This window comes from Bos mutus, chromosome 10 (assembly GCF_027580195.1).
Source record: "Bos mutus isolate GX-2022 chromosome 10, NWIPB_WYAK_1.1, whole genome shotgun sequence".
Classification (NCBI taxonomy): Eukaryota; Metazoa; Chordata; class Mammalia; order Artiodactyla; family Bovidae; genus Bos; species Bos mutus.
This window is the reverse complement of record NC_091626.1, coordinates 80,836,594-80,908,682: the sequence shown is the minus strand read 5'-3', so window position 1 is coordinate 80,908,682 and position 72,089 is coordinate 80,836,594. Positions and strand designations below refer to the sequence as shown.

The following is a 72,089-nucleotide window of genomic DNA, read 5'->3' as shown; positions in this document are numbered from 1 at the left end:
TCAGTTTAAGTCTGAATTTGCCAATAAGTAGTTCATGATCTGAGCTGACAGTCAGCTCCCAGTCTTGTTTTTTCTGACTTTATAAAGCTCCTTAGTTTGGGTAAATATCAACAAAACTAATTTTCTTAGTGTTTCTGGTAGGTCTCAATCAGGTGAATTTTATCCATAAATGTGTTAATGATTCTCTGTAAATTTTCAAGTTTTGCAACTGTTAACTTAAGTCTGTCCATAACGTTGCTTAAAAGCCCATGTCACTTATATACGAGATAATTTTTAATGTTCTTTCACTATGGATAACCTTATATAAATCCGTACTTTCAGTATGGATGCGTTTCTAAATGACTAAACCTGTGTGTGTGTGTGTGTGTGCATTTAACACACAGTCAGCCCAGAGTAAGTGCTTCCTTAATGTGAGTTCTTATCTTTAAAATTACACAGGCTAATCTCATTTGGATTGTCCATCAGCACTAGGAAGGAAAGTGCTATTTTCAACATCTATGACTTAAGTGGTATTTCACCACGATCCCTAATATCTTACCTTTCAAATTAATATAGCCGATGAAGGTGGAAAGAATACTAAAGATAAGTTTTCCTAGAGGAAACAAAGTCTGTGAAAATAAATCTGGGAAATAGAGCCTTTGCTTCAATAGAATCATATTTTCTCTTGAATATTTTTCCTTTTCCTTTGATGCAGGTTTCCAACTATCAGTCAGGATGATGGATTTGGTGAACAAGTCTACAGTTTCTGATTTTGTTTTGCTAGGACTCTCTAAATCCTGGAAACTACAGACATTTTTCCTCGTGGTGTTTTCGCTCTTTTATGTGACAACAATGGTGGGTAATAGCCTCATAGTCATCACAGTGATATCAGACTCTCATCTGCACTTCCCCATGTACTTCCTGCTTACCAACCTTTCCATCATTGATATGTCTCTTGCTTCCTTTGCAACCCCTAAGATGATTACAGACTACCTCAGTGGACACAAAACCATCTCCTTTGATGGTTGCATCACCCAGATATTTTTTCTACACCTTTTTACTGGCACTGAGATTATTTTGCTAATGGCCATGTCTTTTGATAGGTATATTGCAATATGCAAGCCTCTCCACTATGCTTCAATCATAAGTCCCCAGATGTGTGTTGCCCTTGTGGTGGTTTCCTGGGTTGTAGGAGTCATGCATTCAATGAGCCAGGTCATATTTGCTCTCACATTGCCCTTCTGTGGTCCCAATGAGGTAGATAGCTTTTTCTGTGACCTTCCTGTGGTGTTCCAACTAGCATGTGTAAATACTTATGTCCTGGGCCTCTTTATGATCTCAACAAGTGGCATCATTGCCTTGTCCTGCTTTATTCTTCTATTCAGTTCTTATGTTATTGTCTTGGTTACTATCAGAAATCATTCTTCAAAAGGAACATCTAAGGTTCTTTCTACCTGCACAGCTCATTTCATTGTGGTTTTCATGTTCTTTGGGCCCTGCATCTTCATCTATATGTGGCCACTAAGCAGTTTTCTGATAGACAAGATTCTATCTGTGTTTTATACCATCTTTACTCCCATTCTGAACCCAGTAATCTATACTTTGAGAAATCAGGAAGTGAAAACAGCCATGAGGAAACTGAAGAATAAGCTTCTAAATTCTAACAAGGCAACTCCATTGCATTATTTTTAGTTTTAACATCTAGTTTTATTCCTGGGTATTAATTGCCACATTTTTTGTGCACACAGCACATGTTAGGCTTTTATTTCTCAAGTTATTATCAACTTGAAATTGCCAAAATTTGTGAAGTCACAAGTTCATGTTAAAACTATCCTCATACATATATTCTAAATACATTTTAAATTTCAGAAAAGCAAACTGACAGAAGCAAATTTTTCCAGAAGCAAAGAATATCTATAAAAATGTCAAGAGTGATTGTTTCAGTTAGGAAATTCAATATTAGCATTCTATTCATTGGAAAAGAGGAATAGAAAATGAGAAGAGGAAGTATTGATCAAAGGATAACTAGAAGATAATGACATTTACATACAACTAACAACTGAGTTACTCAGAGAACTCTAAAGTATGACAAATTAGTAAATTTCTGTAAGCCTTACAAATTCAATACTGCTATAGGAGTAGCCTCTGATCAATAAGAAATTATTATCTATGCACATTCCTGACATTACTACTTAACATTTAAAGAAATCTGTGAGTTCTATTAAAGAAAGTCTGAGTATATTTCATTATAAATGTTGATGAAGTCCAAAGTGAGCGTTGTAAGTAGACACTCACTGTTAGCTAATAAGAAACACATTCATGATAACTCCTTCTGATAATATAGACTGAAAAAAGAGGCTATAAAATTCTGCCAGTAGAAGACATTATGAAATGAGATTCAAAACAGTACACTTTGCTTCATACAGACCCGAATGTCAGTTTAATGCCTGGAAAGTTGGAACTATAATGAAATGAAAGATACAGTATATGATAGTGAATTAATGGAAAGTTTATGCCTTTCTTTAAAGTATTATATTGTTTTACACTTTTGTTAAATTACTTCTTCCTCTTAATATTTGGATGCAAATATAAGAAATCTGTGATTAGTAATACACTGTCAATATAATAAGTGTATTTCTGTCAGGAAAGTTTTTTTTTTTTTCTAATACTTTTTTTTTTCATTTTATTTTATTTTTTTAATTTTACTTTATTTTTAAAATTTACAATATTGTATTGGTTTTGCCAAATATCGAAATGAATCCGCCACAGATATACATGTGTTCCCCATCCTGAACTCTTCTCCCTCCTCCCTCCCATACCATCCCTCTGGGTCGTCCCAGGGCACCAGCCCCAAGCATCCAGTATCATGCATAGAACCTGGACTGGTGACTCGTTCCATATATGATATTATACGTATTTTAATGCCATTCTCCCAAATCATCCCACCCTCTCCCTCTCCCACAAAGTCCAAAAGACTGTTCTATACATCAGTGTCTCTTTTGCTGTCTCGTATACAGGATTATTGTTACCATCTTTCTAAATTCCATATATATGCATTAGTATACTGTATTGGTGTTTTTCTTTCTGGCTTACTTCACTCTGTATAATAGGCTCCAGTTTCATCCACCTCATTAGAACTGATTCAAATGTATTCTTTTTAATGGTTTTGATTTGCATTTCTCTGATAATGAGTGATGTTGAGCATCTTTTCATGTGTTTGTTAGCCATCTGTATGTCTACTTTGGAGAACTGTCTATTTAGTTCTTTGGCCCATTTTTTGATTGGGTCATTTATTTTTCTGGAATTGAGCTGTAGGAGTTGCTTGTATATTTTTGAGATTAGTTGTTTGTCAGTTGCTTCATTTGCTATTATTTTCTCCCATTCTGAAGGCTGTCTTTTCACCTTGCTTATAGTTTCCTTTGTTGTGCAGAAGATTTTAAGTTTAATTAGGTCCCATTTGTTTATTTTTGCTTTTATTTCCAATATTCTGGGAGGTGGGTTCTAATATTTTTATGTAAGTTCTAGGTTCAAAATTAGACTGAAGGTACACAAGATATCACAACCACCTGCTGGTAAATACTGGAAATGCAGGCACTGAACGTCATGATATCTCCTGGATGCTTTACTTTGCAAATCATTGGCTTCAGTTCAGTTCAGTTCAGGTCAGTCACTCAGTCGTGTCCGACTCTTTGAGACCCATGAATCGCAGCACGCCAGGCCTCCCTGTCCATCACCAACTCCCAGAGTTCACTCAAACTCACGTCCATCGAGTCAGTGATGCCATCCAGCCATCTCATCCTCTGTCGTCCCCTTCTCCTCCTGCCCCCAATCCCTCCCAGCATCAGAGTCTTTTCCAATGAGTCAACTCTTCTCATGAGGTGGCCAAAGTACTGGAGTTTCAGCTTTAGCATCAGTCCTTCCAAAGAAATCCCAGGGCTGATCTCCTTCAGAATGGACTGATTGGATCTCCTTGCAGTCTAAGGGACTCTCAAGAGTCTTCTCCAACACCACAGTTCAAAAGCATCAATTCTTCAGCACTCAGCTTTCTTTACAATCCAACTCTCACATCCATACATGACCACTGGAAAAACCATAGCCTTGACCAGACGTACCTTTGTTGGCAAAGTAATGTCTCTGCTTTTGAATATGCTATCTAGGTTGGTCATAACTTTTCTTCCAAGGAGTAAGCGTCTTTTAATTTCATGGCTGCAGTCAACATCTGCAGTGATTTTGGAGCCCAAAAAAATAAAGTCTGAAACTGTTTCCACTGTTTCCCCATCTACTTCCCATGAAGTGATGAGACCAGATGCCATGATCTTCATTTTCTGAATGTTGAGCTTTAAGCCAACTTTTTCACTCTCCTCTTTCACTTTCATCAAGAGGCTTTTTAGTTCCTCTTCATTTTCTGCCATAAGGATGGTGTCATCTACATATCTGAGGTTATTGATATTTCTCCCAGCAATCTTGATTCCAGCTTGTGCTTCTTTCAGCCCAGCGTTTCTCATGATGTACTCTGTATATAAGTTAAATAAGCAGGTTGACAATATACAGCTTGCTGCTGCTGCTACTGCTGCTAAGTCGCTTCAGTCGTGTCCGATTCTGTGTGACCCCATAGACGGCAGCCCACCAGGCTCCCCTGTCCCTGGGATTCTCCAGGCGAGAACACTGGAGTGGGTTGCCATTTCCTTCTCCAATGCATGAAAGTGAAAAGTGAAAGTGAAGTCGCTCAGTCGTATCCGACTCTTAGCGACCCCATGGACTGCAGCCTAACAGGCTCCTCCGTCCACGCGATATCCAGGCAAGAGTACTAGAGTGGGGTGCCACTGCCTTCTCCGAATATATAGCTTAGTTGATGGCAAATCTTAAAGAATTAACTGTTATTTGGAATTTACTAAATTATACTTATAAAATATGGTGCCCACTATATTATCCAATTTGTATTTACAAGAGGAAAGATCAGTTGCCACCACAGTGTTTGATAAATATCAAGTTGTTGTTCTTTTCTGGCATTATTGAACAAACAGAGAAAACCAAGAATTATATATGAATTAAATACTACTAACAAGAGAGAATTTAAGAAAATGAAAGTCTTAACTTTTCATTTTAAGCCAAATGATGAGAACTGTTTTTCTTTCTTAGTATGTGTTTTTAATTTTATTAAAGTATTAAACAAAGGGATGCTTACAGTTTAAAAATGTGATATTGTGTTCAAACTAGACATTTTTGAAATTGTTGAATAAAATCGTCTGCAGTATTAACACAAGAATAAAATGTGTCTTATAGTTGCAAAATAATAGCTTAATTCTATTTGAAATAGGGATACAGATGGACAAATTTTGGTTGTATGCGTAAATTTTCTCTGTTTTGGTTACATGTGCAAATATTTCAAGATTAAGGAACTCATTTATATAGAATTTTTCTATCTGTTGTTTTAGAAATGCTCCAAGTCATGCTTTCAAATAATATCTTTATTTGAAAGGAATTATGTTTTTAAATTAACGGCTTTTTGCAAGATAAAACCGTGGAGTCTTTTTAAAAAGATGTCATCAATCTTCAGTGCTTATGTGGATAATTCTAAAACCCAAGAGCATCTGCCAAACTCTCAACATTATAACTCATCAGCAGATAACTCTGTAAGGCAAATCAATAATGAGATTGAGTAGTTGGATTGATAGTTTGTCTAGCTGAGAATGAAAAAGACCATCGATAGCCTTGGACAACTTCCATATATAAAGAGAACTACCACTTTCTCTGATGGCTCAGCAGGAGGAGTCATCATACAGGATACTTCTACATATTACATAAACACTAAAATCTTAATTAGGAGCCACAAGTGGGTTATTTTGTTGCCATGACTCCTCAATGTGCTGCTGACACTCTTTAACCAAAGGTGAATACAATCTAATGGCCACAGACTCCTAAAACAGGAAAGATGGTACCATTTGCCACTAGGGCATCTAAAGGTAGAAATAATGTTTTATAAAGCATGCTAGATGAACAGAAACTAGCTAGTATAAACATACCAGGTTGAGGATAGCTTTAAATTATCTGAATTTCCAATAACACATTTGAGGGAACATCAGGAGATGGAGAATTTACAAGAAGAGTATGTTGACAAACAACTTCATATTCCCTTAGGTGTTTGGGAAGCTTGGCAATACCAAACCTATGAGTTCTCAAAAATTGTAAGAAGCTGTTTAGTACAGTTGAGCAATATTATAAAATGCAGGTGAAAAAAAACTGTAAAAGTAAGGTCTAGATGAAATGACAAAATGTAAATTGTAACACACGAAGGAATTTGGAAAAGGCAATGGCACCCCACTCCAGTACTCTTGCCTGGAAAATCCCATGGATGGAGGAGCCTGGTGGGCTGCAGTCTATGGGGTCACTAAGAGTCGGACACGACTGAGCGACTTCACTTTCACTTTTCACTTTCATGCATTGGAGAAGGAAATGGCAACCCACTCTAGTGTTCTTGCCTGGAGAATCCTAGGGATGGGGGAGCCTGGTGGGCTGCCATCTATGGGGTCACACAGAGTCGGACACAGCTAAAGCGATGCAGCAGCAGCAGCAATGACAATAAAATCCATAAATGACATATATTTTATATACTTCCAAAAATATTTGAGGAACATTTCAAAATATTATACAGTGTGATGATGGTGGATTTACATTGAGGGCTAAGGTTTAGACCGCTCTTCTGCGTGTGTTTGTTCAAAAGCCCTGGAATGGATCCCAGCAACAACTTGTTCATAATTTTGACTCTTTTTTTTTAATGGAAGTCACCTTGTATTACCTAAACTTTAGGCTCTGCAGAACCTGGATCTACCCTGAGTATAGAAGTTAGACTTCTACAAAAATGTTAGACTCGGGCATGTTTCTACCAGGGTTAAACGCCTGGTGCTGTAAGCTTGGGCAAGATACCTAATGTACCTTTGCCTCAATTTCTGCATCTGTAAAAGGACATGGTAATGGTACCTACATCACAGAGTTTTTTAAGGAATAAAGGAAGTTATTCATATAAAGCACATAATAAGCATTCAATAAATGTTATTAAAGGATAATTCTAAACAACTCTGGGTATTTTTAAGGAACTTGGTACTCTCCTGAACTAATAATTGACATATTTAATTTGACAAGTAAATTTTTATTTTATAAATATAAAATATTTGTGTCTGTATGGTTATTGTTGCTGTTCAGTTGATAAGTTGTGTCTGACTCTTTGTCACCCCATGGACTGTGGCCTGACAGGTTCCTCTGTCCATGGGATTTCCCAGGCAAGAATACTGGAGTGGGTTGCCATTTCCTCCTCCAGTGAATCTTCCCGACCCAGGGATTGAACCCACATCTCCTGTATTGACAAGCGGATTCTTTAACACTGAGCTACCAGGGAAGCTCCTTATGTCTGTATATATGTGCATAAAATTAGTGTGTATTAATTAACTAGGAAAATTAAAAGTAACTTCCACTAGAAAACTATACTGGTTCTTATATTAATTCAAACCTCTAGAAACTTGTTTTTCTCACTGCTAATAATTTTTGTGAATCAAGAGAACTTCTAAATTGTTTAACTACTATGTGATTGCTTCTATACAATGCATAATTATTAAATAGTTGATTTTAGACTGGATTTTCACCACAATTATGGCTGGAATAAGAAAGGTGATGTTTGATCCTCTGTATTATTAAGGTGAAGACATAGATAAATGCACAGATTAGTGAATACTAACTTAGATAACTATAACTTGTATATGAACTTGTGTTTATGTGAAGAATTTTTCTACATTGATAAAGGCATGGGATAATGTGATTACTGGACTCTGGTGCCAAGTGGAAGAAGTTCTTGGTAGATGCTATCATTTCAACATGTTTATACTCTTTGTAGATGTGTTTCCAAACTTAGACAATGACCAACAACAACTAAAAGCAAAATAACCATGCTTTTCAAATGAGCTTTTAAAAAAACTCTTAAAGCGAAATTGACAAGAAAGCTGAACTAACCCTACTCTCTTCCCATGTTTTCCTTATTACTATTTTACTTGGTTATTTTTGGATGCATGTATCCAGATGGGAAACAAGGAGGAAAAAGCAGTCATGTAAATCTAATTCATGTGAAGTTCTTGCATTTTTATATTTTACTCTGGTAATTTGCTCTCAGATGACAATAAAATCCACTGAGTAATTTGACAGTCTTTCTTAAGTGCTCCAGTAAAGATGATTAATTTATAAAGATCAGTGTACTTCTTATTATGAATTATAATCAATGCTATTAGTTATACCATGAGGTAAATATGCACAACTTATGATGGAATCAGAAGAACCAGCATCCAAATAAGTTTGGAACTGTGACATGGATCATGGGTTGATGCAATCTGTATGGTTGCTGGTATAATTTAGTTGACATTTTATCTGCTTCTTTCTGATTTTTGTTAAATACAAACATATATACATACACACATACACGAATCCCAACATCTATTAATAGCTATTAATAGCATGTACTAAAGTATCATGTTTGTGTTTTACATTTTACTCTGGTAAGTTACATTGCCAGTGTAGGGAGATTTACATTTACTATCTCTTTAAAATTTACTTTGTTATTAAAGAAAATATTTAGGCCTAGAGGTTCCAGGTGTTTTCCTAACTCTAGTACCCTTTTTTTATGGCTACTAATATCTAGCCTATCACCAATTTGCCTGACACTGTTTTTTGCCTTAGAATTGTGCTAAGACTCTGAAGCCATCAATAAAAGTTTAATTTTCTCCTTTTCATCATCCACCACCCACCAAAGGAAACTGAAAGGAGAAAGTGTATCTTAGAGGAAAATACTAGTGCTTGAAAGCACACTTACAGATTTGTTTTAATCCAATTAAATATCTATTAACTTTTTCATCTTGTCTGGTATAATTATATTGCTTAGCCTTCAGTGAAGGAAACAGAAACGACTGCTCCCCATTGCTTCCTATAGCTTGCATTACCACCTGAACTACCCCCGACTCCCCAACCAGGTCTGTGGAAAAACTGGCTTCCATGAAATCAGTCCTTGGTGCCCAGAAGGTTGTGGATCACTGCATTCAGTTCAGTTCAGTCACCCAGTCGTGTACGACTCTTTGCGACCCCATGTACTGTGGCATGCCAGGCTTCCCTGTTCATCACAAACTCCCGGAGCTTGCTCACACTCATGTACATCAAGTCGGTGACGCCAACCAACCATCTCATCTTCTGTCATCCCTTTCTCCTCCTGACTTCAATCTTGCCCAGCATCAGGGTCTTTTCCAATGAGTCATTTCTTCGCATCAGTTCAGTTCAGTTCACTTCAGTCACTCAGTCATGTCCGACTCTGAGATTCCATGGACTGCAGCTCGCCAGGCCTCCCTGTCCATCACCAACTCTTGGAGTTTACTCAGACTCATGTCCATTGAGTCGGTGATGCCATCCAACCATCTCATCTTCTGTCGTCCCCTTCTCCTGCCTTCAATCTTTCCCAGCATCAGGGTCTTTTCAAATGAGTCAGCTCTTCGCATGAGGTGCCCAAAGTATTGGAGTTTCAGCTTCAGCATCCGTCCTTCCAATGAATATTCAGGACTGATTTCCTTTAGGATGGACTGGTTGGCTCTCTCCCTGCAGCCCAAGGGACTCTCAAGAGTCTTCTCCAACACCACAGTTCAAAAGCATCAATTCTTTGGTGCTCAGCTTTCTTTATAGTCCATCTCTCACATCCATACATGACTACTGGAAAAACCATAGCTTTGATTAGATGGACTTTTGTTGGTAAAGTAATGTCTCTGCTTTTTAATATGCTGTCTAGTTTGGTCATAGCTTTTCTTCCAAAAAGCAAGTGTCTTTTAATTTCATGGCTGCAGTCACCGTCTGCAGTGATTTTGGAGCCCCCCCGAAAATAAAGTCTCTCACTGTTTCCATTGTTCTGCATCTATTTGCCATGAAATGATGGGACTGGGTGCCAAGATCTTAGTTTTTTGAATGTTGAATTTTAAGCCAACTTTTTCACTCCTCTTTCACTTTCATCAAGAGGCTCTTAAGTTCCTCTTTGCTTTCTGCCTTAAAAGTGGTGTCATCTGCATATCTGAGGTTATTGGTATTTCCCCCAGCAATCTTGATTCCAGCTTGTACTTCATCCAGCCCGGCATATCACTGCATTAGATATTTACCAAACCACTGGAACAACTAGAGAAGTAGGACTCGGGGGTTACTAGTAGTGTTGTTGGGTTCCAGAATAGACCCCAGTAGTGAGATTTAAAGGTCAAAAGCTTCGATCCTTGATGCTACTGCCACTGCCTCACTATCCTCAACACCCATGAAGCTAGTGTAAAGTCACTAGAATACAGGTCAGGCTACCACGATTACTTCTGCCTTGTATCTCATCATCTTGCTCACCAGCAGTGATTACATCGGTGCTGCCATCTGCCTCAAACCAGCCTTCTTAAGCTCATGTTGGTGCATCTAATTGGTGGAACCTAATTTGCACAGAAAACCTTCCCTAAAAACAGCAGTTTATAGATTTCAAGTTTTTTATGCAACAAAAAACATCCTGGAGGAGGATGGATCGGAGGCTGAGTCAATCAATAATGTCTGTCGTACTAATATTCATTTTTCATCACCATAACCTTTTTGCTGTACAGTAAAACCAAGGTAAAAAAATACAACAAATGCATAGCCTAATGAAATATAAGGCACTCACCATTACAACTACTTCTCAGATCAAAAACAGAACTTCACCCCAGAAGCCCTTGAGAACTTATCCTCATCAATAGAGGTCCTATTTGGATCCTGGAGTCCTTTTGGATCTGCTGTCCCTATCTCTCATTTCACACAGGCTTTCACAAATGGAGAAAAATAAGTCTGCACTGAAGCAATTAAAATAATTTTTCTGCAAAGAGACTACATGGCTTTTCTTTGCTTTAAAAGAAAACAAAGGAAATAGGTGAATATTTTGTGAATTACCTCAAGCAAGCAGACATTGACCTTTCTCTGTGCCGGTTTTACCTAAATCTCACTAGTAAAGCACACACACCTGAAAAGAAAGGGGAGAAAAACATTTATACAGACTGAGGGCTTTCCCTGAACCAGATCACTACTCCTTTATCTGTGGTCTAGGGAAGGTCAAACTCTGGGATAATGCCTGATGATCTGAGGTGGAGCTGATGTAACTACAATAGAAATAAGTGAGTGAGTGAGTGAAAGTTGCTCAGTCGTGTCCAAATCTTTGTGACCCCATGGACTGTAGCCTGCCAGGCTCCTCTGTCCATGGAATTTTCCAGGCAAGAATACTGGGGTGGGTTGCCATTCCCTTCTCCAGGGTATCTTCCCAACCCAGGGATTGAATACAGGTCTCCCTCATTGCAGGCAAATTCTTTACCATCTGAGCCACCAGGGAAGACCAAGAATACTGGAGTGGGTTGCCTTTCCATTCTCCAGGACAATAAAAATAAAGTACACAATAAATGTAATGCATTTGAATCATCCTGAAACCATCCCCAACCCCTGTTTGTGGAAAAATTGTCTTTCATGAGATCAGTTCCTGGTGCCAAAAAGACTGGAGACCATTGGTCTAGGGGATAGCTATTTCTGGCTAATTCTATAAGGTAATCTGTCCACAGTACAGTTTTGGCCTCTTGGACAAGGTTCATTTCCTTGTTCATTTGTTGTAAAAATGTTTCATAATGAAATAAACTTTCAAACATTGATTCACATTAGTGTTCTAACCTGACTACACTCTAAAAATGTCTGCTTTAAGAGGAAAAAGGTTACCTTCTGCCACTGAATGTCAGCACTTTCAATTCAAAATTACCTGCCAACCAAAGCAAAACAAGAATGGTATAAAAGCATTAAAAAATGCTTACTTTTCAGCTTTTTCTTAATTTCCAAAGACTATGCAGATTCTGTTAATCCAAGATGCTGTTTAAAAATACTTTCTCAATAACTTACAAATCAACTGGTTCTCCAACAACTGTTGTGGGAAAAAAATCTGCAAAGATTCATCTACAGAACACTAAAACCTGAAAACTAAAGAATGTGTGCTCTTTCCAGGAATTCATGTACCATTTACAAAAATGTAATTAACATGTAGGCCTTAGAGTCTCAATAAATACCAGAAATTCTATTATTATACAATGCATTATATAATCACAATTCAATAACAAATAAAATGATAAATAGTTTTCCCTTCTCCAACCTCCTTCCCCTTCAAAAAAAGAAAAAAAGAGAGAGAGAGAAAACAAACAAACAAACCCTGTGCCTTTGGAAATAAGAAAAAGAATTTTGTAGGTAAGTCATGAGTTTTAAAAAACCATAATGGCAATGAAAAAAAAAAAAAAACATTTAGAGCTTAGTAATACAAATAGGGTACTATGCTTAGTCACTCAGTCTTGTCCGACTCTTTGCCACCCCATGGACTGTAGCCCGCCAGGCTCCTCTATCCATGGGATTCTCCAGGCAAGAATACTGGAGTGGTTTGTTTCCCTTCTCCAGGGGATCTTCCCAACCCAGGGATCGAACCCAAGTCTCCCACATTGCAGGTGGATTATGTACCATCTGAGCCACCAGGGAAGCCCAAGAATATCTCTTCTCCAGGGGAACTTCCTGAACCAGGAATTGAACCAGGGTCTCCTTCATTGCAGGCGGATTCTTTACCAGCTACCAAAGTTCCAGGGAACATTTTTAGTCATAAATAACCTCATGTGAAGAGTTGACTCATTGGAAAAGACTCTGATGCTGGGAGGGATTGGGGGCAGGAGGAGAAGGGGATGACAGAGGATGAGATGGCTGGATGGCATCACCAACTCGATGGACGTGAGCTTGAGTCAACTCCGGGAGTTGGTGATGGACAGGGAGGCCTGGCGTGCTGCGATTCATGGGATGGCAAAGAGTCGGACACGACTGAGTGACTGAACTGAACTGAACTGAACTGAACCATGTTAAAATATAGATAAAATTGTAAGCTTAGTGTTCTATCTAAGAAATTAGCAGTGGGGGTTGGGGGGCTTCCCTGGTGGCTCAGTGGTAGAGAATCCACCTGTCAATGTAGGAGACACAGGTTCTATCCCTGATTTGGGAAGATCCCACATGCCATGGAGCAACTAAGCCATGGGCCGCAACTATTGAGCCTATAGCCCCGGAACCCACAGCAACTGAGCCCACACATTGCAGCTACTGAAACCCATGTACCCTAAAGTCCGAGCTCATCAAGAGAAGCCACTGCAAGAGAACCCCGCATACTGCAACTAGAGAGTAGCCCCTGCTGGCAGCAACTAGAGAAAAGCCCAAGCAGCAATGAAGACCCAGGACAGCCATAAATAAATAAAGAAAATTATTAAAAAAAAAAAAAAGAAATTAGGGAGAAAAAAATAAAGAAGAATGAAAGAGTAAAAGGATAAAAATTATAAAGAAGTAATGGATAAAAGTTATAAAGAGCAGAAAATAATGAAAATTTCTATGGCTCTTTCTGTGAATCTAGTTAAAACCAATGAGGATACTAGAAGAAGAGGGCTTCTGGAAAATTTTGTTTTTGAACACAGCATATGTGTCAGTTTGGATTTTATGAGGATAGCTGAACTACTAAGAGTGACATGAAATAAGGAATTCATTATAAAGATCAGACTTTACACAATAAGGCAGTGGAAAATACTAAGTACAGAAGGTAGGTTGTTGCTTCTGAAGCTGAAGTTGAATGTATGTCAGCAAGATTGATGACTGAGTAGGTGTGGCATCTAAAGTGGGTTGACAGCATACAATTGACAGCATAAAATTGGGTCTTCTGTTTTTCTACTATGATTGAGTATCCAATTCATTTACATCTAACTCAATGATTGATATGGTGCAGCTAAAAGTTGGTGATTTGATTTCTATATGTCCCATGTCTGTCTGCGGAGAAGGCAATGGCACCCCACCCCAGTACTCTCACCTGGAGAATCCCATGGACTGAGGAGCCTGGTGGGCTGCAGTCCATGGGGTCGCTAAGAGTTGAACACGACTGAGTGACTTCACTTTCACTTTCCACTTTCATGACTGGAGAAGGAAATGGCAACCCACTCCAGTGTTCTTGCCTGGAGAATCCCAGGGACAGAGGAGCCTGTTGGGCTGCAGTCTATGGGGTCACACAAAGTCAGACACGACTGATGCGACTTAGCAGCAGCAGCAGCGTCTGTCTGATGCTACTCCCTTTAATAATTCAGTGCTTTCCTCTCAATGGCTTTTTAATTTTCTTAGGAGAAAATTTAATACTATGTAATATTTCTTATATAGGTAAATCCCATACACTCTAGATTTAAGCCATATTACATTTTGTTTAATTCTTTAATTTTACATCTTCACCAAATTTTGTCTCTTTACATATAGACACTGGCTTTTTTTCTGATTAAAAATGTTCCCAATCTATCCACTAACCTGGCTAAATCTGGCCATTATTTATATATCAGTTGAAATATTCCATAAATTTCTTATAAAGATCATAACCTTCTATAATGTACTCATACCACTCTCTACTTCTTTTGTGGTAAAACAAGTACAATTTTACTTTAGTTCCTTGTTAAGATAATGCTTTCTGCCTTAGAATATATATATATCCTGTGAAATCAGGAACTGTATTATCATGTACCCCAATGTATTCCTAACTTCCAGTTTAGTAACTGAAAAATGATTAATATTCAATGACCATTTGATGAAGAGATGCAGTAATAGATTGCTATGAAATGAGTTCAAATTGACTTGGACTTTAACTCAAGAAGCTTTTAATACAGGACAACAAAAGAATCTATATAACACAAATAAGGTGTAATATAAATATAGTTAAAAGCAGAAGTCACTTTTTAACTTCTTAATAATTGAACATTGAGAAAATATACAAGACATAAGAAAATGTCTACTTGTTCCTCTATATGTATTCACTGCTGCTGCTAAGTCGCTTCAGTCATGTCCGACTTTGTGTGATCCCATAGACTGCAGCCTACCAGGTTCCTCTGTCCATGGGATTTTCCAGGCAAGAGTACTGGAGTGGGGTGCCATTGCCTTCTCCAATGTATTCACTACCCAGTTTCAATTCTTATTAACATATGTCTCATTGTGGTTTTTTCCCTATGCTTCAAAGTAAAACTGCTGAGTGCAAGGGTCAATGGTGTATGTGATTTTATAGATACTGCTAACTGCACTTCTAGAATAAGTTACAGCATTTTGCATCCGAGTTGCTGTATATGAGAGTGTCTCTAGTCTGGTCAAGACAGTATGATGTGAAATTTTGAATTTTTGCCAGTATGTGAGAGATGATATTTCAGTATAGTTCTACTTTTTTAAAAAATTTATTAGTATTATTATTTTTTTTACTTTACAATATTGTATTGGTTTTGCCATACATCAACATGCATCTGCCATGGATGTACATGTGTTCCCCATCCTGAACCCCCCTCCCATCTCCCTCCCCATACCATCCCTCTGGGTCCTCCCAGTGCACCAGCTCCAAGCTTCATGTATCCTGTATCGAACCTGGACTGGTAAGCCAGAAAGAAAAACACCAATACAGTATACTAATGCATATATATGGAATTTAGAAAGATGGTAACGACAACCCTGTATGTGAGACAGCAAAAGAGACACAGATGTACAGAACAGTCTTTTGGACTCTGTGGGAGAGGGACGGGGATGTGGGGGGATGATAGTTTTACTTTTAAAACAGAAGTTCTTCAAATAAAGACAAATGACTTAGTGCATTTATCAGTGAAATAAATATATATTGAGTTGGTCAAAAAAGTTCATTTGGGTTTTTCCATAGCATGTTATGGAAAACTCCAAAGTAACTTTTTGGCCAACCCAATAGTTCTTGGACAGGCCAAAAAAAGGAAAGAAAGGACCAGGACTGAATAAAATAAAAAGAACCTATGCTATACATGTAATCACTGGAGATTAGAAAATTGGTCATCAATTCACATGCTGAGGAGATTAAACAATTAAAGAATGTTATATAAAAGCAGAAGATGACAGATTTACCCAGATGGATTTGTTAATTTCCTAAAAAAAGCATAAGTTACCACATTTTCTTAAGCAGAAGAAGAAAACTGAAGACGTCAATAGCTATGGAACACATTGAAAAAGAGGTTAAAGATACTACCCTATAAATCACAGGACACATTCCATTTTAAGTACAAAGTCTTCCAAAACTTCAAAGAACACATAATGCTAGGGAATAAAAATTCTTTTCTGAATATTTTTACTCATTTTATGAGTCTATCATTGTCTCAGCACCAAAACTGGGTGTAGATAGCACAACTTCAAAACACTACAGGTCAGTTTTACTTGTAAATCTATGTGTAAAACTCCTACATTAAAAAATTAGTACATCAAACCCAGGTTATGATAGTCTCATGTAATATGTTATAAACAGGATTTATGCTAAGTATGCAAATATATTCACATTGGATGCTCTATTAATGGTTTTTAATAGTTGAGATTAAAAGAGGACTTTATTATATATTCTTATTGTAGGGGATTAGATGTTCTCTGCTGAGTTTTTCCATAGTCTCATTAAGGTGGAAAATATCACTAAAGATTCAATTCTTCATAAAATATTTCATAAGTTCTTGTGTCAGATTTCCCTAAATCAATTTGAAACACAGTGTCTGTAATCAGTGGAGGTAAGATGCAGGGTCAGAGCTCTGGGAGCTGAGGGAAAACGGAAAATGATTTGGCTCTCTGAACGGAAACCATTTTCCCTATTCAACAAACCGGCAAACGTCTAATGACAAAGAATCACCATGGGACACGTTAGACCTCCCACAGTCCCAGTCCATTCCCTAGTCCTGAACCAAATAGGGAAATAATAAATTGAGAAAAAGGTGAAATAAAGTGTTGTAAAGAAGAGGTGGTTTGTCTAAGTCAATATTTTTTTTTTATATATATATAGTTTTACATCTGATGCAGCTTTCTTATAGGAGCATTTGATTTGAAAGAAACCGAAACTTGTTTCAACTTTCTGGAGATCTGCAGATAAGTAAACCTGGTAGGTTTTCTTCATTTAGTGTCAAGCACTTGCTTGATACACTTGCTTGGGATTTCTTTCTTTAAAAAGGATTGGGACCTTTAACTAGAGAAAGAAACTTGGAGCAATGGCTTGTCATGCTTGGATTTACAATTTAGTTGAAATTCTTTTTCCTCAACCACATAATATTTACATCCATGTTAGTCTGGCACATAAAATTTTACTTTGGTTATGATAGGAAATGGTTTAAGGATCTGTATCTGTAATATTTAAGCTAAATTTTAAATTTTATTTTAAGGTCTTCTGAGCAGAGGAGGTTTTCTAGAGGCATATCCATGTGCATGCTAAGTTGCGTTAGTTGTGTCCGACTCTGTGTAACCCCATAGACAGTAGCCTGCCAGGTTTCTCTGTCCATAGGATTCTCCAGGCAAGAATACTGGAGTGGGTTGCCATTTCCTTCTCCATAACATTTTATATTTATAGCAGTTTATCCCGGCCCAGTCCAACACATAGACAAAAATGGCACTCAGTAGGCTACAGTGTTACTCTCCCTGAGGATTTCCGGCATTTTTCTTCTCCTCCTTCCACACTTATTAATTTCTCATTCACTTTCACTAATAGAAAGTTGTCATTTCATAGGAGACTGACAAAATTAAAAGATATGATCAAGAATGCTTGCTTAGACCCATAATTACTCCTTTTGGATACAAATTCCCTTCCCCACAAGAGAATGCAATAGAGGATGCCCGTTCCACTCCAGGTGATAGTTAGTGACCTAGATGTCCTTTGGAATGTTTAGGTTATTTCATGACAGCATTTATTGTTCATTCTCTTGATTATTTTTTTACATTCAAAATTTTGGGAGAATCTTTGCAAAGCATCAGATAGCAATAACTCATCTAGAAATTATTATCAGACAATAAAATTTTCCAGGCTAATATATTTTAAACTTATCTCTTTAAGCAAAATGCATTAACCAAATATATATGACCTCATATGTTTTTAACTAGAAAAGGCCCTTATTATCAAATTCATTTATGTTACATTAAGTAATATTAAATACGATTTTACATCAACTGTCTAAACTCAGCTCCTCTCATCTTTCAATCTGGATAATTCCATTTGTCACAAACTCCTAAACCATATTTTTTAGATTCTATTAGAGACTTTATTATCAAGGATTGTGGAAAGGGTTTTAAAGCCCTGGGATGAGGTTCTGGATGTGTTGCTGACTAGTAATATAATATTGAGCATATTAGTTAACTTTTCTAATACTCTATTTCCACATATGAAAAATGTGGACAATAATCTCCTCCTCACCAGATTATTATAAGTACTCTAATGCACACAAATGTGAAAACACTTCCAAACTAAATAGTTTTGCCCACTGACATTATGCTTTTTACACTATTTTTTACAGAGACTGACCCTTATCACTTCTAATTATAACATAAAAAATGAAAAGTGAGACCAGGTTCTTGTGCTTCTAAACATATTTTTTTAAGGAATTCTCAAACTCTTATCTTCTTAAAAGCTCTCTCTGTATTCTTCCAGAGAAGCTGCAGAGAGAACATAGGCAGAAAGGATTATTTTATAATCTATTGGCAAAGTGTTTATTTGCTCAGTTGTGTATTATCTTGTAATTCGTGTTTTCACTTATTGTTTATCTCAACTTTTGCCTAATTAGAAGTCATCGTGTTGCTGGATATTTTTAAAAGGAGATATCTTATTTCACTAGGTCCAAGAAATTCTAGACAAAACCTATAAATTCCATATACTGAATATAATTCATCTTTTGGAAGGTTTTTGAATTGATAAGTGACATGCTACACTTTGCCTTCAAATGATCTATGTTAACTAAATCAGATCTTTACATTTCATGGCTGTCACCTTATCTATTGATGTTCTGTACTGTATTCTGGTCATCTCAGTTTACTTCTTTTCATATGATACAATGTTAGTTTCAAAGGACTGTACTTCAAACCAAAACAGCTATAATAACTTCAGAGACAACATAGATTAATTGGTTTTAATGATGTGGTAGTGGGAATTAAATAATAGAGAAAGGACAGAGGCAAGAGGAGAGAGACCCTAATAGCAAAAGTCGCAGGTCTTTTCCTTGTAAGTGTGGCCTCTGAGACTTCTCTAAGAATTGAAGCTGCTTGTGGATAATCCCAAATGGATAATGAAAATCAGCCAGGCAATAAGGCAATACAGGATTCTGGATACCTTAGCTCCTCCTATTAATTGTTGTATTTGCAATGTAGATTTATTGTTTTGTTTAGCCTCATATTTGACCCACAAGTGTATAAAATAAAGTGTTGATTTACTGCATCTGCACCTCTTAGCTATCCTTCATCAGTAAGGATAATTGAGAGAAGAATCTCTCTGTTAAAATTATAGATAAAACATTTTCTATTAGAAACAACTCTAGAGCATTTTATTTTATTTTATTTTATTTTTAAACTTTACAAACTTTACAAAATTGTATTAGTTTTGCCAAATATTGAAATGAATCCGCCACAGGTATACATGTGTTCCCCATCCTGAACCCTCCTTCCTCCTCCCTCCCCATACCATCCCTCTGGGTTGTCCCAGTGCACTAGCCCCAAGCATCCAGTATTGTGCATCGAACCTGGACTGGCAACTCATTTCATACATGATATTATACATGTTTCAATGCCATTCTCCCAAATCTTCCCACCCTCTCCCTCTCCTACAGAGTCCATAAGACTGTTATATACATCAGTGTCTCTTTTGCTGTCTCGTACACAGGGTTATTGTTACCATCTTTCTAAATTCCATATATATGCGTTAGTATACTGTATTGGTGTTTTTCTTTCTGGCTTACTTCACTTTGTATAATAGGCTCCAGTTTCATCCACCTCATTAGAACTGATTCAAATGTATTCTTTTTAATGGCTGAGTAATACTCCATTGTGTATATGTACCATAGCTTTCTTATCCATTCATCTGCTGATGGACATCTAGGTTGCTTCCATGTCCTGGCTATTATAAACAGTGCTGCGATGAACATTGGGGTACATGTGTCTCTTTCCCTTCTGGTTTCCTCACTGTGTATGCCAAGCAGTGGGATTGCTGGATCATAGGGCAGTTCTATTTCCAGTTTTTTAAGGAATCTCCACACTGTTCTCCATAGTGGCTGTACTAGTTTGCATTCCCACCAACAGTGTAAGAGGGTTCCCTTTTCTCCACACCCTCTCCAGCATTTATTGCTTGTAGACTTTTGGATCGCAGCCATTCTGACTGGTGCATTTTAAATTAATGTTGAGAAGAACCATTAGGATCAGGGTCTACTTTTCTTGCTCCTGATAAATATGAATGTTTTTCTTTGTAGGTACTTCATGAACCAAGAAAATAAATCTAGGGTGGCTGAGTTTGTGTTGCTGGGGCTCTCCAGTTCCTACGAGCTCCAGTATTTCTTCTTCATGTTGTTTAATTTCTTGTATATCATCATTGTGCTGGGCAACCTCCTCATTGTACTCACAGTGATCTCTGAACCTGCCCTGCATACACCTATGTACATAATGCTCAGTAATCTTTCCATTCTTGATGTCTTTCTGGCCACTTATGCAACCCCCAAGATGATTCATGATTTCCTTCATGAACCCAAGACCATCTCCTTCGAGGGCTGCATGGCCCAGATATTCTTACTCCATGTCTTTGCTGGTGGTGAGATGGTGCTCCTTGTAGCTATGGCATATGACAGATATGTAGCCATATGCAAACCTCTCCATTATGCAACCATCATGAACTTGTGCAAATGTACAGGTCTGGTAGTAGGCTCTTGGGTGATTGGGGTCATGCACTCGTTGAGCCAATTAGCTTTCACTGTAAACCTCCCCTTCTGTGGTCCAAATGTTGTGAACAGTTATTACTGTGACCTTACTTTGGTCATCAAACTTGCCTGTACGGATACGTATGTCCCTGAAGTGTTGATGCTTTTGGATAGTGGTCTCATGGGAGTGGCTTCATTCTTGCTGTTGCTGGTCTCCTACACAGTCATCCTGGTCACTGTGCAACGTCGTTCCTCAACGGACATGACCAAGGCCCACAGCACTCTGACTGCCCACATCATTGTGGTTACCCTCTTTTTTGGGCCCTGTATCTTCATCTATGCCTGGCCTTTCAGCAACTTCCCAGTGGATAAAGTCCTTTCTGTGTTCTCTACAGTTTTCACACCTATATTGAACCCCATAATCTACACATTGAGAAACAAAGAGGTGAAACTGGCAATGCATAAACTGAAGACCCGCTATGTATGTTCTAGGCTCCCTTCTCAACTCTCTCTCCTAAGACTAGATGTGTTGAGTTGAGTAGACAGAAATACACTTGAGGAAACACGGATTGTCTCTTTTCCTGGTAACCACCATCATTTTAAAAAATACTTTATTTGCTCAAAGTGATAAAGATAATGTATGTTCTTTGTTAAATATCTATTGTAAAGAAGCTTCCATACAATTATGCATTCTCTAACCACAATTATTTTTGATATAGTTTTATAGTTTATAGTTAATTTGCTTATATTTGCTACCTAATGTCAATGAAAAGATATTTCACAAACTATTGTATAATTTAAATTGTATGAATATGTTACCTGCACAAACACAGACATGTAGATCAATGGAACAGAACAGAGAGCCTAGAAATAAAAACATTTAATTATGGTCAATTATTGTTTAGTCGCTAAGTCATGTGCAACTCTGTGACCCCATGGGCTGCAGCATGCCAGACTTCCCTGTCCTTCACTTTCTCCTGGAGCTTGCTCAAATTCATGTCCATTGAGTCAGTGATGTTATCTCATCTCTCATCCTCTGCTGCCCTCTTCTTTTGCCTTCAGTCTTTCCCAGTATCAGTCTTTTTCAATGAGCTGGCTCTTCTTATTAGCTGGCCAAAGTATTGGAGCTTCAGTTTCAGCATCAGTCCTTCCAATGAATATTCAGGGTTGATTTCCTTTAGGATTGACTGGTTCAATCTCCTTGCATTCCAAGGGACTCTCAAGAGTCTTCTTCAGTACGACAATTCAAAAGTAGTCACTCTTCTGCGCTCAGCAATTCTGTGCTCACAACCACACATGAGTATTGGTAAAAACATATCTTTGCCTATACAGACCTTCATTGGCAAAGTGATTTCTTTGCTTTTTAATATGCTGTCTAGGTTTGTCAGAGCTTTCCTTCCAAGGAGCAAGGATCTTTTAATTTCATAGCTGCATTCACTGTCTGCAGTGATTTATGGTCAATTAGTCTACAACAAAGGAAGCAAGAATATACCATAGAGAAAAGACAGTCTCGTCTATTCAAGGCACAGCCATTTACTTTTCTGTACTTTGTTAGCAGATGAAGAATTATCAAATAAATGCTGTTTTAACTTCGGGAACATTTTTGTCTGTTTCTTTCTTCTCATTTTATAGTAATTAATCTGTTATCCTGCAATTAATATTTCCCTCTTCCAGTATTAATTAGTAATTCTAATGATAGTGTATTATCCTTTTAAGTAGTCTTTTCCCAGTTATTTTTAAGGGATATTTGATCAATACATACATTTTATGTATCAGAATATGTGGTAGAAAACACGATTATAACAACTAGTAGAATATTCACCATGTGAAAAGTATTGCTCTAAACACACTTCATTTTGTTAAAAAAAAAAATAAAGGCATTCTCTTCAATGAGTGGTGCTGGAAAAACTGGACAGCTACATGTAAAAGAATAAAATTAGAACATTCCTACACCACATGCAAAAATAAACTCAGAATATATTAAAGACCTAAATATAAGACTAGATCCATAAAACTCCTAGAAGAAAACATAAGCAGAACACACTGACATAAATCATAGCAATATTTTTTGGATCTATCTCCTAAAGCAAAGGAAAAAATAAGCAAATGGGACCTAATTAAACTTAAAAGCTTTCTCACACCAAAGGAACTCATCAACAAAACAAAAACACAACCTACTGAATGGGATAAAATATTTGCAAATATGACTGATAAGGGGTTAACAGCCAAAATATGTAAGAAGCGTCATACAATTCAGCATCAAATAAAGCAATGTCCTGATTTAAAAATGGACAGAAGAACTGAATAGACATTTCTCCAAAGAGGAAATGCAGAAGGCTAATAGGTATGTAAATAACAAGTGGGGAGGATCTGGAGAAAAGGGAACCCTTGTGCACTGTTGATGTGAATGTACATTGGTATAGTTACTGTGGAAAAATATGGAGGTTTCTCAAGAAACTAAAGAATAGAACTACCATATGACCCAACGATTTCACTTCTGAATATATATTCAAAGAAAATCTCCTTCCCCAAACACTACTTCAAAATGATACATGAACCCCAGTGTTTGTGGCCTCATTATTTACTATTGCCAAGATATGGAAGCAACCTAAGTGTCCATCAACAGATGAACAGATAAAGAACATGCAGTATATCTATATACATTGGAATACAGCTCAGCCATTTGCACCAACATGGATGAAGTTTGGGGGTGTTATGCTAAGTGAAATAAGTCAGACAGAGAAAGAAGCACTGTATGATATCACCTATATGCAGACCCATAAAAGATTTATACAACACAGATATGAACTTTAGACACTTGGCAATAAGACAAGGACAGCAAAGGATGAGATGGTTGGGTGGCATCACTGACTCAATGGACATGAGTTTGAACAAACTCTGGGAAATAGTGAAGGACAGGGAAACTTGGCGCGCTGGAGTCCATGGGGTCACAAAGAGTTGGAAATGACTAGGTGACTGAACAACAATAACAATAAAATTAGAACAAAACCTCCATCGTATATGTTATTAATCAGGTAATTACTGAGTCCTAAAGTGGATGTTCAAGCTGGTTTTAAAAAAGGCAGAGGAACCAGAGAGCAACTTGCCAATATCTGCTCAGTTCAGTTCAGTTCAGTCGCTTAGTCATGTCCAACTCTTTGCGACCCCATGAATCGCAGCACGCCAGGACTCCCTGTCCATCACCAACTCCCGGAGTTCATTCAGACTCATGTCCATCGAGTCTGTGATGCCATCCAGCCATCTCATCCTCTATCATCCCCTTCTCCTCCTGCCTCCAATCCCTCCCAGCAGCAGAGTCTTTTCCAAAGAGTCAACTCTTTGCATGAGGTGGCCAAAGTACTGGAGTTTCAGCTTTAGCATCATTCCTTCCAAAGAAATCCCAGGGCTGATCTCCTTCAGAATGGACTGGTTGGATCTCCTTGCAGTCCAAGGGACTCTCAAGAGTCTTCTCCAACACCACAGTTCAAAAGCATCAATTCTTTGGTGTTCAGCTTTCTTTATAGTCCAACTCTCACATCCATACATGACTACTTGAAAAACCATAGCCTTGACTATACAGACCTTTGTTGGCAAAGTAATGTCTCTGCTTTTTAACATGCTATCTAGGTTGGTCATAACTTTTCTTCCAAGGAGTAAGCGTTTTTTAATTTCATGGCTGCAATCATAGTCTGCACTGATTTCGGAGCCCCAAAAATTAAAGTCTGTCACTGTTTTCACTATTTCTCCATCTATTTGCCATGAAGTGATGGGACTGGATGCTATGATCTTTGCTTTCTGAATGTTGAGTTTTAAGCCAACTTTTTCACTCTCCTCTTTCACCCACATAAAGAGGCTCTTTAGTTCTTCTTTGTTTTCTGCCATAAAGGTGGTGTCATCTGCATATCTGAGGATGTTGATATTTCTCCCAGCAATCTTGAATCCAACTTGTGCTTCCTCCAGCCCAGCATTTCTCATGATGTACTCTGCATATAAGTTAAATAAGCAGGGTGACAATATACAGCCTTGACATACTCCTTTTCCTATTTGGAACCAGTCTGTTGTTCCATGTCCAGTTCTAACTGTTGCTTCCTGATCTGCATGCAGGTTTCTCAAGAGACAGGTCAGGTGGTCTGATATTCCCATCTCTTTCAGAATTTTCCAGTTTATTGTGATCCACACAGTCAAAGGCTTTGGTATAGTCAATAAAGCAGAAATGTTTTTCTGGAACTCTCTTACTTTTTTGATGATCCTGTGGATGTTGGCAACTTGATTTCTGGGTCCTCTGCCTTTCTAAAACCAGCTTGAACATCTGGAAATTCACAGTTCACATATTGCTAAAGCCTGGGTTGGAGAATTTTGAGCATTACTTTGCTAGCGTGTGAGATGAGTGCAATTGTGTGGTAGTTTGAGTATTCTTTGGCATTGTCTTTCTTTGGGATTGGAATGAAAACTGACCTTTCCCAGTCCTGTGGCCACTGCTGAGTTTTCCAAATTTGCTGGCATGTTGAGTGCAGCACTTTCACAGCATTATCTTTTAGGATGTGAAATAGCTCAGTGAAACTAAGCCATGCCATGTAGGGCCACCCAAGATGGATGGGTCATCGTGGAGAATTCTGACAAAACGTGGTCCACTGGAGAAGGCAAAGGCAAACCACTTCAGCAGTCTTGTCTTGAGAACCCCATGAACAGTATAAAAAGGCAAAAAGATAGGACACCAAAAGATGAACTCCCCAGGTCAGTAGGTGCTCAATATGCTACTGGAGATCAGTGGAGAAGTAACTCCAGAAAGAATGAAGAGACGGAGCCACAGCAAAAACAACACCCAGTTGTGGATGTGACTGGTGATGGAAGCAAGGTCCGATGCTGTAAAGAGCAATATTGCATAGGAACCTGGAATGTTAGGTCCATGTATCAAGGCAAATTGGAAGTGGTCAAACAGGACATGGCAAGAGTGAATGCTGACATTCTAGGAATCAGTGAACTAAAATGGACTGGAATGGGTGAATTTAACTCAGATGACCATTATATCTACTACTGTGGGCAGGAATCCCTTAGAAGAATGAAGTAGCCATCATGGTCAACAAGAGTCCAAAATACAGTACTTGGATGCAATCTCAAAAATGACAGAATGATCTCTGTTCGTTTCCAAGGCAAACCATTCAATATCACGGTAATCCAAGTCTATGCTCTGACCAGTAACACTGAAGAAGCTGAAGTTGAACGGTTCTATGAAGACCTACAAGACCTTTTAGAACTAACATCCCCAAAAGATGTCCTTTTCATTATAGGGAACTGGAATGAAAAAGTAGGTCCACCTTAGGTAATAAAAAAATGTATCTTAGACTATCTTCTGATCAGTGGAAGCTCTGGTATTTTTATCTTTCTCTGGAAAGTCCTTATAGTGAGGCTTGCTTATTTTAAGGAGTTAAAGTGAGGGATAAGATATCTCCTATTACAAGGAACATGCAAAAGAGATTAGCTTATTTATAAGGTGTCCTTAGTCTGGTATTCAGAGAAGGCAATGGCAACCCACTCCAGTACTTTTGCCTGGAAAATCCCATGGACTGAGGAACCTGGTAGGCTGCAGTCCTTGGGGTCGCTAGGAGTCACACACGACTTAGTGACTTCACTTTCACTTTTCACTTTCACACATTGGAGAAGGAAATGGCAACCCACTCCAGTGTTCTTGCCTGGAGAATCCCAGGGATGGGGAAGCCTGGTGGGCTGCCGTCTACAGGGTCGCACAGAGTCGGACACGACTGAAGCAATTTAGCAGCAGCAGCAGTAGTTGGTATTAGACTAACTAGATGAAATAGAAATTTCATAGAGTTATCTCAGAGGTTTGCTGAAAAATCTCATTCCTGACCTTCCCTCACCCTTTCAGTGATATTTAAAAGGTATTTGTAAAAAAGACATGCATTAATATGTGTCTTCATAAATACATATTAAAAAGATGAAGAGCCCATTAGAAAATGGGCAAAAGACATGGAAAAACAATTGTGGAGTGAAAAAAATACAAATGGACAATTCAGGGATTAGTGGTTAACTCCGCTAATAATCATTAAATACATCCATATATCAGTGAGATGCGTTTTCTTTTCTTTGGGGAGCTGTGTTGTGTGGCTTGTAGCATCTTAGTTTCCTGACCAGGGATTGAACCCAGGCCCACAGCACTGAAAGCATGGAGTCCTAACCACCGGACTGCCAGGGAATTCCCAAGATGCATTTTTCATGTAGCAAATTAGCAAAATTAAAAAACCAAACTATAATACACTGTCTTGTCAAGAGAATGGGAGGTGAAGAATGGGCATTCTGATATATCATTTTAGTGAGATAAATTTTGGTATAGTTAATTTAAAAACTCTGACGTGCATAATTATAATGATGTATCCTAAATAAATAATGTATATAATCATAAAATTATGTTGCAGAAACCAGTCCTTGAGAAACCAAACACCACACTTGGAGAGTTGGAGAACTCAGGTTTATTACGCTGGTGGGCCCAGAGGAGTTAACACGCTAAGCTCTGAGCCCTGAACAAAGGGGTTACAGAGCTTTTATACATGGACAGGCATGATTAAGTGGGTTTGCCGGTTCGCAGGGGCTGGGTGATTGCAAAGAACAGGACAAGGGTAAGTGAGATAAGCTCCAGTTCCTAGTATTGTGAGTCCCCACTTTCTGAGACCTACGTGATCCAGACTTTGCAAGGAGGAAGCTGAGTTACAGAGGCAGAAGAAGCAGGAGGTTATGTAAAATTTTAATGTTTTCTCTTCAGTTATAGCTAAATAAAAGCAAGATACAGGGAGGGAGGAGGGAGGAGGGTTCAGGATGGGGAACACGTGTATACCTGTGGCAGATTCATGTTGATATATGGCAAAACCAATACAGTATTGTAAAGTTAAAAAAGAAAAGAAAAGAAAAGAAAAAAAGCAAGGTTATTATACATTAATAATATAGAAAATTAAAAATGTCTGTATAATAAAATACAACAAATATATTTTAAAAAGTTGTATAAAATTATTATATTGACCTGGGAGATATTTATTATATAATGTTAAGTGGTAGGTTTAAAATAATATGTACTGTGTATATAATGGTATACCTTTTATATATACAGTTATCTCTGTGTTCTCATTACAGATAATTTTTATTCTTATTTCTTATTTGACTTTTCTAAATTAAAAAATAGAATCATTAATTAAAAAGTGGTTTACTTTTTTTTTCTGATTGGAAAGATAATATATACTCATTGCAGAGCAACAACAACAACAACAAAAACTTCAGCAAACATAGAAATATATAAGGGATAAATTTATTGCATTCTTTCACTCAGAGATAACCACCATTAACACTTTAGGGTAGACCTTTATAAGCTTTCTGTGTATATAACACTAGCAAGAGTTTTGTATACAGATGATTTTAGTACATGGGTCTCAGACTGCTCTAAAAAGTTTCCTTAATTTCAGATCAAGAAACAGAGGTTTGGACAGTTAAGAGTACTACTTTATCTGACTGCAGGTTTTACTAGCTATCTGTGTAAAGGATGACCTTGAATTCTTAAGTTGGAGCAGTCAAAAGGGGAAAGATCCACTGAGTTGGTGGACAAAGGAAAGTAGAGACAGAGGAACTAAGTGAAGGGTAGTGATAGTCGCTCAGTTGTGTCTGACTCTTTGTGACTACAGGGACTATAGCCCACCAGGCTCCTCTGTCCCTGGAGTTCTCCAAAGATAGACTTTATTTACTATTTTGATTATTTTGCCTAAGGTGAAAAATAGGCTCTGTGTAAAGAGGTGCCACTAAAGTGCATGGAATAACCATTCTCTTAAGTGGGATGATATCAAATATCACACTTTGATACTTAAGTACTACATTAATTAACACATGCAAATATTTTATCATAGATGGAACAAAGGCATTGTACCTAACAACTACTGAATATCTTTTATGGGCCAAGTATTGTTATAAGTTTAACAAAGGTGGACCTTATGAGGCCTTCCCCAACAGGCCTTCCCCCACAGCCTCTGCTTTAGCTACTCTCTGAAGTACCTAGATAATAGTATTTGATGCACATTTCCTGAGTTGTTTTATCCAGTGGAAGATGTTAAGTACTTGATGCCCAGGAGCACGTAGCCCCAGGCCTCCTGGAGCCTAAAGATTGATGCTGTTAACCCTTATGACACTGCCCTGTTACCTTGCCGTCAGCCAACCAGAGGACTGTGCATGAGATGGATGATCAAAAACCTTGCAGCCCTTGTCCCTCATCTGGCTTTTAAAAATGCCTGTATTTTTGGGCTTGAGTCACCAGTCTCCTTTCATGGCCCTTCTATAAAGCTTTCTCTGCTACAAACTCTGAAATTTTGGTTTGTTTGACCTCTCTGTGTGTCAGGTGCATGAACTTGGGCTGACATTAAGTGTTTTATCTATTAATATTATATTATAGATATTCCCTACAATCCAAAAATAGGGCATATCAGTGAAACATTTGCAAGCAAAAATGGCATAAAGTGAAGCGGTAATTACCGGAAGACATAACTTGCTAATGGATGAACAAATGACCTGAGATAAAACACAGATGCTCAGATACAGTTCACAGGTATGGTAGCCAGATGCTAAGAACCTAAGTGCAGTCCTGGGAAGAAGCTTGGCAGTGCCACTTCTTGCTATTCAAGGATCCTGAAGCCTCTATAACAATTCACTGTAAAACAAATGCCAAACACTATTTTAGCTTTTCTCCTTTTTTTATAAAAGCAAAAGTCTTCTTTGAATTTAAGTTAGCAAAACAGGCAATAATATGTCTTTTTCTGTAAAGCAAACTTTGAATAAGCAGGGACACTTGTAATTCTTTTAATCTTTACAAAAATCCTATGAGTCATATATTATCATTTTCTCCAGTTTACAGTTGAAAGCCCAGAGTTTAATTAATATACCCAAGGTCATATTGCTAGAAATTACAAGACAATTTTTTGAAAGCTGTCAGTATGAGTTTAGAGTTTCTTTCCTGTTTCAGGAATTGTGATGATTGGTAAACTTCTATTTTTAAGAATAAAACTATCATGCTCCAATGCAGAGACAAAAGCCGAGTTATCCAGTCATTAAAAAATAAATGATTGTATACAACATGTATTTTATGTGCTAATAAGGAAGTAAGTATGTTGAGAGGGATTTGACACCAAGCTTGGCCTTGCTCATTTTCTCTTCCAATCATATGATATATTTCTATTTCACTTTACAGGAACATTTCCAATCCAATTTCAGAAATTTGAAACCATGGACCAAGAAAATAATTCAGGAGTGACTGAATTTGTATTGCACAGTCTTCCAGGTTCTTTCTGTTTTTCATTTTTTACACTCTTCTATTTATCTATTGTGCTGGGAACCTCCTCGTAGTGCTCACAGTCTTCTCTGAACCTTCCCTACACACACCCATGTACTTTCTACTCAGTAACCTCTCCTTCATTGATGTGTGTCTGTCCACCTTTGCTACCCCCAAAATGATTGTTGACTTCCTTGTGGAGCACAAGACCATCTCCTTTGAAGGCTGCATGGCCCAGATATTCTTCCTGCACATCTTTGCCGGTGGTGAGATGATGCTTCTTGTGGCCATGGCATATGATAGATATGTGGCCATATGTCCCTCCTGCATTATGCCACCATCATGAATATGCACAAGTGCATAAGCCTTGTGGTGGGCTCCTGGCACACTGGGTTCTGCACTCAGTAAGTCAGTTGGTCTTCACAGTAAACCTCCCATTCTGTGGCCCCAACAGAGTGGACAGTTTTTTCTGTGACCTTCCCCTGGTTATCAAACTTGCCTACACAGACACCTTCACTCTTTAGGTTCTGATGCTTTCAGATAGCGGTCTAATGGCCATGTGCTCCTTTGTGCTCTTACTGGTCTCCTACACGGTCATCCTGGTCAGTGTGCGGCAGCGTTCCTCAGCAGGCATGGCCAAGGCAAGGGCCACCCTGACTGCCCACATAGCCGTAGTAACCCTCTTCTTTGGGCCCTGCATCTTCATTTATGCCTGGCCTTTTAGCAGTCTCCCAGTGTATAAGTTTCTCTCAATATTTTATACAGTTTTTACTCCTCTTTTAAACCCCTTGATCTATACCTTGAGAAATAAGGAGGTAATATCAGCAATGCAAAAACTAAGGCACCAACAGGTGAGTTCCTAATGGTCTTCCAGTTCTCCTTTGTGGCAAACAGCAGCCCATAATAATAGCCAGGTTAGTGTACCTTCTTCTGTGAATTAGTTATGTCTCAAATACCATAGGACACATTTTCTTCCTTTTCATATCTTTTGCTTACAGAACAGCAAACTAGCCATCTTAGATAATAGAAGAATAGGACACCCTGTCTTTTGCTTGTGAAATAATTTTTTTTAATTTCATGGCAAAATTATTTATAGTGTTGGGAAAGGCTGTATTTTCCCTTTTATCCCCTTTGAGGTCTTGTGGATAAACTAGTAATAAAAGTTGACACAAAGCAAATTAACAGGAGAAAAAGAAACACATTTTAATTCATCCACATGAAACTCTCATAGAAATGAAACCTAATAAGAGGCCAAAGCAGGCAGATTTCATACATTTTAGACAAAAAACAAACAAACAAAAAACAATAAATTTGTGAGGAATTGACAGGACAAAGAAACTTAGGATTTGGGTGCCCAATTAATGAAGAATCTAAACAGAGTTTGCACTTGGGGTAGTAAATTAAAGAAGTAACAAGGTTTGTTTCTGTAGGCTTCTTGATCCACTTCTGTCTTTGGTGATAAGGGTGTCCTTCTACCTCCAGATACAGAGGGCAAAACCCTCATATAAGAGATTTTCTACTTTCAGCAGACAGAAATGCGGGTCAGTCAGGGTGTCCTTCTTGCACTGGTCATTTCTTAAGTAACTTTAAGAATCAATATAGTAACTTTAATAATCAGTATGCCATTGAGGCACATTTTGAGGCAACCTACTATGGACACCAACAATAATATTAAAAGTCCTCTTTTTCTAAGTCTTTTTTTTTCTTGTAGATTATTGGTGGAAACGTAAATTGGTGCAGTAAAAAACAGTGTTAAAAAACTAAAAATAGAACTGCTATATGATTTAGCAATTCCACATCTAAGTGTATATATATATATACACACACACACACACACATATCTGGAAAAAATGAAAGCACTAATTCAAAAAGATATACACACCTTGATATTCACAGTAGCCCTGTTTACAATAGCCATTATCAGAAGTAACACAAGTGTTCATCAACAGATAAATGGATTAAAAAGATGTGAGATATATATATATATATATATATATATATAAAAAACAATGGAATATTACTCAACCATATAAAAGAATGAAATTCTGCCATTTGCAGCAATGTGGATGGACCTAGAGAATATTACATTTAGTAAAATAAGTTAGAGAAAAACAAATACACTATGATATCACTTATGTGCATTATTTAAAAAATAATACAAATGAAGGCATACAGTAAAACAGAAACACATTCACAGATATAGAAAGCAAACTAGTGATTACCAGTGGGGAGAAGAAATGGGAGAGGGGCCTGTTAGGGGTCTGGAATTAAGAGATACAAATGACTATGTGAAATTGAAAGTGAAGTTGCTCAGTTGTGTCCAACTGTTTGTGACCCCATGGACTGTAGCCTACCAGGCTCCTCCATCCATGAAATTTTCCAGAAAAGAGTACTGGAGTGGGTTTCCATTTCCTTCTCCAGGGTATCTTCCCAACCCAGGGATTGAATCCAGGTCTCTGGCATTGCAGGCAGACATTTTACTGTCTGAGCCACCAGGGAAGCCAAAAATACACAAATGACTGTGTATAAAATAGATATGCAACAGGGATACATTGTATAGCACAGAGTATTATAGCCATTATCTTGTAATAACTTCTAATGGAATATAAACTGTAAAAATACTGAATCAATATGCTGTACTCCTGAAACTAATATAATATTGTAAATCAACTATATGTCAATAAAAGTCATATTTTCCTTAAAAAAAGTGATCAAATTAATGCTTCTTCTAATCTACTTGGTAAATATGGAGATGTACAAAATACTAAAATTATGTATAATATGTAAATCATATTTTTGAGTTTTAGGATAGTAATTAATTTACAATTATTTTCCAGCCATCATCTTATCTGGTATCATTATTATCATAAATTTTACAGATGAGGAAAACTTGGCACAGTTCTCACCATTTTAGTTGACAGAATAAGTCCTTCTGATTGTAGACCTCATTCCCTGTCTCTTCTTTCTTCATATATGTATATAAACACAAACAACTGTATTCCTTGCTATTCAAGCTATTTTTATCTGAAGTCAGGAACTACACTGAGATAATTTTTTGTATATTGGCAGATTATTTCTTGCAATCTAAAGTCTCATTGCAAACTAACCAACTTTAGAGATCAAAGAGCACATAGGTTATGTTGCAGAACTCATCTGAACTCAGAAACCAAATAGATTTGCATACTTAAACAATGTTACAAATACTAAAACATGACTTCTCAAGCAATGTTTACATATTTCAGTGTATTAAATCAAAGTTCAGAAATGAGACTTAAATTTGGCTATTCAAAGAGTACATACAAAAATAGACATCTTTCCATATAAAAGGAGAGGATTGTTTCTAATAGTGTTAAATGTGTGACTTTGCTCTGTGTATTCTCCTTCCTATCTCCATGCCATGCCCTCCAATTTATGTTGACCAATAAAACATAGTATTTTAAGGCTCTTTCAAAGTATAAAATCATTATTTTGAATTTTCAAAAATTTTAACTTTTTAAAACTTAAATTTAATGTTCAATTCTTATTCATAGTGTAACCTTCTTTCACCAATTAGAAAACTGAGAGTGTCATACAAATTAATTTAGTTGAACACACTCATAATTGGCAAGAAGAAGAAATGAGTCAAGTAACTTTAACTTCTGACTTCTAGTCTTTGAAAGAAAGTCCATGCCCAAAGGCAAGTTATGCTTTTGATATAGCATATATAGAAGAAATAGTTTTATGGAATAGGATTTAATGCCAATTATATTTTAAACAGTTTGAGACTCATTTTTTTCTCCATAACTTTACCATTCTGTATGGTTCTGTTGATTCTTCTGTAAAACATAGACTTAAAAGATAATAACCTAATATAGGACTGAGTCATACAATAATGGAAATGATAAAGCAAAACACATATTCAATGATCACATAAAGTTTATAAGTTGTGTTTTTATATATCATCTCATTCCATCCTTGCAAAATATCTATGGATTAGAAAACCAAGCTTATACCTTTATTGGCAACACTATTGAAACTTAAAAAAATAGTAAAAATACTTATGAGTTTTTGGTATTATTTAACAGAAATGAAGGACATCATGATATCTGAAATAGTGGAAGTTTGAGGAGGGGAATGTTGATGGAAAGTGACTGTAGGTCATGAAAATGATGGGCAGTGCTTGGCTATCAGGGGTAAATTTTGTTTGTGCAGGACTGTTTGGGTCTGGGAACTTCATGAAAGTATGGACTAGCAGAGAAAACTAAGTAGCACAAGGAAAAGACCAAAATATCTGTCTTCACTCCAAACTTATGGATATAAAAATGCTTCCTCTTGGAAATTACAATAGTGGGATTACCCACATATAAGTTTAGAGTTTGAATTTATATGCTGTGTATATTTTTAACACAATTACCTGATAAAATCACATATGATATTGAGAACTCAGGGGCTTCCATGGTGGGCAGTGGTAAAGAATCTGCCTGCCAATGCAGGACATGCAGGAGACATGAGTTCATCCTGGGTCAGGAAGATCCCCTGGAGGAGGAAGTGGCGACCTCCTCCAGTATTCTTTCTGAAGAATCCCATGGACAGAGGAGCCTGGAGGGCTACTGTTCATGGGGTGGCAAAGAGTCGGACACAACTGAGCACAACACAGTACTCAGTATTGAGAACTCAAAGGGACAATGAATTTTGGGTGGCCTTTGGAAAAGCAAAAACAAAAATGCCTCTGAAGGATCACATGGATTTAGACACATGAAGTCCTGCTGCTGAGCACAGAAGAATTGATGCTTTTGAACTGTGGTGTCGGAGAAGACTCTTGAGAGTCCCTTGGACTGCAAGGAGATCCAACCTGTCCATCCTTAGGGAGATCAGTCCTAGGTGTTCATTGGAAGGACTGATATTGAAGCTGAAACTCCAATACTTTGGCCACCTGATGAGAAGAGCTGACTCATTGGAAAAGATCCTGATGCTAGGAAAGGTTGAGAGAAGGAGGAGAAGGGGACGGCAGAGGATGAGATGGTTGGATGGCATCACAGACTCAATGGACATGAGTTTGGGTGGACTCCGGGAGTTGGTGATGGACAGGGAGGCCTGGCATGCTGCGGTTCATGACAAAATAGATTAACCTCCTGTTTCCTCCTCAAATCAGTAGTAAATCTATTAGATATATAAGAAATATGTTCAAAATGACTAAATACATATAGCAAATAAAAAGGAGAAAATATTACCATCATAAAGTAAAAGCAGGTGACTTCTGCCTAGAGTAAAAAGAGTAGACATAATTTTCCATATTCCTCCTGGTAAATATAATTATAATAGTGGACATAATCTATAAAACAAACATTATAAGAAGAGAGACTAGATAGGGACCCAAGGAATGACATAATATAACTTAAAAAGCCAAAAACTCAGAAACTCTAATGAGAAAAGACAAAAAAAAAAAAAAAAAAAATCCTAACAAAATCTTGTTCTCTCAAGCTGAAGAACCAAGAAGAAGGCAGCTGGCAAGATAGAAAACTTCCAGAATAATTTCTCTACTCCAGGCAAACACCATACCAAAAAATCTTTCATCCTACTTCACACTAGCAAAGGCCAATGGATAGCTTAGACTCCTATCCCTGGCCAAACTGTAAAAATATACCCAAATGCCCCCACCTCCTGAGATGGTGTCAGAGGAGGGCATGTAGGGAGCCAGAGCTCTCATCTTTGTCAGACTATAATCATCCTCCTCCCTTGGTGTAAGTGGGGAGCAGCATCAGCCTTCAATCCCTCCCAGCCAGGTAGTATTGAAGGAGGCCTCAGGAGGAGCCAGAACTCTCTCCCACACAGCAATGACTAGAAGTTCCTCACTTATCTTTGGGTGTTGAGAAACCAGACTTCTATCCCCACTGGTCCTGAGAAGGCATTGTTCCCCCTGTCTTCATTTTTTTTTTCTCCCTGCCAAAAAAAAAAAATGTGGGTTGTGTCTCTTTTATCATCAAAGATGTCATGCTCATCATATAATTTTTATTGTGCTTTTATTTTACTAACCTTAGAAGAAATGGGCACTAGCTTTTAGGTAGAGAATGAGGCCCAGTGATTCACCATCATTTTCATATACAAATGGAGAAACTGAGATTCAGGAATTGTGTTTTACCTAAAAGAATATGGCTGGTTAGCCCCTAAGTTCAAATCTCTCTCCAGGCATGTAGGCAGCTAGTGAGGTTGGGTTCTCTGAAGAGTTAAAAGCCAAGTACAGTGAGGGTGCAAAATAAAGAGAAGACTGGTCTCCCTTTAAGCTAAGGATAAACAGAGGCTAGATTTGTGGAAAATATGTGGAAACCCATCCAACAAGGAATATACATATTTATGATTCCAATTCCTTCAAGTCTTTGCTCAAATGGAATGTATAACAGGTACCTGTCAAAGCAACTTATAAAGAAGTGAGCTAAACAGACCAGTTTAAATAAGGTTAGTGAGGTTTGTTATGTAGATTCCTTGGTGTCATCTCAGCTGGTAAGGATCTAGAGTTGTCTCTGATTAACTTCTGACCTTCCTGGTGGAAAGGAGAAGGGAACACCCATACAAATGTATGTCCTGGTTTTAGGCAGATAGGGAGGGCAGAGAGCTTTGCTTATATCTGCTTCTGCTCAATTGTCCTGAGATTAAAATGATTCTTAAGCCAAAGTGGCATATTTCAGGATGGCATATTTTGCTACCTTTCACAGTGCTTTATTATTAATAAAGATGAAAGAAATATAGCAAAACATTAAAATATGACAAAATTGAACACTATACAAAGACATTTAACAGTTCTCTTTGAGTATACTTGAAATGTTAAAGTAGTTTTACAGAAGGGTAAACTGAGGCTCAGAGTTAAATGATTTACCTAATAACTTATTCTTAGTTATTAATAGAGTTGGGAACAAGAATCTACCTCCTTTAAGTTCTTATTCTTTGTCCTTTCCTCTGTGTACTGCCCAAGGGCTGAAAGACCCTCCCTCTTTCTCTTATGATTCTATGGCCCTCATTGTAATTGTCAAGAATGTGGGATGCTATTTACTTTGTTCCAAAGGGAATATGTAGTGGAAAGTATTAATAATACCCATTGGAAGATGAACCTTTGCTATCTATTGCTAAAGCTCCAAAGCTTCAGTTGGTCACTTAGATAAAACCATGCACTATTCCAGTTTGACAGGAGAAAAAGGCATCTGTAAGTATAACTAGGTGGAAAAAGTTAATCCCACAATAGAAAACTGAAGAGTTCAACTTTACATCTCTGATATGTCTTGTATCAGGTAGGTTATATCTAACAAAAATGTACATTAAAAATAGATTGTGTCCAGGTATGTATTGCATCATTATATTGTGCCTCAAAGAGAATGCACAGATGGGAGCAAAATGTATTAGAAGTAAAAGAAAATGAGTCAAGATGAGAATGTTCGTGTGTTTTAGCAGATTTGGAAGAATTTGTGAGAAATTATGTAAGAAGGTGAAGTATTCTTGGGCAGATCATGACAAACTCCAATTGTACTTAAAAAAATCCATTCAGTTCAGTTCAGTTCAGTTGCTCAGTCGTGTCCGACTTTTTGCGACCCCATGAATCACAGCACGCTGCTTACCTAGCATCTGAATAAATAAACATGAAAATCAAGGCTATATATTTCTTTGTGGATACAGGCCTATGAAGTAAAACTATAAAAAAAATCATGGAAATGTTAATACCAAATTCAGCTTATAGTTTTGTAGTTGTATATCTTTGCATCAATGATTTACTTTATACTCTGTAAAAGTGGATCAGACAAGATTTATTTAAACCTATAGAAATACAGTGCAAATTTCTTGTTAAGATTCTCATTATTTTTTATCACTTTTTAAAAGCCTGGTAAACAGACTGTTGTTTATTTTCAATACAAAAAAATAAGTATTTTCTCTATGCTGCAATTCAAAGGGATTATCTTATTCTCTTTGAATTTGTTGGTTTGATTATGGGCACTGGTTTTAATGACTCAAGTATGAGCTTGTATTATTAATGAGATGAAATATTTTTGTTCCATGTGGAGATGAAGTTTATGTAGGCAGTTTATGGTTTGTAGACAATTTACTGGGAAGGCCTCTGTGCACAGGGAGATTAGAAGATAGAAATACTAAGTAAAATGATAGATATGAGGTGAAATATATTTCAGTTAGCAAGGCAATGGCGCCCCACTCCAGTACTCTTGCCTGGAAAGTCCCATGGACGGAGGAGCCTGGTGGGCTGCAGTCCATGGGGTCACAAAGAGTTGGACACGACTGAGCGACTTTACTTTCACTCTTCACTTTCATGCATTGGAGAAGGAAATGGCAACCCACTCCAGTGTTCTTGCCTGGAGAATCCCAGGGACAGGGGAGCCTGGTGGGCTGCTGTCTATGGGGTAGCACAGAGTCGGACACGACTGAATCGACTTAGCAGCAGCAGCACTAAGTGCATTTATGGAAAATCTATTCCATGCAAAATATCTGTACTATATCCTGTGAGTTGTATATAAGATGCACAAGTATTCAAGCATCTCTCCATGTGGTAGGGAAACATTAGCTACCCACAAACTCTTACCTTAAAAGAGAACATAATATACATGTAAGTAAAGCACCTCAACAAAATTAGGAGGTGAGAAATTTCAGCTTAAGCTCTGTGAAGACTTATTGAGGAGATGACACTTGCATTGGAATAGACCATCTATTTGAGAAAGATAGGAAAAAATGAATAGGTAGTGTTTACCAGCTTAATAAATGACTGAGTGTGTCTTTGCTGGAGAACAGTGTGGATAAAACCAGATCAGACCATGTATACTTGGTTGTCAAGGTAAAGAATTTAAAATTTATTTATTTTTTGACTTTAAGGAGTAATGAGATGTTACAAGTGGAAGAGTGAGGAAAAAGTAAGGTTTACAACCTGGAAGAATAATAGTGCCAGTTACACAATGAAAAATCCTGAAAGGGAAAAACAGTTGAATTGAGGAGAAAAGTTGTGAGCCAGAAATGTACCTCATTCTCTTAATTTATACCCATTGTGCTGTGTGCTCAGCTGCTCAGTCAAGTCCAACTCTTTGTGACCCTATGGATCATAGGCCGCCACGCTCCTCTGTCCATGGGATTTCCCAGGCAAGAATATTGGACTGGGTTGTGATTTCCTTCTCCAGGGTATCTTCCCAACCCAGGGACTGAGCCTACATCTCCTGCTCTGGCAGGCGGGTTCTTTACCAGTAGCCACCAGGGATGCCCATATAATGGAATATTACTTAGTCCTCCAGGAGATCTTCCTGACCCAGAATCAAACCCCTGTCTCATGTCTCATGCATTGGCAGGCAGGTTCTTTACCACTAGCACCACCTGGGAACCACTTTATACGCATTGTATTCACACAATAAACATTTTCACTAGGTACAGTTCATCATTTTATGTAATAAGTTTATAAACTTGAGCAAGAACAACTTTAGAGATGGGGAAACAGAAAGAGAGTGAGTCCACATGGAAAAGGTAATAAAATAATGTATGGTGTATTTCAGAATACTGTCAGTTATGTATTGTTACTAATACATTCATTTAATTTTTAATTTTTTTAAGATGGATTCTCTTAATAGTTCGACTCCAGAAGTCTACAATAATGTATATATAAAACGTGGATAAGTTGAAACATTTCTTTGAACATTCTTCCAATAAAAATATAGGAAATGATTTTCTACTTGAGGGCTTCCCTGTGTGGATTGTGATTATATCTGGATCTAAATGAGCATTGATAAAAAAGTATAGAGTTTCAGATATGTAGGATGAATAAATTCTGGAGATCTAACGTACAGCATGGTGACTATAGTTAGTAGTAATGTATTATATATTTAAAATTTGCTGAGACTAGATTTTAATTGTTTCACAAATGAAAAGATAACTATGTGGGATAATGGATATGTTAATATTAGCTTGATTGTGGTAATAATTTCAGTGTATACACATACCAAAATATCACACTGTATACCTTAAATATTTTTTACTCATCAGTTATTACTCAATAAAGCTAGAGAGGGTGGGGTTGAGAGTCTAGGACGGTATTCCAGGGACAGAGTGAGACTTTAGCTTCTTGTATGAAATAGGCAGTTGAACACATATATGTTCTTACATGGGGGTAAGATCACTTCTCACTCTAAGGTTCATTACTATAACTGTGTTCAATGGTTAATTGTAAGAACAAATAGAGCTATAAATACAGCTTCCTGAAAGTTTTTTTTTTTTTTTCCAGTTCAATGGGATTGGATTTATATAGCAGGGCTATATTATTACAGGGAAGAAATGAGATGCAAGTTTGAAATAATTCTCAGGATTATTCTGATTCCAAATAAAATATATTTAAAGGAACATGGGACATTTATAACTCAATTATTTTTATTTCTCTATGCTGAAACAACTAGTGTTTAATTATGAAGATGTCTTAATAATCTCATGGAGAACACTAAGCAAGAGGATCATAAATTATTCTAAATCTAATTTTGATAGGCAAACATAATGAAAAAATTTAGGTTCTGTTTTTAAATTATTAAGCAAAGATGAGTTTTAGATAATTAAAATAAAGTTATAATATGCATTTTAAGAAATTATACAGAAGAGTAATTGACAGTCTGGGTTGCAACTATAGACCTGGAAAATATATAGTCAACAGTATCTCCTTGTAGGAACTGTTTAAATTGTTATTATTCCTACAATAGTAGTAAAGTTTTGTATACATTGTGATCACGATAAGTCAGGTCATGAATGAGCTTGTTTACTATTGTGTGAAAGATTATTAAGACTATCCCAAAACTCAAGAGGTTCTAATGAGACTGGTAAAATTATCTGGACATTCTCATAAGATCCTTCTGACTCTTCAGATACATTATCATGGTCTCTTCAAAATTTTCATTCAGCAAATATGCATTATATCTGGTATCTCAGAATCGTTTACATTAAAAGTGTTATAGTTTGTAATTCTGATTACTCCAATTCCCCTTCTTCAGGATTGTTTCAGAGCAAGTCTGCAGCCTGGATCCATGTATAAGGTCAATTCATCAGTGGTGTCTGAGTTTGTATTACTGGGACTCTCTAGTTCTCAGGAGCTCCAGCTCTTCTTTTTCGTGTTCTTCTCTGTGTTGTATATGGTCATTGTGCTGGGAAATCTTCTCATTATCCTCACAGTGACTTCTGACAGCAGCCTGCACTCTCCCATGTACTTTCTCTTGGGAAACCTTTCCTTTGTGGACATCTGTCAGGCTTCCTTTGCTACTCCTAAGATGATTGCTGATTTTCTGAGTGAACACAAGACCATCTCCTTCAGTGGCTGCATAGCTCAGATTTTCTTCATTCACCTTTTCACTGGAGGGGAGATGATGCTACTTGTCTCCATGGCCTATGACAGATACGTAGCCATATGCAAACCCCTGCACTATGTCATCATCATGAGACGAAGGACGTGCACTGTTCTGGTAATGATCTCCTGGGCTGTGGGCTTGGTGCACACACTAAGCTAGTTGTCATTTACTGTGAATCTGCCTTTTTGTGGGCCCAATGTAGTAGACAGCTTTTTCTGTGACCTCCCTCGAGTGACCAAACTTGCCTGCCTGGACTCTTACATCACTGAAATACTAATTGTAGTCAATAGCGGAATCCTTTCCTTAAGCACTTTCTCACTCTTGGTCAGCTCTTATATCATTATTCTCATCACTGTCTGGTTTAAGTCTTCTGCTGCAATGGCCAAAGCATTTTCTACTCTGGCTGCCCATATTACTGTAGTAATATTATTCTTTGGACCTTGCATATTCATCTACGTGTGGCCCTTTACCAGCTACCCTGTGGATAAAGTTCTTGCCATATTTTATACCATTTTCACTCCCATTCTAAACCCCATTATTTATACATTAAGGAACAGAGATATGAAGATTGCCTTCAGGAAAATTATGATCCATTATTCAAGGGCCAAGAAAATTTCTGAAAGGCCAGTAATAGTGAGGAATTCCCTTTATTAAGACTGCTGCTGCTGCTAAGTCGCTTCAGTCGTGTACGACTCTGTGCGATCCCAAAGACGGCAGCCCACCAGGCTCCCCTGTCCCTGGGACTCTCCAGGCAAGAAAACTGGAGTTGGCTGTCATTTCCTTCTCCATTATTAAGACTAAATTCATTCAAATTCCACAAATCAATAGTCTGTTTATAAATATTTTCAACATGCTGCGTGGTACATCTTAACTCTGGTGAAAGTAATGAAGAAGATGATTTAGAGAATATTTAGTGGATATTAAGTTTTTTCCCAGATATCATCTTAGCAAAAGTTACATATCCAAGAATGTGAAAAAAAATATCATGACTACTGGTTCTGGAGATAAGTTACGGGATGGCTGTATATAGATAGCAAAAATGCTTTGCTGCTGCTGCTGCTAAGTAGCTTCAGTCGTGTCTGACTCTGTGCGACCCCATAGACGGCAGAGCACCAGGCTCCCCCATCCCTGGGATTCTCCAGGCAAGAACACTGGAGTGGGTTGCCATTTCCTTCTCCAATATAGATGTTTTAGTTATAGGTAAATATAAGTAGGATGGGAAAAAAGAATGAGTAGCTGATTCTTTGGCGGGGATAACTTTAGACACTTAAAAAAATCTTATGTTTCCTAATTTACATGCCTAAGAATCAATATAGGCAAATAGTATTCAAGAATTTGAAACTGAATTTTCCCATAATAGCAGGGTATACTATTTTCCCAGTATCCCAGGATAGCAGCTTCACTGATTTAAGATAAGTGCATAAAATTAAGTGAAGATTCTTCAGTTATGAAATTTCTCCTCCAATATCAATTATGCCTATCCCATATTATTTTCCAATAATTAACAGTGCTTTAAAATATGGAAATAAATATAATTGGAAGTTTACTTTTCAAATATATAGTGGGCTTTCTCTGATCAGTTAAGGAAATGCCAGTTTCCTCTGAAATTACGAGTTGTAGAGGAGAGTCTTTAAAGCTGACCAATTCAACACTGACTTTTCAGTCTGTTCTATAAAGAGCTGTGCAGCACTCTTTGTATGTGGGCCAAATACAAAGTTCTTTGTTATAATGATCAATGTTAAACATACATCCTGGTTAGCAATCAGGACCCCACAAACGGATCTCTACCCTGGACTCTGGGGACAGTTAGGGAAATTATTACTGTTGATTAGACGTTCTAAGTTTACTTTCCAAAATCTCTCAATTCATACAAGGCAAATAGATTATGTAAATATTAGTCTCTCTTTTATTCTAAGAATGAAAACTCTAATTTTGCACTTTATTGTTTGCCTTTTTTATTTATTGTTGCACTTTATTGTTCAGTTATACACTGTAATGTGAAGGCAGTTGGTTTTTAGTTTGGGTAAGTTGATTTGGTAGGTAATTTTTGACATTGAAATCTATATGCCATATATAATATTGAATTAATCTTAAATTTGTATTTTAATGGACTTCTTGAAATAAAATGCTAAATATTAAGAAACAGCCTGAATTCCCAGAGTTAATTTCACAGAAGAAGAAATGTTCGTGTCAGAGGACTCCAAATTTTGAATTTTTCCACATGGCCTCACTTACATTGTATACAAATGAACAAAGTATCTTTACAAGGTCTCTCTCAAGGAGCTATAAAGTGCTACCTATATCTCAACTAAGCTTTTGCAAAGAATGTCTGGAAATCCAGCAATTTTTCTTGTAGTAGAGAAAAACACATTTTGTTCTTAATTCTTTATGTAATCTCTTTACGAGCTGCATATTCAAGGTCCTACCTTTAAATGTTGATGAAGTTGACAACTTTCTTAGCAGTAGATACAATTTCAGGTAAGTTAGAAGGATTTCCAGCCAATGTGTGCCAAGAAAAAGAGCAGTGGTCACAGTTATGTCTGGTGTTTCCTTTCATCAAAAAAGGTAATAAGAAAGGTTAGAAGAAAATTACAAGTATTCCTTTAATAAAAAGTATATTTTTCCTCCCTGAAGGAGGGCATGGAAACCCACTCCAGTATCCTTGCCTGGAGAATCCCATGGACAGAGGAGCTTGGTGGGCTACAGTCCATAGGGTTGCAAAGAGTTGGACACTACTGGAACGACTTAGCATACATATTTTTTCCTTAGTGCATTTCCTTTTTTTTAAAAAAATATGTATTTTTGATGTGAACCATTTTTAAAGTTTTTAAAAATGCCAGGAAGTCCCTCCTTTGTCCATTTCTTGACAAGGAAACTATATCAGTTAACAGTTTAGCAGGAGAAAATCAAACAAAATTTAGTAACATACATACATGTGAGAGACCAGGAAAACTGGGTAACTCACCAAAATGGCTACAACCTTCACCTATATACTGCCTGCAGCTAAAGAAAAAAGCGGATGTTGGGGATAGAGGTATGGTGAGAGGAAGGCAACTTACATGGAAATACAAAAGCAAATGTTTGGTAAATGAATATTTGCGGAGCTGTGCAGAGACAATGGGACACTGAGAAGAATCTTAACAGGCTTTGCTGTGTTCCTCCCTGCTATACACCTAGTTCATATTATAGTTATTAAGGAGACACCACTTCAGTCGTGTCTGACTTTGCAACCCTATGGACTCTAGCCCACCAGGCTCCTCTGTCCATGAGATTTTCCAGGCAAGAATACTGGAGTGGGTTGCTGTGCCCTTCTCCAGGGGATCTTCCCAACCCAGGAATGGAACCCATTCTTCCCAACCCAGGGATGGAAACTTGTCTCCTGCATTGGCAGGCGGGTTATTTACCACCAGCTGGGAAGCCCATCACGGAGAAGGCAATGGCACCCCACTCCAGTACTCTTGCCTGGAAAATCCCATTGACGGAGGAGCCTGGTGGGCTGAAGTCCATGGGGTCACTAAGAGTCGGACACAACTGAGTGACTTCACTTTCACTTTTCACTTTCATGCATTGGAGAAGGAAATGGAAACCCACTCCAGTGTTCATGTCTGGAGAATCCCAGGGACAGGGAAGTCTGGTGGGCTGCCTTCTATGGGGTCGCACAGAGTCAGACACGACTGAGGCGACTTAGCAGCAGCAGCAGCAGGGAAGCCCATCAAGGTAATAGCTCCCTTCCTAAAACAGATCCTGTCTACATTCTTTAGGAAGTTAAAGGGAAAGTCAAAGTTTCTTCCTGAGTCTTTGCATCTTACTTGTCTTCATTTCAAAATAATTCTCATGCCAAAGAAATATTTTGGGGTAGCAAATTGTGCTTCCCTACAGCTATTTTAATGATAATCTCTTTTTCTTTTCCTGCAAGCAAAAGAAACTATTTCTGACCATTCAAAGCACAAAGTTACTATCATAAGAAATTAGTATAAAGGAAAAAAAATGTTGCTTTTTGTATCAGCTCTAAAAGGATCAAACCCTTAACCACTGCAGTCACCTACTGACGGTGCACCCGAGAGGAATTCAGAATGGAGAAAAACTGGTAGCACTCTATGCTTTGGATGCCTGCCTCTAGATAGTTCATATGCCCTTTGAAGGACAATTTTTCAATGACCTCAGATTCTTGTATTTTTCCATACATAGAAAAGCACTAAAAGTATTAATTTGCTCAACTGTCTGTTCCTTTGGAATTAGCAGTTATCTGCTATTTTGTTTGACTACATGTTTTTCTCAGCAAAAAATTTGTATTCTGGCTCCTCCCTCACCTCTTCAAACAGTTCTTCAGAGTTCTTTTGAGAGACTGTCTCCTGGGCTGTTCTCCAGGCTTTTCTGGTGGCTCTGATGGTAAAGAATCAGCCTGCAATGCCGGAGCTTGTGGTTCGATTCCTGGGTTGGGAAGATCCCCTGGAGCAGTGCATGCAACCCACTCCAGTATTCTTCCCTGGAGAATCCCCATGGACAGAGGAGCCTGGTGGACTACAGTCCATGGAGTTGCAAAGAGCTGGACATTACTGAGCAACTAAGCAAAGCACTCCTGGGCTATAGTCTTCAGTTACGTCTCTGAATAAAATTTAACTCACAATATCTATGTTGTGCATTTTACTATTAGTCATTGTGTGGCCATATATATGTTTGGTTTGTAGAAATGTGCACATGATAATTTTACCAATCTTATATTTTCCCTGTCAGGTTTTTAATCTTATACTTATTCATCTATAAAAATAACATAATAATTTAATCATTGAATATATTCCACCACACTAAAATATTATATTTCTTTACTCTCAAATTTATGGATTTTTGGGTTGTTTCCAGTATCGATATCTTTGAATCTATGCTGCAATACATGCCATTGTTCTTGTGTCCTTAGGTATGTGCACATTTTACTCGAGTGTGATTACACACACACACTTAGCATATACACATGCAAAGTGATAGGAGAAATCTATTTCAATCTCGTTCTTTAAAGATGGCCATTTAAAACTTACATCTACATCACAACCTTTGGAAATATGAAAGAGATGGGAATACCAAACCACCTGATCTGCCTCTTGAGAAATTTGTATGCAGGTCAGGAAGCAACAGTTAGAACTGGACATGGAACAACAGACTGGTTCCAAATAAGAAAAGGAGTATGTCAAGGCTGTATACTGTCACCCTGCTTATTTAACTTATATGCAGAGTACATCATGAGAAACGCTGGACTGGAAGAAGCACAAGCTGGAATCAAAATTGCCAGGAGAAATATCAATAACCTCAGATATGCAGATGACACCACCCTTATGGCAGAAAGTGAAGAGGAACTCAAAAGCCTCTTGATGAAAGTGAAAGTGGAGAGTGAAAAAGTTGGCTTAAAGCTCAACATTCAGAAAAGGAAGATCATGGCATCTGGTCCCATCACTTCATGGGAAATAGATGGGGAAACAGTGGAAACAGTGTCAGACTTTATTTTGGGGGGCTCCAAAATCACTGCAGATGGTGACTGCAGCCATGAAATTAAAAGACGCTTACTCCTTGGAAGGAAAGTTATGGCCAACCTAGATAGCATATTGAAAAGCAGAGACACTACTTTGCCAACAAAGGTTTGTCTAGTCAATGCTACAGATTTTCCCTGTGGTCATGTATGGATGTGAGAGTTGGACTGTGAAGAAGGCTGAGCGCTGAAGAATTGATGCCTTTGAACTGTGGTGTTGGAGGAGACTCTTGAGAGTCCCTTGGACTGCAAGGAGATCCAACCAGTCCATTCTGAAGGAGATCAACCCTGGGATTTCTTTGGAAGGAATGATGCTAAAGCTGAAACTCCAGTACTTTGGCCACCTCATGAGACGAGTTGACTCATTGGAAAAGACTCTGATGCTGGGAGGGATTGGGGGCAGGAGGAGAAGGGGACGACAGAGGATGAGATGGCTGGATGGCATCACTGACTCGATGGACGTGAGTCTGGGTGAACTCCGGGAGTTGGTGATAGACAGGGAGGCCTGGCATGCTGCGATTCATAGGGTCGCAAAGAGTCAGACATGACTGAGCGACTGAACTGAACTGAACTGAATACGAAATATTATATGAAATATAGTTGAAAAGACTTGTCCACTAAAAAATATAGTCACAAACTGAAAGTAGAGAATTATTTTATTTGGTGGGAATGTTTAGAACGCCAAGCCTGGGAGACAGCATCTCAGTAGCTCTGAGATAACTTCTCCAAAGAGGCAGGAGAGGGAATCAGGCTATATACAAGTTTGCGACAAAGTGGGTAAGCAGTCTGAACATCAAAGACTATTGTTAAGTAGTAAGGAAAACCATCATGGGAAGATTCAAGGCTCAGGCTCACTGAATTCATTCCTTTCATATGCATCTCAGCTATCTAGGGCCAAATCCTGTTTCTAGATTGTTTACATCCTTAATTCCTTGTTCACCATATGGAGTGGCAGGTGTGGCAGATGCCTATTTCTTGCATCCCCCCAGCTCTTCAGCAATTGCCATGGGGGGTAGGCTGGTGGCATCTGCTGGATCACAGGCATTCTGCTCTGTTTTGGGGGACCTCATCCACATTTGGAGGCCAGAAATCGCTGATGACTCAACATTTCTTGTTTATTGATATGGCAGGAGATATTTTCATTTCACAGACAGTTGAAATATTTTGGGGGAGAAATAGATTTTCATGTAGAAGATATGAGGGTGCCTTAAAATATTTGAAGAGACATTATGTTTAAGTGGGAGCAGGTTTTCTTTATTAAACTACAGATGGTAGAACCAGTTAAGCACTCTAACAATAGACTAAGCTGTCCTGTGAAATAGTAGGCTCCTTGTGATTGGAGGAAACTACTCAGAGGCTGGGTGATCATTTATAGGACAGTATGATTGTTTTCTTGGGCTCCAAAATCAGTGCAGATGGTGACTGCAGCCATGAAATTAAAAGACACTTGCTCCTTGGAAGAAAAGTTATGACCAACCTAGACAACATATTAAAAAGCAGAGACATTACTTTGCCGACAAAGGTCTGTATAGCCAAAGCTATGGTTTTCCCAGTAGTCATGTATAGATGTGATAGTTGCACTATAAAGAAAGCTGAGTGCCAAAGAATTGATGCTTTTGAACTGTGATGTTGGAGAAGACTCTTTAGAGTTTCTTGGACAGCAAAGAGATCAAACCAGTCAATGCTAAAGGAAATCAGTCCTGATGCTGAAGCTGAAACTCCAATACTTTGGCCACCTGATGTGAAGAACTGACTCACTGGAAAAAGATCATGATCCCTGATGCTGGGAAAGACTGAGGGCAGGAAGAGAAGGGGACAAGAGAGGATGAGATGGTTGGATGGCATCACCGACTTGATGGACCTGAGTTTGAACAGGCTCCAGGAGTTTGTGATGGACAGGGAAGCCAGGCGTGCTGCAGTCCACGGGGTCACAAAGAGTCAGACATGACTGAGTGACTGAACTGAACTTGACTGATTGTTGTACTGATAGAAAGTTAGGAATTGAAAAATTACTTTGCTGACTAGGAATCAGTGATAAATAATCTTTTGCTTTCATACCAACTAGTTGGTAATAAACTTTTTTCCTTTCTTTTCCATTCCTGGAAAAATTATTTTGTAAAACATAATTACTCCCACTGTTGGATGACATCAGATCTCTAAAGGGTGATTTCTCACTTCCCCAAAGAAATCAGTTTCCTGGATTGAGGATGGAAAGCTTTATATTGCATTACCTTAGATATTATAATTGTATAGTCCAGGACAAGAGGAGCAGAGCCTTCACTACTTCAGGACAAGAACTGAGGGGTATGCTTTTGCACAGCTCAGCTCAGGGACAAGTTTAAATGCATCAAGTCAAGAGTATATTGCAAATATTTTTAATATGATGGGCAGCCAAGTTGATAATAATAGGATTAATATTTGATAAACAAAAGGAAGTATGATATAACCATTATCTGTCCCTTATATACCATTTTTTATGCTTTCTATTCAGAAGATAATAGGCCATTTGTTAAAACAATTATTTACTCTCACAATTTGCCTAGAATGAAGAAGGGGTAACTATATAATGGCCAGTAAGGGTATCCTTTACTGGTTTTGCTTTGCTGTCAGTCACGCAGCTGGAAAGTGACAAAAGTTAGTTGTTCCTTTTTTACTAACGGGTTCTACCTTAAATATTGAGAAGAAATGAGATATAACATCGACCCTAGTCTGTTCTACTTGGATTAAGAAATCATAGGAAACTAGGGTGGAGAAGATTTTGTAGTTGTTTTCTGTATTTTGAAAAATGAAATGACAAATCTTATCATCTATTAGATACTTTGTAGAAAATTTGGATATTTTCAGAAAAACTTTTTTAAAAGATGAGACGATCTTTAAAAATTGAATAAATACCACTAACTACAGGTTATTAACCATTCTGCTTTCCCTTCCTCCTCTTCCTTCTACTTTCCTCCTTCTCCTCTTCTGCTCCCCTTTTCTCCTCTTCCTCCTAATTATTTTCTTCTTATCTTCATCTCTCTCTGTCCCTTTCTCCCTCCCTCTCTCTTTAATGTTATTCCACTAAATTATCATGATATTTGTCAGGCTTTATCTAGGAGACTGAAAGTATGAAGTCCCTCATGGCCACAAATTTTATATGTTTAAAATTAATAACTGTAGCTTTGTAGGATCATTTTTAGTTTTGGAAATGGAATTTCTTTTCTTTCCCATGTTTGTTTGTCTTCTTCTCTGTATCGTTCATGTAAATACATGATAAGAAAAGCCAACACTGGCCCAAATCTTCCACAGGGAGATGAGAATCGCATAATGGAAGTTTGTAATGAGGTCAGGTCATGCCTTTTTAATCCGTTTCTATTCTTGAGTAACTTAAGTTTCTGATTCCCCTTAAAACTAGAGATTGTAACTCAAATGCACTGAGTAAAGTCCTTGAAAGGGTAGAATTTAGTGCCTCAAAAATCAGGTTATCATCACATAAATTAAAGCTTCTAACAGTCTAAGTATTTTAAATTGTTTAATTTATGGTTACTGTTCAGTCTTGCTTTTAAGCTTTTAAATATCTGTTGTATTAGTTATATCTTTCACTGAAGAATACAGGGTGTAGAACTTCAATCAATATAGTGACAAATTAATACCTATTGTGTTGTGCTGGGTACACAGGGCTAAAGCCAAAAATGTCTCCTGATCCACAAGAGATTGTGCAGGGTTTTCTTCCGGCATCAAGTGGCCACATGGTGCCCAATGTATTAAAGCAAAATGTCAAAAAACAATTTAGAGGCAATTAACATATTACTTAAATTTTCTCTTTCGAAAATCTATTATGTGTTCAAAATGCACCACATATAGTCATATAAAATATTTCCAAAAGAACAGACAGATTTTGACAAATCCAGGTGTGTCAGGCATGTTTTGGAAGAGACAAAAGGCAGAGTTGGAAGAGATTGAAGACACATACGTGACTCATTCACCTTTGGTCTTTATGTAACAGAAGGTGAACTCTGATTATTGTTCAAAGGATGAAAGGAATGTTCTTGATTTTCACAGAAACTTTCAGAGTATTACCATTGCCTCTTCTTTCCACATTGTCACAAATTGCTTCCATTAAGCTTCCTAAAGCACTGTCAAACACTTTGTGATTCTCAGTTTTGAGAACATTAGTGTAATCCACTGGCATTATATTCAAGGCTACTTGCATCCATGATTTGCTCCTAACCTACCATTACCAACTTCATTTTGACTGTTCCTTAGCACACCCTCCTCCAGCCAAGCCACAGAACTCATGGCTCTCTGAGTATGCCTTTCATGTTTTCACTTTTGTAGCTTTAGTCCTGCTATTCCCCATGCTTAAAATAGCCGTTTCCTTCAGTTTTGGCTAGCAAATCACAAGCTTTTAAATAGTAAAATGATACATATCCCATGATATGTTACCTTACCACTTTGGCATAGTTTATTTCATTTTGCTAGTATCTATGGTATTATTTTATCAGTTATTGTTTGCTTGTTTCTGATTTTATATTCTTATTTTTAATATGAATATCTTATCTCTCTATGATAGAATCTATATCTAATTATCTTTATTTCTCACTTCTACTTTCCACAGCAGTTATAGACGTTAAATACTAGTTCATTGACTATTTACATAGTCTCATTAAATTAACTTTTAATTAAAAACTTATCATATTTCTTTTGTATATATACTAGATACAGTGTCAATCATTGTGACATTTTCCTGATTTTCTTTTACTTAGGTAACAGTGGATTGGATACATGGCTCACACAAATGAATCAATGGTATCTGAGTTTGTGCTTCTGGGACTCTCTAATTCTTGGGAACTTCAGCTTTTCTTTTTTGCCATCTTCTCGATAGTGTATATGACATCAGTTCTGGGCAACATCATGATTATTGTAATTGTTTCCTCTGACTCCCATTTGAACTCTCCTATGTACTTCTTGGTCAGTAACCTTTCTTTCATTGATATCTGCCAATCTAACTTTGCCACCCCCAAGATGCTTGTGGACTTCTTTGTGGAACACAAAACTATCTCCTTTGAGGGTTGCATGGCCCAAATATTCCTTCTTCACAGTTTCGTTGGGAGTGAGATGATGTTGCTTGTAGCTATGGCATACGACAGATTTATAGCCATTTGTAAGCCTCTACACTATAGCACAATTTTGAATCGAAGACTATGCATAATTTTTGTGTTTATTTCCTGGGCTGTGGGTATTCTTCATTCTGTGAGCCACTTGGCTTTTACTGTGGATCTGCCATTCTGTGGCCCCAATGAGGTAGACAGCTTCTTTTGTGACCTTCCCCTGGTGATAGAGTTGGCTTGCATGGATACTTACGAGATGGAAATTATGACCCTAACTAACAGTGGCCTGATATCACTGAGCTGTTTTCTGGCTTTAGTCATTTCCTACACTGTCATTCTGATCACTGTCCATCACCGTTCCTCCAGTGGATCATCCAAGGCACTTTCTACAGTAACTGCCCATATCACTGTGGTGATTCTTTTCTTCGGGCCTTGCATTTATTTTTATATATGGCCTTTTAGCAGACTTTCTCTGGATAAGTTCCTTTCTGTGTTCTACACTGTTTGTACACCCCTGTTGAATCCCATCATCTACTCTCTGAGAAATGAAGATGTTAAATCAGCCATGAGAAAATTGAGAAACCGTCATGTGAGCTTCTCGAAAAACTAGGGAACACCATGAAGGAACATAAATATGCAATGGAAATGAAGAGCCCCTACTGGATCACAGCATCAAGCCAATTATTTTTGCTAATGACAGGGGTTATTGAATTACAGAATTAATTTTTTTCCCAACTGCAAAGGAATTACATAAAACCAGTTCCTGGTTTGCTATTTAATTTTAACCAGTTTTTCATAGTTTGTAATTCTAAAGTACTAATTCTCTTGAAAATATTTAGTAACCTTTCAAAATATTTTATAAATAATTTAGAGATTCTAATCTACAAAAACAGCTATTCATGTTACCAAATTTGTGATTCTCTTCAATTGAACTTGTGTAATTTTTATGCCTTGCAATCAAAACATACAAGTAAATTATGTTTCTGTTAGGCTCTATCAACTTATTCATAATATTTTTTTCTATAAATTGACATGGTGGAAAAATATTGTTTTAAAACTTAGATTTCACCTCACTTGTATACATTTGTTTCATGTTTTTTAGCTTATCTTTTCCTCATGTATTGAAAATTTTTGGTTATTTATAGTTTTTCCTATCTGCTGCTGCTGCTAAGTTGCTTCAGTCGTGTCTGACTCTGTGTGACCCCAGAGACAGCAGCCCAACAGGCTCCTCCATCCCTGGGATTCTCCAGGCAAGAACACTGGAGTGGGTTGCCATTTCCTCCTCCAATGCATGAAAGTGAAAAGTGAAAGTGAAGTCGCTCAGTCGTGTCCGACTCCTAGTGACCCCATGGACTGCAGCCTACCAGGCTCCTCCTGCTATGTCCCAATAAAATTTTTCTGTTTTTTTCTAGATTATTGATATACATTTCTATTCATTACAAAACCTTTTCTAAATATTTGGTGCTATCAGCAGCATACATATCTATTTCCCTAGCTTATTTATTTTTAAGTAGTTATAATGAGTTCTACATTAGTCATAAAAAATTGCAAATATCTTTGAAATTGTCTGCAAATACATCAGATATAGAATATTTAAATCCACAGAAAAAGTCAATTCCATATGTACCTAAAACATACAAATGCACAAAAATGACAAAATTTTTTTGAAATTGAGGATCAAGTCTGAGATCTCTTCTTTCATATTTCTTGGAAAACAGAAGAGAGAAAGTAAAATTCTTGTACTTGTAATAATGTTTCGCATGCATCCTAAGCCGCTTCAGTCATGTCTGACTTTTTGTGACACTCTGGACTGTGGCTTGCCAGGCTCCTCTGTCCATGGGATTCTCCAGACAAGAATATTGGAGTGGGCTGCCATGCCCTTCTCCAGGGAATCTTTCTGACCCAGCGATTGAACCCAGATCTCTTATTATCTCCTGCACTGGCAATTAGGTTCTTTACCACTAGCACCACTTGGTAATAATGGTTTTAAAATCTGTGCTGGAGAAGACTCTTGAGAGTCCTTGGACAGCAAGGAGATCAAACCAGTCAATCCTAAAGGAAATCAGTCCTGAATATTCATTGGAAGGACTGATGCTGAAGCTGAAGCTCCAATACTTTGGCCACCTGATGTGAAGCACCACCTCATTTGAAAAAGACCCTGCTGCTGGGCAAGATTGAGGGCAAGAGGAGAAGAGGACGACAGAGGATGAGATGATTGGATGGCATCACCGACTCAATGGACATGAGTTTGAGCTAACTCTGGGAGATAGTGAAGGACAGGGGAGCTTGGCATGCTGTAGTCTATGTGGTCCCAAGTAGTCAGATGCGACTTAGCGACTGAACAACAAATTATTGTTTCATTCTCTGGCCAAAGATTTCTTATGTACTTCTCCCTTTGCCTTATGAAAAAGGCCTTATAACAAAAAGACTAAATGTATTCTACAAAGAAAAAAGAGTCACTTAACAGAAAATAGAAAGCCTGCAATTGTCATCACCTTGGGTTCAGTATTTTAATTAAATTTTAAGACATAACTTAGTGACTATGTATTTAGATATTAACTCTGCATGATAAATCAGAGCCAGCTGAGTCTTAGATATAGTCTTTTAGAACCATGATACTTATTATTAGCTAAGGATTTTTGGAACTTTAGACTTCAGGTCAAATTCATTTGTACAACATCAAACATGGTAATGTTCCTTTAACATGACTTTTTTTAAAACAAATTTTATATAGTGCCAAAACATTTAAAATATGTAATAAACATTAATGCATTCATGATATTGTTGGTAGTATTTTTTTGCCTTTTAACTCTGACTTGCAAGTGAAAATGGAGAGTTGACAATAGTACCCTTGAAAACCTCTCATTTAGCTGCTCTGATCCTCAGTAATCAAATATTGAGGTAGAGGAGGGGTAGGTGACACAAGGGAAAATGGAGGTGAGGGAGAACAGTAGGAGAAAGAGGGAAATTAGAATTTGTGAGTGGCCATTTGATTTGGCCAGTTCCTTGTACTACCAGAGACACATTCTTCCATTTTCTAATCATTGTTGGGTCTACTTGGGACTTTAGTGATTGGGCACAACCTATCACATTGAGTTTGATAAAAAAAACTCAAAAGTCAAAAAGTTAAAAAAAAAAAAAGTTGGCAAATATGACTACATTAATTTCCACAAAAGTTTTAGTTTCTTTTTTTTTCTTTTTTAAAAATTCTATCACAAATAAAGTCAAAATAAAAATTAGGTGACAAGCAGTATTATCCACAGGGGTAATATCTTTAATTTGTAAAGAGGTTTTATAAGTCAGTAAGCAAGTACCCATGGCATCCAGTCCCATCACTTCATGGCAAATAAAGGGGGAAACAATGGAAACAGTGAGAGACTTCATTTTTTTGGACTCCAAAATTACTGCAGATGGTGACTACAGTCATGAAATTTAAAGACGCTTGCTCCTTGGAAGAAAAGCTATGACAAACATAGACAGTATATTAGAAAGCAGAGATATTACTTTACCAACAAAGGTCCATCTAGTCAAACCTATGGTTTTTCCAGTAGTCATGTATGGATATGAGAGTGGGACTATAAAGAAAGCTGAGTGATGAAGAATTGATGCTTTTGAACTGTAGTGTTGGAGAAGACTCTTGAGAGTCCTTTGGACTGCAAGGAGATCCAACGAGTCCATCCTAAAGGAAATCAGTCTTAAATATTCATTGGAAGGACTGAGGCTGAAGCTAAAGCTCCAGTACTTTGACCACCTGATGCGAAGAACTGACTCATTTGAAAAGACCCTGATGCTGGGAAAGACCGAAGGCAAGAGGAGAAGGGGATGACAGAGGATGAGATATTTGCATGGCATCACTGGCTCAATGGACATGAATTTTTGCCATAGCTTGCAGTTGCAATATGTCTGCTATTCCTGAATAAAATCATTTTTCTGGTTAAGGTAACTGCCTGCTTTATGTTAAAGGTTGGCATGACTTATGGTTTTATTTTATTTTTAAAGATTAAACTCAGCCATTAAAAAGAATACATTTGAATCAGTTCTAATGAGGTGGATGAAACTGGAGCCTATTATACAGAGTGAAGTAAGCCAGAAGGAAAAACACCAATACAGTATACTAACGCATATATATGGAATTTAGAAAGATGGTAACAATAACCCTGTGTACAAGACAGCAAAAGAGACACTGATGTATAGAACAGTCTTATGGACTCTATGGGAGAGGGAGAGGGTGGGAAGATTTGGGAGAATGACATTGAAACATGTAAAATATCATGTAAGAAACGAGTTGCCAGTCCAGGTTCGATGCACGATACTGGATGCTTGGGGCTAGTGCACTGGGATGACCCAGAGGGATGGTATGGGGAGGGAGGAGGGAGGAGGGTTCAGGATGGGGAACACAGGTATACCTGTGGCGGATTCATTTTGATATTTGGCAAAATTAATACAATTATGTAAAGTTTATTCTAAAAATGAGATATTGCTTATATTGATTTCTTATGTGGCTATCTATCATCTTTGTATTGAAGAAGAAAATTGCAATAAGTTAACATTGATGAATGTTAGGAATAAACTTTCAAACCATAAAAAAAAAAAAAAAGTTTAAAAATAAAATAAAATTTAAAAAAAAAAGAAAAAAAAAGATTAAACTGGAGGAATCAATTGGAAAAAGTCAGGATGGGGAACAAATGTATACCTGTGGCAGATTCATTTCGATATTTGGTGAAACTAATACAATATTGTAAAGTTTAAAAAAAAAATAAAATAAAAAAACAGAAAACTAAAAAAAATGGTAAAAGTTGAGATCATCATCAGATCTTGAAACTTTTGAGGAGAAAAATGATAATGGTTTAGACAGGGGAGTTAAAATGAATATAATTTAGTAAACTGGGAATATTTTGGAAGAATACAAAGTAGTATGTAGGAAAAAAACTAAGGAAAAAGAAGGAACTAAGTTTCTGGCTGAAATGCTGGGACAAAAGAAATGCCATTAGCTGGGGATGGGGCAGAGTGAAGGGGGAATAGGTTTGCAAACAGAAGAACTGAAATATCTGTGAAGTATTAAAGAGAAAGATATCAAGAAGGAAGCTGGTCTATCAGTAGAGAATTCAGAGAAACCTGGGCTTCTTTATTAGCTCACCAAGTTTCCCTTTCTAGCTGTCACCTGCTCTTCTCTGTAGATGTCAGTCCTTTCACTGCTCTGAGATCTCTTTCCACAAAATCCAAAAGCAAACTACATGCATATCTAAGCAGTTTCACCCACTGTATGCCCAAATGAACTTTCTGATTCTAGTGTATGGTTAAGTAATGAGCAAAGACAATTAAAATATTGGATTTTGAGGGGTAGCTTATTATAAGGTATGGAGTTTGAAAAACTTCATCATAGATATTTCCATAAAAAGAAAAAAGCAAAGGATTAAAGAAAAGATTCTAATTCTCTTAGGCCCATTGCCTGATTTATATTTCTTATAATACATATTCCTGCTCTGGGCATTTGGGCTAGTGTTTACCGCCTTAGTCACTTTAAACAAAAGGAAAAAAGGCACATGGAGGGAGACAGCTTGTTAAACAAGAGTAACCGGTGTTGCAAACTCCTAGGTCACTACATTTCCCTCTTGTGATATGTACTTTGCTTTCAATTATAGACAAATAACTTACATGTTTTTATCATCTCATTTTTGAGAAAAACAACTCAAAGTGTGTTAATAATTCCCACAGCAAGATGACCTCACTTAATAAAGGAAGTTTTTTTAATGGGCTATTGCAGTCCATGGGATTGGTTATCTGAGATTTGGGGGCATGTAGTATATGGGCTCTTGTGACTCAATGTTTTTTTTAAAAAGCCAATAGATTTTGGAGGTTTCTTTTCTTCAACCTATTATTGCTCCCTTGTGATTTCTCTCAAAACTGGCACGCAGAATTTAATCACATGAAGCAAAAAATTAAATATAGATATTAACATTCAGAGTTAAAGGGATTCTGGGCTAAAGTAATTATAGAATTGAGATGACAAGATTCTGTAATAGCCTATATTGGACAAGAATCTGAAAAAGAATGGATATATGTATATGTAGAATTGAATCACTTTGCTATACACCTGAAACTAACACAATATTGTAAGTCAACTATACTCCAATATAAAAGAGTTAAATTAAAAAAATAACTTGGAGTTTGTATATGAGATTCTAAAATCTGAAATAAAACATTAGACTTATCTGATTATTGTCACTGCTAACATGTTGATGGACTAAAGCACCCAGGTGAAGGTAAGCATATTGCTAAATTATTTTGAAAAAATAGATATGGTGATAGAGAATAGAATGGGGCAAAAAGTTGTCATTTTAATAACCCAATAGATTTTGCATTTATCACTTTGAAAACTCTTGTCAAGCCTTGTATATACATTGATACACTATAGGAAGATGTTTTAAAAAGCATAAGATTCTATGAATAATACAAAAAAGTACTTAGTAATTTTTATATTTTAAAATGCTCTCAATATGTGGATGTCTTACCTTGAATAGATACTACAGTGTATCTCATGTAGCTGTCATTGACTGTGATGACAGACACAGAAACATTTTCCCAGATTCTGAGATCTGGCCAGAAGCTTCATTTCAAGGGTTCTTACAAGAAATCACAGATCATTTCAATTTTATTTTGAATGACACAATTATCACCATGCATTTATATAAAAATATAAATTGCTTTTCAAATTCTGTATATAGAAGTATATGTATAGAATTTGGAATGCAATTTTATATCAAACAAAAAAGACTAGGTTTTTAGTGTGTGTCCATATTTTAAGACTGAATTTACAGCTTTCTAAAATTGTTTAAGCCTATGAGGCAGAATATTGTTCAAAAAAGTCGATTATGCCAATTTCATAGTAAGGTTAAAAGCTAAGTTTCCATTATTTAATTTCTAATAAACCAGCCCAAATTATACTGATGTTTTTCAAGAGAATGCTTATTTCACATAAACAATTTGTTGCATATGTTTGCTGTTCCTTTTGTCTGAAGTAGATTTCCTCAAGGCTTGCTCTTCATTTTCTTTAGTTGCTGCTGAAATGTAACCTGCCCAGTGAGGCTTTTATGACCACTTGGTTAGTCCATATTCCTTTGCCCTGTTTTATTTTCTCTGGAACACTTATTACTAAATGACATAATATATATTTTATCTCCATTTCCTGTGTCAGTCCCATCATTTCTTTAGGATATAACCAAATGAAGATGGGGCATATTCCGCCCCCCCTCTTTTTTTCCCATTGCTTTGCCTCCAGAGCCCATAAGGTTGTATGCTGCAGAGCAGACAATTTGTATTATTTGTTGAGTTAATTAATATATAAATTATGTTTTCAGTTGACTTTGGAAAAACACTTTTGTTATTGTGATAAACTCATCAGAGAAAGAAGAGATTAAAAAATGACCAGCAAAGATAAGTGGTACAAATATGTTTAAATAACAAACATATCATAGTAATTAAATTACATTCAGTTCCATCTTTGAAGTGCTTTGAAGGTCTGATTAAATAATATTATATTCAACTGCTGTGAAGAGGAGATCATATGGAGAGAAAGAGTGATTGAAAAGAACATATGCTTCTGAATTCTAGGAAGATATTTTGACTACTAAATCATGTAAAACTCAAATTGTTTTAATATAGAAAAGTGAAAGTAATTTGTCACTCATAGTAGTTTAAGTTGCTACAAATTAACTTCTCTCTCTTATTATCACTGCAGATTTTCTCAAATGCATGGACACATCTCACTTATTTCTCCAATGTCATTGCTAAAGTAACTGGTCTGATTTTCATCTCTTTGCACTTGGCCTAAATTTCTTGTCCCTCCAAGATTCTGTAAAAGGCATCAGATTAATCTTTTGAATTTGTAATCTGAATGTGTAAGTATGGTACATGGGACTTTCAAAGTGCTATTGAGATCTTGCACACTTCTATAAAAAGTGTATTCGTATATAATATCAAATCAAATTTTCCCTTCCTTCCATATTGACTTATCTATTAGATAAATCTATTATCTCTGTCCATCTTTTATCTAGCCAATCCATAAATGCAAAAGTAAATGACAATTTGTATAGTTACATAACACAAGGAAAATATAAATTCCTAGAAATAATATGATATCCTTATTATTAAATAATTAATAAATTAATAAATAATTATTTTTCTTCCCCTTAGCTAACTTGAGCAGCCCAGATTCATTTAATGGATGGAGCAATAAGTCAGTGGTTACTGAATTCATTTTGTTGGGCCTGTCTAGCTCTCGGGAACTCCAGCTGTTCCTTTTCTTTATCTTCTCTGTGTTTTATGGTGCTGCAGTGTTGGGAAACAGTCTTATCATTCTCACAGTAATTACAGACTCTCGATTGCATTCTCCGATGTACTTTCTTCTTAGCAATCTCTCCTTCATTGATGTGTGTCAGGCTACATTTGCCACTCCCAAGATGATTTCGGATTTCCTCAGTGAACACAAGACCATCACTTTCAAGGGATGCATGTCACAGATTTTTTTCTTGCATGTTTTTGGGGGCAGTGAAATGGTACTTCTTGTTGCCATGGCCTATGATAGGTATATCGCTATATGCAAACCTCTGCATTACATGACCATCATGAGCCGAAGAGCGTGCACTGTCCTGGTGGGGGTCTCCTGGGCCGTTGGCATCTTGCATTCAGCCAGTCACCTGGTATTCACAATAGATCTTCCTTTCTGTGGACCCAACAAGGTAGACAATTTCTTTTGTGATCTCCCCCTCGTGATTAAACTTGCCTGCTTGGACACCTATGTTTTAGAGATCCTGGTGCTCACAAATAGTGGCCTGTTGTCACTTATCTGTTTTCTCCTTTTGCTCATTTCTTACACTATCATCCTTGCTACTGTCCATCGCCAAGCCTCTGGTGGGACATCCAGGGCACTTTCCACTCTCTCTGCCCACATTACTGTTGTAGTTCTGTTCTTTGGCCCATTAATCTTCATCTATATTTGGCCCTTTGAAAGCTTCACAATTGATAAATTTATCTCTGTGTTTTTTACTGTATTCACTCCTCTTCTTAACCCTATGATTTACACTCTAAGGAATAAAGATGTAAAGGAAGCCATGAAGAAACTAAGGAACCAACATGTGGGTTCCAAGGAAGCCTGTTAGACAACTGTGATGAAGCAACACAAGTCCTTTCTTGTTCTTTGTAATGCCCATGTATAGTTGTTATTATTGTGTCTCTATCATAATTAGTCTTTCCGGTTATAGGACCTGAATTGGTCACTCTAAAGTTGGCAAATGCAATGCAGAACCTCATATTATGTTACCAGTTTTAATATTCTGTGGCTTACTTCATCTTCCCTGAAATAGTAACTGTGCTGTGCTGTGCTTAGTTGCTCAATCGTATCTGACTCTTTGTGACCCCATAGACTGTAGCCTGCCAGGCTTCTCTGATTCTCCAGGCCAGAATACTGGAGTGGGTTGTCATGCCCTTCTTCAGGGGATCTTCCCAGCCCAGGTATTGAACTCAGGCCTCCCACATTGCAGGCAGATTCTTTACTGTCTGAGCCACGAGGGAAGTCCCAAAATAGTAATTACATGTATTAAAATTTATAATTTCCCTTATATAGGTCTTGTTAAAAAATCTTGCACACATCTAACTTGACTGGAGTAGCATAGAAAGCAATTTAGTGCTAAAAACAGAAACTGCTTTGACATTACAGGCTAAATGAAAACTACTTTCATAAGTTATAGTTCATAATTATTTCAGCTAATAACTTGATTCCTATAAGTAGTTGCAAATATTCGACATTCATAAATAAGGCAATACAGTTCATAAATTTTAAATTATATTTATTACTTATGTTAAATTTTAAATACCCCAAATACTATAGTATCAATGATAGGACTGAGTTTTGACACTCTGATTTTGAAACAAATAACATATCAAGAGCATCACCAAGGCCATAATTCAAACTATAAGAGTAGTCTTATGCTTTCTGGGACAACAGTCATAGCACTTTACAGATTTTATTTATATCATGGATAATAAACCTACCAGCTAAAAATGATTATAGGATATCTAAATAGACAGTGATGTTTAATTAATGTGAGAGTTTAAATTTCAAAGTGGTCACAGAAAGCACTGCTGCTGCTGCTAAGTCGCTTCAGTCGTGTCCGACTCTGTGCGACCCCATAGACGGCAGCCCATCAGGCTTCCCGTCTGTGGGATTCTCCAGGCAAGAACACTGGAGTGGGTTGCCACTTCCTTCTCCAATGCATGAAAGTGAAAAGTGAAAGTTAAGTCGCTCAGTCACGTCCAACTCTTAGCGACCCCATGGACTGCAGCCTACCAGGCTCCTCTGTCCATGGGATTTTCCAGGCAAAATTACTGGAGTGGGGTGCCATTCACATATTAGTAATTATGAAATTTATCTCATACTTTAAAAAAAAATTTAAGTGAAATTTCAGAAACATCTCACCAGATCAGGGAATGACTAGGATAAAGAAGGTGAGCACAATTGATTCAGCCCCTTATTAGTCACAGATCTATCACTGTTATCACCACATCACTGATTCACGCCAGCCACACCACTGATTCATGCCAGGAGGTGTTTATTCTGTTTGAAAGTGAAAGTGAAGTCACTCAGTCGTGTCCGACTCTTTGCGACCCCGTGGCTTGTAGCCTACCAGGCTTCCTCTGTCCATGGGGCTCTCCAGGCAAGAATACTGGAGTGGGTTACCATTTCCTTCTCCGGGGGATCTTCCCGACCCAGGGATTGAACCCAGGTCTCCCGCATTGGAGGCAGACGCTTTAACCTCTGAGCCACCAGGGAAGCCCTATTTTGTTTGTGTTAGCTTTAAATCCAAATGTCATTTTTTAACTGAAGATGTAATTGTGTATTTGTTTTTATTACTTAGATTGTAAGACAATTACTTTTCTGTCTATTACCATATTTATCAGTATACAAAAAGTTTAACATGCAAGCACATTCAGTAAGTGCCATAAGAAGGATATAATATTCAAAACAGTGATTTTCAGGTAAGTTATATTGTTGTTTGATACACATGAGGCATTTGAGTGATGAAATTGGAAGGTAGTGGAAAACTAGATTGTTCTTACCTCAGTCATATCTTTGATACATTGTACCGTGCCGCAATCTGATCTCTTTATCATATTTGTTGTCCACATGTGAGAGTGTGAGTTTACTTCATTGGATATCACGTTAATAAATTTAAATTTATTAAAAACATGCTGTATGAATATTATGCAAATGAGAGATGACAGGTTTTACAAAAGAGGCAAAGCCATAGTTCCATGGTCAGTAAAAGATTTCAAATGAAGTCAAGATATCTATTAAAAAGTTCATTACTAGATAATAAAGGCAAGTAAAGGATATAATAGACATTATAAACATATGTTTAAAATGGTATGTTATAAACATATGCAGTGTTAATAATCTCAGTGTGCTAATGTTCAGCTTTGTTCAATTCAATGCAGCTCAATACTTTTCAGCATTTTTAAACTTAATTTATGCAGATGTTGTGGGCAGAGGAGACTAAGAAAGAACTCTGGCCTCATATAAATGACTGAATATTAAGGAAATAAAGACTCACAGAACTTACTCTGTATTCGAATTGCAGAAGGGCTTCCCTGGTGGCTCAGAGGTTAAAGCGTCTGCCTGCAACGTGGGAGATCTGGGTTCGATCCCAGGGTTGGGAAGATCCCCTGTAGAAGGAAATGGCAATCCACTCCAGTACTCTTGCCCGGAGAATCCCATGGGCAGAGGGCTCGGTAGGTCCACGGGGTCGCAAAGAGTCGGGCACGACTGAGTGACTTCACTTCACTTCATGACCAGCAGAGCACATTTTGCTGGCCAACCATCAGAAAACCTCATAATTGATACCAATTTAATGAATTGCCCTAGTGCAAGTTTTCGGAGAAGGCAATGGCACCCCACTCCAGTACTCTTGCCTGGAGGGTCCCATGTATGGAGGAGCCTGGTGGACTGCAGTCCATGGGGTCGCTGAGAGTCGGACACGACTGAGCGACTTCACTTTCACTTTTCACGCATTGGAGGAGGAAATGGCAACCCACTCCAGTGTTCTTGCCTGGAGAGTCCCAGGGACGGGGGAGCCTGGTGGGCTGCAGTCCATGGGGTCACACAGAGTGGGACACGACTGAAGTGACTTAGCAGTAGCAGTAGCAGTGCAAGTTTTGGCCCACAGACTTATAGACCCAGAAATGCCAATCTGTTGATAATTGCAAGAAACTTGGGGGAATTTGTCAAGTTCCACTGAAATTGTAATTATAAAACAAATCAAATAGTCACAGCATTGTGATTAGAATAGATATCAGATTATTAGTGCTTTTGGTGAACCTGGGCTTCCCTGGTGGCTCAGAGGTTAAAGCGTCTGCCTCCAATGCAGGAGACTCGGGTTCGATCCCTGGGTCGGGAAGATCCCCTGGAGAAGGAAATGGCACCCACTCCAATACTCTTGCCTGGAGAATCCCATGGACAGAGAAGCCTGGTAGGCTAAAGTCCACGGGGTCGAAAAGAGTCGGACACGACTGAGTGACTTCGCTTTCACTTTTGGTGAACCTATATTGGTTACTTGATTGACATAAGATCATCATACCCTGATAACCCGACAGGGAAACACCACCTGAACAATGTTGGGGTGGGCAGTGTTCTGATTTGCCTTGGTGACTCCCTCTCTTATTTTCCAATACATTCAGGGCTGCATATAGTCTTTTTCAGGGTGTGTTAATACCTCTCACCAGATTAAAATCAAAATTTTCTGGCCTAAGAGTCACTGTAATTGAATTGAAGAGAATTGACATATGTTATATCCATTATGTATGCTTATAAAACCTAATTCTCAAATGACAACCATATTTTCCTATTTCTAAACACTCAAACAATCAATCTATTAGGTAGTAAAAATATATTTTAAAACAAGAGAGAAGTGTTATGTTCTTAAAATTTGGAAATGTGGAAGTTCTATTTAGTGAAACATTACTGATAAATTTTTAGAAAGCAATCTGGTATATTTATCAAAATATGTCTATATTCATAACTTAATAAATTTATCTAGGCATCTTCTATCTTGAGTAATTAAACTTCCAATTCTCAAGCACAAAATTAAATATTTATAAACATTATACATTATGGACTCTAGAAAATAGAGTCCCCATTAAGAAAGCTAGTCATAAAGAAAAAACAAATTTTGACTCCTTTCATGCAAGAATGCCATTGAAGACAGAGATTGATATTTATTCCTCTTTCTGGAAGAATATTCCTCCACCCAATGGAACCAGAATAAACTTCATTCTAAAATTTGACAAGCATCATTATAAGGGAATATTTTAAGCCAATTTCACTTAAAAACAAGTATAAAAATTTCCTTTAAAAATAGCAATACAAATTCAAGAATATATAAAAACAGGTAGCAAAAGTGATGATCTAGTTAAGATATCCAGAAATATAATATGGTTTGAAATTTGACTATCATTCAATGTAATTCACTGTACTAACAAAATACAAGAAAATAAACATATGATTATCTCAATACATGGGAAAAGTCTTTAATAACAGTCATTGTTGAAAAACAAAACTTTCATTAACTAAGAAAAAATATCTATGGCTGAAAACTTCAATATGAGGCACAAAGAACATGATAGTACCTATAAATAGCTTTGTTATCTACTAAACTGAAATGCTAGTTCAGAAAACAAAACAATATCAACAAAATTAAAAAAATTTTATAAACAGGAAGTAGAAGGAGGTGGGATTCACAGCAATTTGAATTCAGATAAACTTTAGAGGTTAACTAAGTGAGTAGTTAACAAAAAAATCACCCTAAAACATTTAGAAACTGCAACCTGGAGAACTTTACACTATGTGCAATAAACCAGACACAGAAGAATAAATATTATGTGGTATCACTTATACAAGAAATCTAAAATAGTCAAAATCATAGAAAATCTCATAGAAGCAGAGAGTAGCAGTTGCCTGAGGCAGAGAAAAGCAAGGAGATACTAGTTTAGACAAAGTAGTTTCTATTATAAGATAAAAAGCTCTGGAGTTCTAATATTCATCAAGGTGACTATAGTAAACAATACTGTATTTTACACTTGAAATTTGTTTAGAGAGTATATCTTATGCTGAATGTTATTACAAAAGAAGCAATACAATAAAAAAGAAACTTTTAGAGGTAGCAGATATGTTTGTGACACACATTGTGGTGAGAATCTCACAAGTGTATAATTATCTTCAGTTCAGTTCAGTTGCTCAGTCATGTCTGACTCTTTGTGACCCTATGAATCGCAGCACTCCAGGCCTCCCTGTCCACCACCAACTCCCGGACTTCACTCAGACTCACGTCCATTGAGTCAGTAATGCCATCCAGCCATCTCATCCTCTGTCGTCCCCTTCTCCTCCTGCCCCCAATCCCTCCCAGCATCAGGGTCTTTTCCAATGAGTCAACTCCCCACATGAGGTGGCCAAAGTATTGAAGTTTCAGCTTCAGCATCAGTCCTTCCAAAGAACACCCAGGACTGATGTCCTTTAGGATGGACTGGTTGGATATCTTTGCAGTCCAAGGGACTCAAGAGTCTTCTCTAACACCACAGTTCAAAAGCATCAATTCTTCAGCGCTCAGTTTTCTTCACAGTCCAACTCTCACATCCGTACATGACCACAGGAAAAACCATAGCCTTGACTAGATGGACCTTTGTTAGCATTTTGAATATTCTATAGGTTGGTCATAACTTTCCTTACAAGGAGTAAGTGTCTTTTAATTTCATGGCTGCAATCACCATCTGCAGTGATTTTGGAGCCCCCAAAATAAAGTCTGACACTCTTTCCACTATTTCCCCTTCTATTTCCCAAGAAGTGATGGGACCAGATGCCATGATCTTAGTTTTCTGAATGTTGAGCTTTAAGCCAACTTTTTCACTCTCCTCTTTCACTTTCATCAAGAGGCGTTTTAGTTCCTCTTCACTTTCTGCCATAAGGGTGGTGTCATCTGCATATCTGAGGTTATTGATATTTCTCCCAGCAATCTTGATTCCAGCTTGTGCTTCTTCCAGCCCAGCGTTTCTCATGATGTACTCTGCATATAAGTTAAACAATCAGGGTGACAATATACAGCCCCCACGTACTCCTTTTCCTATTTGGAACCAGTCTGTTGTTCCATGTCAAGTTCTAACTGTTGCTTCCTGACCTGCATATAGGTTTCTCAAGAGGCAGGTCAGGTGGTCTGGTATTCCCATCTCTTTTAGAATTTCCTACAGTTTATTGTGATCCACACAGTCAAAGGCTTTGGCATAGTCAATAAAGCAAGAAATAGATGTTTTTCTGGAACTCTTTTGCTTTTTTGATGATCCAGCAGATGTTGGCAATTTGATCTCTGGTTCCTCTGCCTTTTCTAAAACCAACCTGACCATCTGGAAGTTCACGGTTCATGTATTGCTGAAGCCTGGCTTGGAGAATTTTGAGCATTACTTTGCTAGCGTGTGAGATGAGTGCTATCCTCAGACTCAGGAAATTGTATAAATTAAAAATGTACAATTTTTATATGTCAGTCATACCCACTGCAGTGTTCTGGCCTGGAGAACCCCAGGGACGGCGGGGCCTAGTGGGCTACCATCTATGGGGTTGCACAGAGTCAGATACGACTGAAGCGACTTAGCAGCAGCAGCATATATCAATAAAATGTTTCCTAAAAGATTAAATCTCCACAAATAACAAAAAATTAAAACATGACAAAGTAAATGATATAACATGTAGTGAATTTTTAAAATAAAAACATTAGATATAAAAAAGCAGACCCATCACAAGCATGGAAATTGAAACTGTAATCAAAAATCTTCCAGCAAACAAAAGCCCAGGTTCAGACGGCTTCATAGCTGAATTCTACCAAAAATTTAGAGAAGAGCTAACACCTATCCTGCTCAAACTCTTCCAGAAAATTGCAGAGGAAGGTAAACTTCCAAACTCATTCTATGAGGCCACCATCACCCTAATACCAAAACCTGACAAAGATCCCACAAAAAAAGAAAACTATAGGCCAATATCACTGATGAACATAGATGCAAAAATCCTTAACAAAATTCTAGCAATCAGAATCCAACAGCACATTAAAAAGATCATACACCATGACCAAGTGGGCTTTATCCCAGGGATGCAAGGATTCTTCAATATCCGCAAATCAACCAATGTAATACACCATATTAACAAATTGAAAAACAAAAACCATATGATTATCTCAATAGATGCAGAGAAAACGTTTGACGAAATTCAACATCCATTTATGATAAAAACTCTCCAGAAAGCAGGAATAGAAGGAACATACCTCAACATAATAAAAGCTATATATGACAAACCCACAGCAAACATTATCCTCAATGGTGAAAAATTGAAAGCATTTCCTCTTAAGTCAGGAACAAGACAAGGGTGCCCACTTTCACCATTACTATTCAACATAGTTTTGGAAGTTTTGGCCACAGCAATCAGAGCAGAAAAAGAAATAAAAGGAATCCAAATTGGAAAAGAAGAAGTAAAACTCTCACTATTTGCAGAAGACACGATCCTCTACATAGAAAACCCTAAAGACTCCACCAGAAAATTACTAGAACTAATCAATGGCTATAGTAAAGTTGCAGGATATAAAATCAACACACAGAAATCCCTTGCATTCCTATACACTAATAATGAGAAAACAGAAAGAGAAATGAAGGAAATAATTCCATTCACCATTGCAACAGAAAGAATAAAATACTTAGGAGTATATCTACCTAAAGAAACTAAAGACCTATATATAGAAAACTATAAAACACTGGTGAAAGAAATCAAAGAGGACACTAATAGATGGAGAAATATACCATGTTCATGGATTGGAAGAATCAATATAGTGAAAATGAGTATACTACCCAAAGCAATTTATAGATTCAATGCAATCCCTATCAAGCTACCAACAGTATTCTTCACAGAGCTAGAACAAATAATTTCACAATTTGTATGGAAATACAAAAACCTCAAATAGCCAAAGCAATCTTGAGAAAGAAGAATGGAACTGGAGGAATCAACCTACCTGACTTCAGGCTCTACTACAAAGCCACAGTTATCAAGACAGTATGGTACTGGCACAAAGACAGAAATATAGATCAATGGAACAAAATAGAAAGCCCAGAGATAAATCCACGCACATATGGACACCTTATCTTTGACAAAGGAGGCAAGAATATACAATGGATTAAAGACAATCTCTTTAACAAGTGGTGCTGGGAAAGCTGGTCAACCACTTGTAAAAGAATGAAACTAGAACACTTTCTAACACCATACACAAAAATAAACTCAAAATGGATTAAAGATCTAAACATAAGACCAGAAACTATAAAACTCCTAGAGGAGAACATAGGCAAAACACTCTCTGACATAAATCACAGCAGGATCCTCTATGACCCACCTCCCAGAATATTGGAAATAAAAGAAAAAATAAACAAATGGGACCTAATTAACCTTAAAAGCTTCTGCACATCAAAGGAAACTATATGCAAGGTGAAAAGACAGCCTTCAGAATGGGAGAAAATAATAGCAAATGAAGCAACTGACAAACAACTAATCTCAAAAATATACAAGCAACTTCTACAGCTCAACTCCAGAAAAATAAATGACCCAATCAAAAAATGGGCCAAAGAACTGAATAGACATTTCTCCAAAGAAGACATACAGATGGCTAACAAACACATGAAAAGATGCTCAACATCACTCATTATCAGAGAAATGCAAATCAAAACCACTATGAGGTACCATTTCACACCAGTCAGAATGGCTGCGATCCAAAAGTCTACAAATAACAAATGCTGGAGAGGGTGTGGAGAAAAGGGAACCCTCTTACACTGTTGGTGGGAATGCAAACTAGTACAGCCACTATGGAGAACAGTGTGGAGATTCCTTAAAAATCTGGAAATAGAACTGCCTTATGATCCAGCAATCCCACTGCTGGGCATACACACTGAGGAAACCAGAAGGGAAAGAGACACGTGTACCCCAATGTTCATCGCAGCACTGTTTATAATAGCCAGGACATGGAAGCAACCTAGATGTCCGCCAGCAGATGAATAGATAAGAAAGCTGTGGTACATATACACAATGGAGTATTACTCAGCCATTAAAAAAAATACATTTGAATCAGTTCTAATGAGGTGGATGAAACTGGAGCCTATTATACAGAGTGCAGTAAGCCAGAAAAAAAAAACACCAATACAGTATACTAACGATACATATGGAATTTAGAAAGATGGTAACAATAACCCTGTGTATGAGACAGAAAAAGAGACACTGATGTATAGAACAGTCTTATGGACTCTATGGGAGAGGGAGAGGGTGGAAAGATTTGGAAGAATGGCATTGAAACATGTTAACTATCATGTATGAAACAAGTTGCCAGTCCAGGTTTGACGAGGATACTGGATGCTTGGGGCTAGTGCACTGGGATGACCCAGAGGGATGGTATGGGGGGGGGAGGAGGAGGAGGGTTCAGGATGGGAACACATGTATACCTGTGGTGGATTCATTTTGACATTTGGCAAAACTAATACAATTATGTAAAGTTTAAAAATAAAATAAAATTAAAAAAAAAAAAAGGGACATCGTTTCACAATAGTATGATAGAATTAGGAAAATATTCTTAATATCATCTAATATCTAGTACATAGTAAAATTGCTTTATTATAAAAAAATAAAATAAAAAGAAGTATACTTATATGATAAGATTTTACAATATCATTTAATAAAGTGGAAGATAAAAGTTATAGATCAATTAAAAGGTAAAATACAACCAACAGAAGAAATAGAAAACTAAAAAAAAAAAAAAATCCAATGGAGGACAGAAAGAGTAGGAAAAATGAGCAGATATAGATAAAATAAAGGACCTCCCTTGTGGCTCAGCTGGTAAAGAATCCACCTGCAATGCGGGAGACCTGGGTTTGATCCCTGGGTTGGGAAGATCCCTTGAAGAAGGGAAAGGTTACCCCCTCCAATATTCTGGCCAGGAGAATTCTTGGGGTGGTAAAGATAAAATAAATAGAAAATAAATAGAAAGATAGTAGATATAGAGTCATTAAAGTAATTACATGTGAATGGTCTAAGGACTTCACTAAGAGACAGATTCTGTCAAGATGAACCACAAGCAAGAACCAGCTATTTGCTGTGTATAAGGAATCAATTTTAAATATAAAGACATAGACTGCTTAAAATAAAAGGATGGAGAAAAGACATACAATGCAAACTAATTATAAGGGAACCAAAGAAATCCCATCAATATCTGACTCTGAAGACTTCAGAACAAGGAATATTAGAATAAAGAGAGACATGCTGTAATAGTAAAGAGCTTAATCCAACAAGAAGGCTTAATGATCCTAATCTGCTTGCACCTGATTGATGAGCTCTCAATCAATATACTGAGCCAAACATTTCTTCTAAATTCATTTATTTATTTGTTTGTTTTTGTGTAGCAGAGTTTTATCAAAGAAAGAAAAGGGACAGAGAAAGCTTCTGACAAATACATAATGAGGGGGGCAGAGAATGCCCCCTTGCTAGTGCTAGCACGGGAGTTATATATTTTTAAATTAGCTATTACAATAAGTCAAAAGAATGTTTCAAGGTTGCAAAGATCTTACTAGATTCACTCCCATAGTTTACATTTTAAGATAACAGGATTAGCCTGAAGGTTTTCCATTCAATTCAGTCCCTCAGGCCTTTCTGACTCTATGACCCCATAGACTACAGCATGCCAGGCCTCCCTGTCCATCACCAACTCCAGAAGCTTACTCAAACTCGTATCCACTGAGTCGGTGATGCCAACCATCTCATCCTCTGTTGTCCCCTTCTCCTCCCGCCTTCAATCATTTCAGCATCAGGGTCTTTTCAAATGAGCCAGTTGAGCCAGTTCTTCATGTCAGGTGGCCAAAGTAATGGAGATTCAACTTCAGCATCAGTCTTTCCAATGAACATACAGGACTGATTTCCTTCAGGGTGGACTGGTTGGATCTCCTTGCAGTCCAAAAGACTCT

The 72,089-nt window shown here is 37.4% G+C and overlaps 5 protein-coding genes and 1 pseudogene across 5 annotated transcripts; all 6 read left to right on the top strand.

The window, feature by feature from the left end:
* The first annotated feature begins 714 nt into the window (after positions 1-714).
* On the top strand, positions 715-1,671 carry LOC102279421 (olfactory receptor 4K2). The gene has a single exon (XM_005908872.3). It carries the CDS (start codon positions 715-717, stop codon positions 1,669-1,671), a length of 957 nt encoding a protein of 318 aa, XP_005908934.3.
* Positions 1,672-20,328: 18,657 nt separating this feature from the next.
* Positions 20,329-22,401, top strand: LOC102279136 (olfactory receptor 4K15-like). Its single transcript, XM_014482603.2, has 2 exons — positions 20,329-21,243; positions 22,321-22,401. Exons 1-2 carry the CDS (start codon positions 20,329-20,331, stop codon positions 22,399-22,401), a joined length of 996 nt encoding a protein of 331 aa, XP_014338089.2.
* A 7,628-nt stretch (positions 22,402-30,029) lies between these two features.
* LOC102271492 (olfactory receptor 4K15-like) lies at positions 30,030-30,938 on the top strand (annotated as a pseudogene).
* Positions 30,939-41,090: 10,152 nt separating this feature from the next.
* LOC102271209 (olfactory receptor 4K5) lies at positions 41,091-42,062 on the top strand. The gene is given in 1 exon segment (XM_005908850.2): positions 41,091-42,062. A coding segment is annotated over 1 exon segment (972 nt).
* A 9,628-nt stretch (positions 42,063-51,690) lies between these two features.
* On the top strand, positions 51,691-52,626 carry LOC102270921 (olfactory receptor 4K1). The gene has a single exon (XM_005908849.2). The coding sequence runs from the start codon at positions 51,691-51,693 to the stop codon at positions 52,624-52,626; it is 936 nt and encodes a 311-aa protein (XP_005908911.2).
* Positions 52,627-56,403: 3,777 nt separating this feature from the next.
* Positions 56,404-61,174, top strand: LOC102278859 (olfactory receptor 4K1). The gene is made up of 2 exons (XM_070378564.1): positions 56,404-56,416; positions 60,210-61,174. The coding sequence occupies exons 1-2, from the start codon at positions 56,404-56,406 to the stop codon at positions 61,172-61,174; spliced, it is 978 nt and encodes a 325-aa protein (XP_070234665.1).
* Positions 61,175-72,089: the final 10,915 nt, after the last annotated feature.

Excerpts from the sequence above, each read along its gene's own strand:
- LOC102279136 (XM_014482603.2), top strand. The coding sequence starts at position 20,329 with ATGAACCAAGAAAATAAATCTAGGGTGGCTGAGTTTGTGTTGCTGGGG. Across the intron at positions 21,244-22,320 it reads ATAAACTGAAGACCCGCTAT|ATGAAGAATTATCAAATAAA; the intron begins GTATGTTCTAGG and ends CTTTGTTAGCAG.
- LOC102270921 (XM_005908849.2), top strand. The coding sequence starts at position 51,691 with ATGGCTCACACAAATGAATCAATGGTATCTGAGTTTGTGCTTCTGGGA.
- LOC102279421 (XM_005908872.3), top strand. The coding sequence starts at position 715 with ATGATGGATTTGGTGAACAAGTCTACAGTTTCTGATTTTGTTTTGCTA.